Source organism: Homo sapiens, chromosome 3, assembly GCF_000001405.40.
Source record: "Homo sapiens chromosome 3, GRCh38.p14 Primary Assembly".
In the NCBI taxonomy this organism is placed as follows: Eukaryota; Metazoa; Chordata; class Mammalia; order Primates; family Hominidae; genus Homo; species Homo sapiens.
The window spans coordinates 187336627-187408715 of NC_000003.12; the positions used below are offsets into that span (position 1 = coordinate 187336627).

General features: G+C 40.3%; 1 protein-coding gene across 1 annotated transcript, besides 3 other annotated features; it reads left to right on the plus strand.

Annotated features, from left to right (window-relative positions):
* Positions 23368-23938: an enhancer, noted in NCBI's record as "OCT4-NANOG-H3K27ac hESC enhancer chr3:187077782-187078352 (GRCh37/hg19 assembly coordinates)". NCBI's record gives its function as "activates a minimal SCP1, AML or CMV promoter by ChIP-STARR-seq in naive H9 embryonic stem cells {active_cell/tissue: H9 hESC(naive)}" and the evidence as "EXISTENCE:reporter gene assay evidence [ECO:0000049][PMID:30033119]".
* Positions 23939-24508: an enhancer, noted in NCBI's record as "NANOG-H3K27ac hESC enhancer chr3:187078353-187078922 (GRCh37/hg19 assembly coordinates)". NCBI's record gives its function as "activates a minimal SCP1, AML or CMV promoter by ChIP-STARR-seq in naive H9 embryonic stem cells {active_cell/tissue: H9 hESC(naive)}" and the evidence as "EXISTENCE:reporter gene assay evidence [ECO:0000049][PMID:30033119]".
* Positions 31620-31969: an enhancer, noted in NCBI's record as "active region_20969". NCBI's record gives its function as "activates an Ori minimal core promoter by ATAC-STARR-seq in GM12878 lymphoblastoid cells {active_cell/tissue: GM12878}" and the evidence as "EXISTENCE:reporter gene assay evidence [ECO:0000049][PMID:35858748]".
* On the plus strand, positions 31759-35450 carry RTP4 (receptor transporter protein 4). Its single transcript, NM_022147.3, has 2 exons — positions 31759-31970; positions 34162-35450. Exons 1-2 carry the CDS (start codon positions 31816-31818, stop codon positions 34745-34747), a joined length of 741 nt encoding a protein of 246 aa, NP_071430.2. The 5' UTR covers positions 31759-31815; the 3' UTR covers positions 34748-35450.
* The last annotated feature ends 36639 nt before the right edge of the window (positions 35451-72089 follow it).

Below are 72089 nucleotides of genomic sequence, written 5' to 3' on the forward strand. Positions count from 1 at the left end.
AGGCCTGAGCTCAGCTGCTCCCTCAGTATTTGCAAAATGTCCTGCCCACACTCTTCCTCCACATCTTCCCTTGGTCATTTTCAGGAGCAGATGAGCTGAGGTTACATGCAGCTGATCCCAGACCTGCTGGTTAATTATCTTGGCCTGTAATTAGTGTTTCCTATTCCTCATGCCTTGCCAACTCATGAAGTTAATGTATCACTTCTCTCTCTGCAGAAACTCCTTTGGGAGGGCTCTGAGGTGGCCACAAAATAAAACTCTCTGGCAGCGGCAGACTTTTGAAGATGTTCCATCTGCTGACTGTCCCATCACCCCGAGCCAACCCCTTGCCATCATCCCTGACTCTTTTCTCCATGTCAAACTCTACACCAGTCATCAGGTCTTGCCAAGGTTCCCTCCTGAACATTTCTTGGAGGTAACTTTGTTTCTCCATCTTTATGTCCTTTGATTTGCTCAGCACTCACTGTCTCTCACTTGGACCTCTTAGAATATTTTCTTCCGAATCTTCCTGTCCTGGTCCTGCAGGCATCTCCTCTGCAACATAGGGCAGATTGATCTTTCTTTTTTTTCTTTTTTCTTTTTTTTTTGAGACAGAGTCTCCCTCTGTCACCCAGGCTGGAGTGCAGTGGCGCGATCTCGGCTCACTGCAACCTCTGCCTCCCAGGTTCAGGCAATTCTCCTGCCTTAGCCTCCTGCATAGCTGGGACTACAGGCATGCGCCACCATGCCCAGCTAATTTTTTGTATTTTTTAGTAGAGACAGGGTTTCACCATATTGGCCAGGCTGGTCTCGAACTCCTGACCTCAGGTGATTGGCCCGCCTCGGCCTCCCAAAGTGCTGGGATTACAGGCTTGAGCCACTGAGCCCAGCCACAGAGAAATCTTTTTAAACTGCCAGTTTGGCTGTGTCACTCTCCTACTTCAAGTCTAGCTGCGTGAGTTTCACATATAATGCCCTCTGCAGTACAGCCTGCCTGTTTTTCTACCCTCTCTTCCACCTGGCTTTTATACTGTACTAATTCAGAACTGCTGTATTTACTCCCTCTTCTCTCCTGTGCATATCCCAACACATATGTACATGTGCATACACACATGTCTTCTCACATATGTACACACACATCATCCATCCATCTGCTCCATGATCAGGAGGACAGAAGAGGGGATAGAAAGGGGACTTTACTGCCTAAAGCAAACACCCTCAGTGCCAACATGAGGAATGGGAGAACAGACTCATTCTATGTGGACTTGAAGACAGGACTGAAAACTGTGAGTTCATTTCAATGTAAAGAATCATTACTTGACAATTGAAGTTGTCTGAATACATGGCGGGCGCCCCGGGAAATAGTGAGCGTGCCGCTGGGATAACTCAGCACAGCCTGTCTGTCTCAGATGCTTCAGGTGCAGTTCTCACTCTGGGCATCACCTGGGAGTCAGTGACCTTCAGGTGACATTCTGATTGCATGATTCTATAAATCTCTGATAAAAAGTCCAGATCCAATTCCGCTATTTCCAGAAAAGACTTTCCTGTTTGAGGAAATCTCTCACCTCCCCAAACATGGTGCTCCCATGTAATCTACTCATGGGGGTGGATCAAACAGTCATAATCCACTCTGTTATCTCCTCTTCCCACTAGCTTATGACAAGAATCTGAGCCCAAGAGAGAAGAAGGGATTTGCCTAAAATTACAGAACTGCTAAGGGAGCATAATTAGGGTTCCTAACCATTAGAAACCCCCCCACCCGCACACACATACACTCCACACACTTCCCCTACATGGCCAGTCTGCATTAGACACTGAAAGCTTTACCACACACAACCCCACGCTCGAATTGCTTCCTATGTTCAGTGGAGTCACACTTGCTCTCATTTAACTACCTGAGCTTGATGGGGAAGAAGAGCAGGAAAGTAATTTGAACAGTTTGGGGAGGCCGCCTGACCTTCTGCTCATTAAGCAGAGCCCCAGCCCAGGCTGAGGGTAGGATGGCAGCCGAGTGCCTGCCGTTTCCTCAATGTGTCTCATTCCCTGAGTGCTGCTCAGAGTTGTAGGCATCCTGAATTACACGGCTGCTAAACGCAAGCTGGCGACTTCATCTGAGGCATTATCCACAAGCAGAAATCATTTCCAGCCCTGGAGGACCGACTGCTGGCATCGGACTCATAGAGGAATGTAAAGTCAATCTGCATTGTGGGGACTTTCTGAGAGGGTTAAGAGGGAAATTATGATGCTGTATCCTTTCCCTTCGCAAGCTGCAGGTTTTAGGGTACTGCTCCACTGTGTGAGGTCTCCCACCACTTCTGGTGCAGACCACATGATGGGAAGGCATCAGGCTTCCTTTCTGCAACTTGTACTCCTCACAGCAGCCTGAGAAGGGATGGTGCTGGGCACCCAGTGTTTCAGGAAGTAGTTATTGAATAGTTGCTTAGAAAAGAACTTACCTGCCTGGGCACAGTGGTTCACACCTGTAATCCCAGCACTTTGGGAGGCCGAGGCAGGTGGATCACGAGGTCAAGAGATCGAGACCATCCTGGCCAACACGGTGAAACCCCGTCTCTACTAAAAATACAAAAATTAGCTGGGTGCGGTGACACACACCTGTAGTTCCAGCTACTTGGGAGGCTGAGGCAGAAGAATCTTTTGAACCAGGGAGGTGGAGGTTGCAGTGATCCAAGATCATGCCACTGCATTCCAGCCTGGTGACAGAGTGAGACTCTGTCTAAAAAAAAAAAAAAAAAAAAAAAAAAGAAAAGGAAAAAAATAAAAGAAAACAACTTACCTTAGCCTTTCAGGATTGGTGTGGTATTAACAGAAGGAATATTAGTCTAACAGTTAGGGACCCCAAGTATGCTCTCTTACCAGTTCTGTGATTTTAGGCAAATCTCTTCCTCTCTTGGGTTCAGATTCTTTATCGGTGTGTGGGCGGCAGCAGGGTGGAGAGGGAGAAGGTAATTGGATTACAGGATGGCCACTCTCCCTTCCCATGTGGATATGCTAGGATTTTCTGAGTTTTTTGTTTCAGAGGTCAGCAACATTTTTCTGTAAAGGGCCAGAGGGTTTAGGCTTTGTGGACCACATGGACTTTGTCACAGCTACTCAACACTTCATCGTTGTGTGAAAGCAGCCATAGACAATAAATAGATGAATGAGCCTGGCTTTGTTTCATTACAATGTTCTTTACAAAGCAAGTGGAAAGCTGAACTTGGTTTGCTGATCCCTGGTTTGTAGGTGCTTGTTCTAGCCTCTTCTGTCTATTCTCCACACAATAGGGCTTTCTTACTCAGGCTGAAGTGAGTGGTGGGGACTCCTTTCTAAACCAGTCTGTTGCCTACCTGTGGCAAGACTCCTTACTTCTCCTCTGCCAGAGTCAAAGGATTCCAACTGAAGTAAGACTTTTCTTAGATTATTTCAGAGTTCTGCTTAATTTAGAGGCAAGAACCATGTGGTAAGAAAAAGTAACAGCAGTTGAACATCTTCACTTCTGCCATAGAAGCCCAGGTTTTCAAGACATCCCAAATCACTACGATGAGAGAAACATTTAGCTAATAACTAATATGTTCAATCTTTTCAGTAACAAGACCTATAGAGAATATCTCAAGAGCTGGACATATTTGCCTCCTAAGCTTGATATCCAAAGTCCTCTTGATTTAGCGTCAGCACCTTTTATACAAACTCCTATAACTACTACCAGACATGGCATCCATTCTGTCACTTCTAAGCTTCAAGCAAGGTGATCAGCCTATCTGTGCCTCAGTTTTCTCAATCAAATGAAATAATTTGTTTCAAGAGCTCTGCACAACTCCTGGCATACAGTAGGCACTTGATAAATGCTGTGGATTAGCTCCTTGTACCATGAACAGTCCTCACACTCACCTGCCTCTCAGGTAGTGCCTTGACTCACCTTCCTCCTGGCATGTCTGCATTCTTCTCATTCTCAAGATTCAGCTCCAATATTGACTGGCTAGGAAAGTTTTCCCGATTCTCTTGGTAAGAATAATCTTCCCAAGTTCCACTCACTCCTTAATTGAACCTCCTACTTCTACATATCACAGTTATTTTCTACTTTGTCATAGTTTGTTAGTACCTGATACTATAAATATCTTAGGAACAAAATAGGTCTCCAGGTCTTTTCTGGATCCTCTCCAAGGTGCTGAACCAAGGGCTTCAATATATAAAGGATTCTTGGTAAGTGTTGGTTGAATTCATCAATTAGGTAAATCAAACAAAGCCTCAACAGCCAGATTGATTTTCCTTTCATTTTGCATTCTTCTTACACTTTGGTTTCATGAGGATGGGGCTCTACTGTCAGTTTCAAGTCTCATTCATTTCCTAACAAGGCTCATTAGTTTTCAGAATATATTGGACATAACTGACAGAGATGTGATTTTCATCCAAGTTTCTTTCGAGCATGGGGGAATGGACTTTCTTGATAACTTGTATCCTATAAATGTATCCATTTACACCACATCTAGGCCCAGACTGGAGGCTTTGCGTTCTGAGCCTCTGAAGTAGTAGGAGCAGGTGGGCTTGGAGTCTAGGACTCGAGAGAAAATTTGTCAAATTTTACTAATTAATCTGGGATTCCTCTCTCCCTCTGCCTGACAGGGTGATGCCAATGGGCTGCAGCTAGTTATTTTACTGGAGAATTCCCATTGTAATTTTTTCTGTCATTAGTGAAAGAGAAGTCTGTGTGCATTAGCCACATGTTGCAGTCATACTTTACCCCAATTTACAATACATATTTGCTCCTCCTTGATTTCAAATTCATGGAGTTAAATTTAACTTCAGGGAGATTTTGGTTCCCAGGCCTACAACACTTGCCAAGTACTGAATAAATCACAGGTTTTAGAAAATTGAAAAGGGACTCGGAGATTAAGGATTTGAAGGTCCTATGCATCAATCTCCCCCAACATTTCTGAGAGAGGGTTGCGTGCCTTCCTTACAAATGCTTCTAGTGATGGGATGTTTTATTACTATTTGAGGCAGTCCATTTTTTTTTCTTTATTATAACTCTCATTCTCATTGACATTAATAGCAACATCAGCTTTCTTTCTAATGGTGGTTTATCTCCCATAAAGTATTTTCACGTTTGTTTTGTTCGATTTTTCACAAGGTTACTGGGGAGTAGCCTGGGTTTATTCTACCATGACTGCTTCACTGATGAGGAACATAGGTCCCTCTGGCTCCCCACCATGAATCTAGTGCAGGGTCCTCTGACTCTACACATAAGGTGCTTTCAAAAAGGAGTTCCCAGCTGGGCGTGGTGGCTCATGCCTGTAATCCCAGCACTTTTGGAGGCCAAGGTGGGCAGGTCACCCGAAGTCAGGAGTTCAAGACCAGCGTGGCCAACATGGTGAAACCCTGTCTCTACAAAAATACAAAATTAGCCTGGCGTGATGGTGTGCACCTGTAATCCCAGCTACTTGGGAGTCTGAGGCAGGAGAATCACTTGAACCCAGGAGGTGGAGCTTGCAGTGAGCCAAGATCGTGTAGCACTGCACTCCAGCCTGGACAACAAGAATGAGATTCCATCTCAGGAAAAAAAAGTCCCTTTTTAAAGATAGTAATTATTTTTACTTTCCAATTTACAAATAATGGAATGTATTTTCTAAGGGGGTAGAAGGGAAATGAAATATTCTATCTATATGCTTTGAATTCACTCCCTGTCTCAGCACTCACTATGTGGCCAGAGACCAGAGAAGAAAGGAAGCCTGGAAGAGGTCCCACCTACCTGACTGCAGCCTCGGTTTTCATGGAGATGATTTAGGCAGTGTCTGGGGATCTGCTTGCCATGGATGATAGCCTGCCCCTCAGAGGACAAGGAGAAAAGTGTGGGAGAAGCCCGGCCTTACAGTTAGTATACAGCTCGTAGCCCCAGGAGAAGCTCAGCCTTGCTGACACCAGCTATCCTGGTGGGTCTCAGTCCTGTAGAGGGGCACGGCTCTTTAGCAGTGCTCACTTTTCCCTCTCCCTGAACCTGGAGAAGTTGGTGAACCTAATGGCCTTTCTCTCTCCTCAGTTTAGAAATCCACTCCTCTCTACCCCATTGCTGTTGATCTACCTGGAAAGGGACAAACACCTTGAAGTAAGTCCTCCACAGCCTAGCCTTCGTAGTGTTGAAGGGACTTATACTGGCTGATGGTGCTGGTAGGTCTAGGCCTGTGTTCATAAGAATGAAAATAGAAAAAAAAAAAAAAGTAAAAGACTATGACATAAATAGCGGACATTTGAGGGAAATAGAAGCCTAAAGGGAGAAATACGATATTGACAAGTCAAAATAAAGTAGGGCTGGTTTAAACAGAATAGGAGAAAGAAGAGATCAAAAGAGAGAACTCTGATACAAATTCTCAATGAGATTCAGGAAGATATTACTTAAGAGAAAACTCATAGTAAGAAAGAAATCTCAGAAATTAGGAAGAAAATTTAAAAATGATTTCTGAAATTAAAATGATCTTTAGAAGGAGTGAAAATATGTGGAGAGGCTGAAAATTGAATTATTGATCTTTAGACAGACTTAAAAATATACTCCACAACATAAAGCAAAAAAAAAAAAAAGACAAATTAATGAAAACGTTAGTAAAAATGAAAGAGAAATGGAGGGTAGATTCAGGATGCATAACTTAAAAAGATGTGCAGCTCTGGAGGAGAAAGAGAAAAGAATGAAGAAACAATAACATAAAAAGTTTAAAAAAAATTCCTGGAGCTGAAAAAAGATTTTTGACTGGAAGTCAAAGAATTATGTACATAATTAATGAAATAACAGAAACATTTTCTTGTGAAAACTCTAATTTCCAGGAATAAAAAAGCACGTTTTGTAAGTTTTTAAAAAGACAGAATAGGTTACTTACAAGGGAAAGGAAATAATTTGACATTAGGGTTCTTATCTTCAACAAAGGAAGCTAAAGACACTGGGAAATATTCAAAGAATATCAGTGGGAGAGGGCTGTGATTACAGGATCTTCCACAGCCAGAGACTAGAAGGACTCCAAAAGTATGAACCCATGAGCCTCTTACAGAGAACTTGAAAAAGCATGCCTTCCAAATTAAAATTTAATCAGGAAAAAAGACAGATTGGGGGAGATGAAATACACAAGAAAAATATTGATTCTCAATGAATCCAGTAAGTCTTATTTTAAAATATAAATCAAGTTTCTTATGGAAGAGGAAGCACTAAAAGAAATATTTTAACAACTCAGACAGAGTAGAAATTCCAATCATTTTAACAGGCACAAGGAAGACAGAGTAGGAGAAAGCACTCAGAGTCTCTTCTTGAGGGAATATAAACATAGTTACTTCACTTTCTAAGTTTTGTATTTGCATAAAGTTTAAGTGTGTTTGTTAAATGTTTAAAACTAACCATTAGTAAAATAGAAATACGTAGTAGAACTAAAACAAATCACAACAGAAATAAAAGACAAAAGAATAAATTCAGATAAGAAAAGAAAAAAGGGTAAGTAATACATTACTTGAGGGCAAAATACAAAATAAAAAACTCAAGCTTTCGGCCAGCACAGTGGCTCACGCCTGTAATCCCAGCACTTTGGGAGGCTGAGGGGGGCGGATCGCCTGAGGTCAGGAGTTCGAGGCCAGCCCGACCAACATGGTGAAACCCTGTCTCTATTCAAAATACAAAAATTAGCTGGGCATGGTGGTGCATGCCTGTAATCCCAGCTACTTGTGAGGCTGAGGTAGGAGAATCGCTTGAACCCAGGAGGCGGAGTTTACAGTGAGCCGAGATTGTGCCATTGCACTCCAGCCTGGGCAACAAGAGCGAAACTCCATCTCAAAAACAAAACAAAACAACAAAACAAACAAAAACCTCAAGCTTTCAAATGGTTTCAGTGAATAATTCTACTAAACATTTAAGGAAGAAGTAATGTCAGTCTTACACAAACTATCTCATATAATAGAAAGAGGGAGCAATCTCTAACTTGTTTTTTTAAGGTTAATATGGTTTTGATATCAAAATCTGACAAGAGTGGTATGCAAAAGAAATATTATAGTTCATTTTCACTGAAATATAAAGTCCTAAACAAAATAGTGACAAGTGGATTCTAGCAATATATAAAAAAGACAATGCATCCCATTTAAATTGACTTCTTATAAAAATTTAAGGATCATTTAACAACAACAAAAAATCATAAATGAATTTGCCACATGAATAGAAGAGAAGATATCATATAATCACAGAAACATAAAGAAAAAATATTTAGTAAAATTTAAGATCTATTCATGATAAAAGCTCTTAGCAAGCCTGCAAGGTAGTTTCATAAAACCTTCAGCAAATTCACACATCATGGTGAAATGTTGAAAGCTTCTCTCTCAAAGTAAGAACAATACAAAATGCCCAAGTTCTGCTTTTGTATTGACTATTATTCAGGGGACTCTAGTTAGAGTAGTAAGTAAAGTAAATAAAAGAGTATGAAAGATTTTAAAGGACAGATTAAAATGGTAATTTTCATGGACATATGATTATATATGTAGAAGATCTAAATAAATCTATAGATAAATTATTACAATAATTTTAAAATTTAGTAAGTTTTCTAGATACAAAATTAATGTACAGAAATCAGGTGTATTCATACATACCTTTAACAAACAGTTAACACATAAAATTCTAAAAATATATATTATGAGTATAAAACATATCAAATATCTAGGATCAAATCTAACAAAAGATGTGCAAGGTCTCTCTTAAGATGAGCAGAATATTTCTGAGAGACATTAAAGAAGAACAAACTAAATGGAGTGATATAACACACTCCTCATGGACTGGAAGATAGTGTTGTAAATATGACACTTCTTTTAGATTATACTGAAAATTCAATGCAATATCAATCAAAATCCCAAAGAATTCTTTTTTTCCCAAATTTCCCAAAGGAACTTCAGCTGATTATGAAATTTATATGGAAATTTAAAAAGTCAAATACCCAGAATACTTTTAAGAAGAAACCAAGGTAGGAAGCCATGCTATATAAGGTATGAAGACATTATAAAATCACAGTGATTAAAACACTATAATATCAGCACAAGGATGTAGTCAATGAACTTGACTAGAGAAGCCACAGACAGACTCCAGCAGAGATAAGTACTTGATATGTGATATAGGTCATAATGCAGAGCAGTAGAGAAAGGGTATTTTTTTTATCTAAGTAAAAGATACTAAGCTTGATCCCTATCTCACAACACGTGCAAAAACTAATTTCAAGAGATTTGAGACCTAAGTGTGACAGACTTAACAAAAAAATACATATTTTTATAAGATAAAATAGAAGAATTTCTATTTCCAGTAAATATTTATTTATTTATTTATTTGTTTGTTTGTTTGTTTGTTTATTTTTTTTTTCTTGAGGCAGAGTTTCACTCTTGTTTCCTAGGCTGGAGTGCAATGGTGAGATCTCAGCTTACCGCCACCTTCGCCTCCCGGGTTCAAGCAATTCTCCTGCCTCAGCATCCCGAGTAGTTGGGATTACAGGCATGTGCCACCACACCTGGCTAATTTTGTATTTTTAGTAGAGACAGAGTTTCTCCATGTTGGTCAGGCTGGTCTCGAACTCCTGATCTCTGGTGATCCACCCGCCTCGGCCTCCCAAAGTGCTGGGATTACAGGTGTGTGAGCCAGAGGGCCCGGCCTATAAAGTTAATTTAAAAAGACACGAAAAACACACATTTCTTTTCCATAAAAGAATGAGAAGTTTGAGTATATTAAAATGAAGAAATTTTGTTAATCAAAAGATATTATTGAGGGTGAAAAAACAAGCCATAGAGTGGGAGAAGATTTTTACAACAAGGGATTCGTATGAAGAAAATATAATTCAAAAAACAAATAAATAAGAAAATGGCTGACAACCCAAGAGTTACCAAGAATTTTGAACAGACATTGCACAAAAGAGAAAACTTAATGGGAAATTAACATGTGAAAAAGCACCGCTTTCATTAGTAATCTCAGGGATGCACAATTAGAACCACTGGAACGTATCACTATATAGTCACCAGAATCATTATCGTCAAAAAGACTAATCATGTATCACTGAGAATGTGAGCCAACAGAAACTCATACATGTCTGTGGGACTTATAAATAGATACAATCCCTTTGTACAATATTTGGCAAATCCCAAATTTGATGATACACAGTATGTGTATCATACAATACAATCTACTTATTGTTGTGTAATCAATGTAAATGTATGCACAAGAAATTTGTTTAAGAATATTCATGGCAGCACTATATGAAATAGCCCCAAAGTGGAAATAACCCAAATGGCAGACAATAGTGGAAGAGAAAAATAAATTAACATATATTTAAACCATGGAATAGTATAAAGCATCATCAACAACCCAAAAAGCTATAGCTCCCCAAAAGGCAAGTAAATCTTTAAAAGATAATACTGAGCAAAAGAAGTAAAACAACAAATTTATACTAAATAATTTTTATAGTGTAAATTTAATAAAGGCAAATCTAAACCTTGAAGTAAGGAATACACACTTTGGTGGATGATATATGAAGAAGAGAAAGGAGACAATTCCTATAAAAGTCACGAGAGTGGTTAATACTTGAGGGTAAGATTGAAAAGAACTGTTGGCTTTTAGAGTTCCATCATATTCTACATTCTGTTACTGGGCCTGGGTAGTGAACAGATGAGTCTTCTTTAAGTCACACATTTACGTTTTATGCATCTTTTTCTGTATGCTATATTTTGTAATCAAATATTTTATAACCAAACAAACCATAAAACCCAAATGTTTTCTTTCTATGGCTGGTTTATTTCACTTAGCATAATGTTCTCCATGTTCATCTATATTGTTGCAAATGACATATTTTTCTTGTTTTTTTTTTTTTTTTTTTTTTTTTCTGAGATGGAGGGAGTCTCACTCTGTCGCCCAGGCTGGAGTGCAGTGGCGCGATGTCAGCTCACTGCAACCTCCACCTCCTGGGTTTAAGCAATTCTCTGCATCAGCCTCCTGAGTATCTGGGATTACAGGTGGGTGACACCCTGCCCGGCTAATGTTTGTATTTTTAGTAGAGATGGGGTTTCACCATCTTGGCCAGGCTGGTCTTGAACTCCTGACTTTGTGATCCACCCGCCTTGGCCTCCCAAAGTGCTGGCATAACAGGCATGAGCCACCGTGCCCAGCCACAAAGGACAGGTTTTTCTAAGGCCAAATAGTATTCAGTGGATAGAGGTACAACAGTTTGTTTATCTTTTCATCCACTGATGGACACTTAGGGTGATTTCACATCTGACTATTGTGAATAATGCTGCAATGAACATGAGTGTGGAGTTATGTCTTTGACATACTGATTTCATTTCCTTTGGATATATAGCCAGTAGTGGGATCATATGTAGTTCTATTTTGAGAAACACCTCCACTGTTTTCCATAATGATTATAGTAATTTATATTCCCACTAACAGTGTACAAGTATTCCCTTTTCTCCACATCTCACCAACACTTGTTATCTTTTGTCTTTTTGATATAAACCATTTAAACAAGTGTGAGGTAATATCTTATTGTAGTTTTAATTTGCATTTTCCTGATGATTAGTGATGTTGAACATTTTTTTTCATATACCTGTTGGCTATTTGAATGTCTTCTTTTGAGAAATATCTATTTATGTCCTTTGTTCATTTTTAAATTGGGTTTCTTTCGTCCTATTGAATTGTTTGAGTTCTTTATATATTCTGGCTATTAACCTCTTATCAGTTACATAGTTTGGAAATATTTCCCCCCATTCTAGAGTTGGTCTCTTTACTCTGTTGTTTCCTTTGGTATGTGTAAGCTTTTTAGTTTGATGCAATTTCATTTGTCCACTTTTGCTTTTGTTGCCTGTGCTTTTAGAGTCACATCCAAAAGATTTTTGCTGAAGCCGATGACAAGCAGCTTTTATCCTACTTTTTTTCTAGAAGTTTTATAGTTTTAGGGCTGATATTTAAGTCCTTACTCCATTTTCAGTTGACTTTTATATATAGGATAAAATAAGGGTCCAAATTCATTTTTCTGCATGTGGATATTCAGTTTTCCCAACACTGTTTATTGAAGAGACTATTTCCCAATTGTGTGTGGAATCTAAAAAAAGTTGAACCCATAGAAGCAGAGAATAGAATGGCGATTACTAGAGGCTGGGGCAGCAGGAGTGGGGTGGTGAAGGGGAGATGTTGGTCAAAGGGTGCCAAGTTTCAATTAGATGGAAGGTGTCAATTCTGGAGATCAGTTGTACAGCCTAGTGACTATATTTAATAATAATGTACTGTATACTTGAAAATTGTGAAGTTCTCACCATAAAAAATAAGCATGTCACATGATGGATATGTTCATTAGCTTGATTTAATCACTCCACAATGTACACGTATATAAAAAAATCACATTTTGCCTCATAAAAGCATATAATAAAATAAATAGGCTGGGCGTGGAGGCTCATGCCTGTAATCCTAGCACTTTGGGAGGCCAAGGTGGGCGGTTCACGAGGTCAAGAGATCGCCATCCTGGCCAACATGGTGAAACACCATTTCTACTAAAAATAACAAAAATTAGCTGGGCATGGTGGCACGTGCCTGCAGTCCCAGCTACTTGGGAGGCTGAGGCAGGAGGATCATTTGAACCTGGGAGGCGGAGGTTGCAGCGAGCTGAGATCACGCCACTGCACTGCAGCCTGGTGACAGAGCGAGACTCCGTCTAGAAACAACAACAACAAAAACAAACATAAATGAATAAACACACATGTAAAAACATTTCAAAAATAAATTTTGAGGCCAGGAGTAAAAATGGAAAAAGATAATATTTTCTATTTGATTTAAAACATCAAGACCATATTTGTCATAAACTTATATGCACTTTAAACAATGTATTGCTAGATATAGAAAGCACAGTTCTTAGATATAAGAATAAAATTTGACTCACTAGAATTAAATAATTTTTATTCATTCCAATTTTTCTGTACAAAAAAGAGTTTTTAAACACCTTGTCTTTAAATTTAATTGACCAAATAGACCAAAAATAGAATATTAATGAGTTTAGTCACATAATTAATAGGATGAATTTACTAGATAATCTAGCATATGGTACCTTATAAAGAATGTATATTATATGCCCATAGAAGCAGGAAAAAAAATGTGTACTGCATTCTAGGACTATCACACAATCAAGCTAGATCCACATAAATGCTAGATCAAAACTGAGACCTACTGAAAAAAACAAAAACTAAACAAGTAAAATCTCAAATTTCTTTAAAAAATTGTAAATCAAATCAAAACTATATTCTGAGATATAAAAATCAACAAAAATAAGAACAGTATACAGCAAAAGTATGGGCTGGTACTAAGCATAAGCACTATTCATACATTTAAATTCAAAAGGCCCAAAATAACAACCAGGCCTTCAATTCAATACAGAAAAGTTAACAAAATAAGCCATATAGATGCATATATAAAATTATACAATTAATTAAATAAAAGCATAAATTAATGACTCTGAATGCTAAAAATGAAAAAATACAATTAATGGATAAAAGGGGCGATTCTTCAAAAAGATAAATAAAATACGCAGGTCCAGCCTGGTGCAGTGGCTCACGTCTGTAATCCCAGCACTTTGGGAGGCCGAGGCGGGCAGATTACCTGAGATCAGGAGTTCAAGACCAGCCTGGCCAACATGGTGAAACTCTGTCTCTACTAAAAAAACAAAAATTAGCAGGGCGTGGTGGCACACACCTGTAATCCCAGCTACTCGGGAGGCTGAGGCAGGAGAATTGCTTGAGCCTGGGAGACGGAGGTTGCAGTGAACTGAGATCATGCCACTGCACTCTAGCCCGGCTGACACAGCAAGACTCTGTCTCAAAAAAAAAAAAAAAAAAAAAAAAAAAAGGCAAGTCCTTTGGAATTTGGGCCTTGAATGAAGGGAGAAAATAAAAATATAAAGCATTAGAAATGAGGAAAGTATAACTAGATGAAAATCTAAACAAAATACAGAATTCTTTAGGAAAATTAGAAAACCAAAACTGACTCCAGACAAGGCTCTCCACCCCTCCCCACCCTGTGTATGTGGGTGTAGGGGTGGCAGTGGGAGAGGCTGTGGTTCTCCAGAACCTTCCAGTTGCCTGGAAAGTTCTGTTAGGAGGATCCCACTTTGTCCGCAGAGCTCATGTCCTTCAGGCCATCTTTGCAGGTAATAAAGGGTGTATGGTATTTTAATTTCCCCCAGGTCAGTGTCTATCTTTCAATGTGTTGTAAATAAAGGTGGAAGGAGGTATGCGTTATTTGCTTTCCAACATGTTCCAAGAATGCAAACAATATGAAAATCTGCCTACATCTTTTTATGGGGCTAGCATTGATATGTCTGATGCTAAAACTTGATGAGAGCACAAAACATAAACATATAGAAAATTCTAATTTATAAGTGGTAAATGAAATCATGTCAAAGTGACTTAAGAAAAAAAGGGAGCTGATTTGTTCATATTACCAAAAGATATGGCAGAATGTTCTTCGGCATGCTGGAAACAAGTACTTAAAGCTTCCCTTTGTACTGGTTTCATTCTCAAGCACATTTTCACCTGGCTGTGGCAAGCTGTCTAGGTACAAGCTGACATTCTATTAGCTTGGTACTCCAGCAGAAGGAGAGCATCTCTCTGTTGGCAACTCCAGCACAAGTCCCCATAGTGGCATCTCACTGGTCCGGCTTAGTTCCCATGCCATCACTAAACCATTCACTGTGGCCAGAAAATCTGGTGCTCTAATTGGCCAGGAGTGAGTTATGTGCTCACTCCTAGGTTATGGCTCAGTACTAGGAAGTCTATGAATATAAATGAGAATATTAATTATTTAAAAAGAAAAATCATGTGGGGAAAGGCATTATACTTGATTTAGCACTCATTTCTGGTTAGTTCATTCATTCCTTCAACATACATTTCTTAAGGACCAATTCTGTATGGTTTTCTGGTTTTGGTGTGGAAGTGAACAAAAACAAGCCAAACTCCCTGCTTTGTGGAGGTTACATATTAGGATTTAACATTGTATGCAGAATAGTAAGAAAGTTTAAATATGGTTAAAAAAAGTTAGATACTAAAAGCAAAATGTATGTTAAATATGGCAGCACTAAAGACATTCCCATCCTAGAGTATTTATTTTAATTATCTTTTAGAGCACAATTTTAATAAGGTTTCTGGGAAGCGCAGATATATATATTGAGTTTCTACTTGTTAAGGATCCTTTTTTTCTTTCCATTTTGCAAGTGAAAATAACTTGATAGATTTTTCAGACTCGAATATTTTTCCTTTAAACTCTGCAAAAGTTGCATCATATTTGCTGGAATTTAATATTAATGAGAAAGGACCTGAAGCCAACCTAATTTTTGTTGCTTTGTAGGTAAGCCATTTCCTCCCATCCCTGCCTGGATACATGTAAGACACCTCACCCAACCAATCTAAAAAAACTTAAAACTTACCAGAGTATGTGTATGTAGAAAACTCTATTGATTAATTTTGATTGCTTCTTATGAAGTCCTTTCAAACCCGAACATGTCTTTTTTGACTCAGAAACATTTTTTTTCTTCTTTAATTGTTTCTCCTCAATTTGCACTTTTCTCCTACCATATTTTTTGTATACCTAAATGGGATCTTCTGCATTTGTTCTTTACATCTTTGTTTTTCAATGGTTCACCACCTTCTCTCTTTTCTTTGATTTTGGGAGACGTTTTTGAACTTTTGCCCTCCTGCTTTGGTTTTCCATGATATTTAGTGCCCCTTTGCCGTTTGAATTTTGTTGGTGATATTCTTTGTTTGCAGTCTTTAAAACTGCATGATGTCATTTTAAAAGAAATATTTATTTAAGATTCTCAGAATCCAAATGAAATGTTCTCTCTATTCCCTAGTAATTTTATTTAATATGAAGTTCTCTGATTTCAGAAGCCTGTCCTTCCCAGTATTGGATGTTGAGCCTGAATCGCTCAAGAACTATTTGTGGACCTTTTAAATTTTTAGGTCTAGACAAGGAGGGGCTGAATAGGTTTGGATATACAGCAGTTCTTCTTTGCCTGTCTGCATTCCTGAAGCCTGACAAGGGTAGGCAGAAGGCTCGAGAAAATGATGGTCAGGGTCTTGGAATTCTCTGCTCAGGCTTCTTTCCTTTCCCATGTTTCATGTGATCTGAGAGCTAGCTGGGGCAGTGGCCTCATTTGCTGACCCTCAGAGTTCCATGCCACCCGGCTCATATGTCCTCGGGCGTGCTCCAGTGTGCTGGCACTCCCTTCACGGTGCATGGACCAGGAAACCTAATCCAAACAAGTCTAGGCAATAAAGGGAATGAGCACTCAGTTCACTGAGATAAGCTGAACGCTACAGGACTTTTTCCTCATAGCCTAATGAGGTTGTCAAGGACCAAGTTTCTTTTAGTCTTTGTTCTCTGCTTTCCAGATGTCTTCACCCCAAGCCAGACCTCCCTTAAGGAGACAAAAAATTTGCAGCAGTTCCCACAGTTCACGTCTGCACAGCACATGACCCAGTAGGAGATGGGACTGACTGGGTCAGACTGCAATACCTGAACTCCTTGTTATTGAAGAAGCATGAGGTCTCACTAATTGGCTTATACTCATATTGGCATTGCCGCTGCCTCCAGGGCTGAGGTGGCGTTAATTCACTATTTCCTGCTCCGCCACACAGCTGCTACCCAGGTGAAAGGGTTAAATGGCTAAGGGATAGTCATCCGTAATATATTCAGGTTTTTAATGCCTCTTCTAAGTGTGTTCTCAGAATTAGCCAAGTGCGCAAGTGGTAGAGATACACAGGGATAGATTTATTTACTTTTGTGAATCTACTATATTAATCATGTAGTTTGTTTAAATAGTGTGATTCAGTTTTGAGAGCAAAGTTGGGAAAACCTCTTACCCGTTATTTTTATTTTACTTTGATACTCTGTTAAGTCAAACTCAATGAGTGGGGAGCAGGGAGGCTAATGGGCATTTATAGAATGACATTATACTTTAATATTAAAATAGGAATATTTAGATTTACTTATATATGTAAGCAATTTTTTTTAGCATGTACTACTTGCCAGGTACAGTTGACCCTTGAACAATGTGGGGGTTAGGGGCACCAACCCGCCCCCACCACACAGTTAAACATCTGTGTACGACTTCTGACTCCCCCAAAACTTAACTCCTAATAGCACATTGTTGACTGGAGGCCTTACTGATAACATAACCAGCCTACTAACATGTATTTTGTATTATATATATTATTTATTATATTTTTACAATAAAGTAAGCTAGATAAAACAAAATGTTTCTGAGAAAATCATAAGGAAGAGAAAATAGATTTACTATTCGTTAAGTAAAAGTGGATGATCATAAAGGTCTGCATCCTTGTCATCTTCACATTGCGTGGACTGAGGGGGAGAAGTTGGTCTTGCTGTCTTGTCTCAGGGGTGGCAGAGGTGAAGAAAACCCATGTATAAGTGGACCCACTCACTTCAAACCTGTGCTGTTCAAGGGTCAACTGTGTTTCATTACTGAGCGTGAGAGTGCAATGTGTACCAGCCAAAGAAATGTTCCTGCTCTTAAAGAGTTTAAGTCATAGAAGAGATCAGTCAAGTCAATAGGTTTGTAGTGTGAAATTGTTATACAAGATGCCCTGGGTGCTACGGAAGCACATAGAGCAGGCACCAAATCTAGGCCTGGGGAAGCAGAAAAAGCTTATTTATTAGAGGAGAATACTGAGTAATACTTCAAGGGCAGGTCGGCATGGGCCAGGTAAAGAGATGCTGAAGGAGCCTCCAGACAAGGAGAGCTCATGTGGGAAGGCCCAGCAATGAGAGAGGCAGTAAAGCAAGGTTCTAGAGTTAAACTATCTGGTTTGGAATCCTGGCTCTTCCACTTATCAGCTGTGTGCACAAAGTATTTCGACAGGGATAATAAAAATGGCAGCTACCCCGTGAAGTTGTTATGAAGATTGAGCAAGTTAACATTTGTAAAACACTTCAAACAGGGCTTTGTTTGTTACATAAAAAATAAAATTAAACCTACATATAAAACAAAACAAATCTTTCCATACTGCCTCAATCAACAACGAGTAAGAAAGAATCTACTCTTTAGTGTCTCCCATTGGAGGCCGCCATGTTTACTCCCTGACCTCCGCAGCAGTGGATCCAGCTTCCTAAATGAGCTTGTCTGCTTCCCCTGCCCTGCCTGCATTGAGCTTCCAGCTGGCTCAAGAGACATGCTCACACACAAGCTCAGAAAAGAACCACGAACATTGAGAGACAGCAGCTCAGTCAGTGAGTCCATGGGAAGAGCACCAACATGGAATCCAGGAGAAGTGGTCATGTGTACATCTAAGATAAAAGCCAGGCAAGGCAGCCATCAGTGACTTGGGCAGGTCGTCACAGAGACTGACAGGAAGTTCTTGTTGCCACTTCCATATTTTGTGAAAAGGCAAGACTCCAGCTCTGGGAAGCCTGACCAGCACCAAGCCAGGCCTGCATCCAAGAAAATCACAATACAAAGCAGGTTATCAAAGGACTAATTCCCTCCCTCCCTCCCTCCCTCTCTCCCTCCCTCCCTCTCTCTCTCTTTCTTTCTCTTCCTTCCTTCCTCCCTTTCTGCCTTCCTTCCTTCTTTCTTCTTCTTTCTCTCTCCTTCCTTCCTTCTTTCCTTCCTTCCTCCTTCCTTCTACCTTCCTTCCTTCCTTTCTTTGTTTCTACAAAAAATTTATTTAAATGCTTAACTTGCGCCAGACAATGTGTCAGGTACTGGATATATTAGTAGTAACATATAGTTTCTGCCTTCAAAATGTTTAGACTAGTGAGAAAGACAGGTATCAGATGATGTGATGCTTTGATAAAAATATGCACAGGGCACTATAGTAACAACCCAAAAGTTCTGACCTTACCAAACTCAACTGCAAGGATGAAAAGAGAAGTGAGGAATGGAGGTTGATAGAGAAAGAGGATTAAGAAAGACTTCATTCAGGAGAAACCCAATTATTAATATGAGATCACAGCAAGATGGCTTCTAAATTGGCCTGTTGAAGCCACTCATAATACACCTGTGCTTCTAGAACTTAGAGTAGAGACTGTGGGTTGGCAGTGTACAAGGACAGTGATATAACAAATATAAGAGCAATGTTTGAATGAAAGAGAAAAAAATTCAGTGTCCATAAAGTAAGAACAAACCTCCATGTAGAGACTGCAATGATGTACAAAGTAGAGAATTGTAGAGAATACTACTCAACAATAAAAAGTAATGAAGTAATGACATATGTTACAACATGGCTGAACCTTGAAAACATTATGCCAAGTGAAAGAAGCCAACCACAAAAGACCATGTATTATGTGATATGAAACGTCCATAAGAGGCAAATCTACACAGACAGAAAGTAGACTGGTGATTGCCTAGGGTTGGGGGAATTGGAGAAAAACTGAGTGACTGCCAATGGGTATAATGTTTCTGTTTGGTTAATAAAATGTTCTTAAATGGATTGTGGTGATGGTTGTCCCCCTTTGTGATTATACTACAAGCCATTGAATTGTATACTTTAAATGAATGGATAGTATGCTATGTGAATTATATCTCAATAAAACTATTACACATTTTTTAAAAAATGAAAATGGTTCCTTAGCAGAGTAGAGGAAAGTTAAGTATGGCTAGAACTTCAAACATATAGGGTGTAGGATGTAGTGATAAATTAGTTTAACGTGGTAAATCTCAACCAGGGTGAATTTTGCCCTCCACAGAACATTTGGCAATGTCTGGAGACATTTTTAATTATCACAATTGGCATGGTGGTGTTACTGACATCTAGTGGGTAGAGGCCATGGATGCTGTTAAACAGCCTACAACGCACAGGACAACCTCCCCAACAAGGAATTATTCGGCCCAAAATGTCAGGAGTGCCAAAGTTGAAAAACCTTGGTCTGAAGAGGTAAGAGACCAGGCCATGAAGAGTTATGGGGTAAAGTTGAGAAGTTTGGCCTTGCTCTAAAGAAGAAACAATGGTATTAATTGAGGGATTGGCATGATGAAATTGCCACTGAATACCCAAAACGTCACTTTGTGTACAGCTTAGAAAACAGATTAGAGAATCAGGGAGGACAGAGATAATGGTGACCTAAGTAGTGTGCTAGCAGAGGGAATGGAAGGATTTAAAAGATATTAATTCACTAAGAAGAATTCTCAGGGTATGGTGATTTGTTTGATTCAATGTTCAGAAAAAGAAGGAGAAAGAGGAGCAGCTTGGGATCCAGGCTTCTGGCTGTGCTAGTAGGTGATGGCAATAAGGCCCTTGGCTGACACAGCAGATAAAGGTGAAGGAGCTGGTTTGAGGGAGAAAATGACAAATTGGATTTTGTCATTTTCAAAATCAAAGTGGAGACTTTTAGGGAGTAACTGAGGATAAGATCAGGAAACTCTGGAGAGATTGGGGCTGTGTATTGGGCATCAGGATATATAATGCAATTGTACATGGGAATGCGTGCCACCGCCTAAGAGGAGTGTGGCATGAGATAAGAAGGCAGAACTCGGAAGAACACTAACAGGCATAGAAGAAAGAATCCAAAGGCTATTTAGAAAGTGGCAGGCAACTTGAGGAAATAAACAAAACCAAACAAAACCAGGACTGTGCAGTATGACAGAAGTCAAAGAAAGATGATTTCAAATAGGCCACAATATACAATTTATAGTATACACTAGGAAGATGGAGAATCACCTAGTGGACTTAGCAACAAGGAGTTTGAAGGCGACTATGTTGAGATGGGCTTTAGTGGTGTATTGGGGACAGAAATCAGAGGGGGTGTGTTGAGAAGTAGCTGAAAGGGAAGGAAGCAGAGTGATGAGTGTAAGCAGCTCACTTGAGAAATGTGGTTATGACAGGGAGATCAATGATAGTGGGAAGGGGATACAGGGTTAAGGTTGGGGTCATTTGAGACAAGAAAGACTTACTTTAACATGTTTAAGCGCTGAGTGGAAGGGGCCAACAACAAAAAATTAGATACACAGAGCAGGGGAAATTAAAATGTCAAGATTTGGGGGAAGCACTGAAGTCATTATTCAACATAGATTGAAGGATGCTTCTACTATCCAAGTAGGAGCAAAGGATAAAAACATGGGTACAGAACACAGAGAGTTTATAGGTTTGGTGGCATAAACTTTAGGAAATTCTCATTTGAAGATTTCAGCTTTCTCTGTGAAGGAGGTAAGGTCATTTCCTGAGAGTAAGCCAGTGAAACAGCAGAGTTGAAATTTTGTGGATAGTGGACACAGTTTGAAATAGCTGTAGTAAAGTGGGAAAAAAGAAAGCAGAGAGATTTATGGACCATACGGAAGGCTCTACTGAGATAGGGGAACATAAATGTGCAATGCCATGAATGTATGTGTGTATGTGTGTGTGTGTGTGTGTGTGTGTGTGTTTTCCTAACAGCACTCAGCAGGCTTGAATAAAGTGGGGAGTAGATTAATCCTAGGTTGAGATTTTTACAAGCAATATGGGACAATTCCTAGTGTCGAACTACATTTTTTTAAACTAGAGAGAGAAGGAGGTAAAGGCAGCAGAGCACTGATGGATGGAGAGGTCAGGGATTTGCAAGGTCTAATACTGGACTTGGTGGAAGTAGCTGAATTGGAGAGCTGGATGTGGTTAGACAGATAGATAGCTTGGAATATGACAAGGTCTAGTATGTGGCCATGAAACTGGCTGACTTACATAAATGGAGGTGAAGGGCACTGAAAATGAATGGGGTCAGGAGTGTAGGATGGATTTTCTTCATCAAACCTGACTTGTCTTGGCAGAATAAATGTATATCATGCCTCTTTGCTTAAGTGCAGATTCTAAGTAATGTCTTGCTTTGTTTCAATTCTCAATTGGATTTTATCCATAATGCTAGACTCAATAGTACTTGTTATATTTCAAATCTGTCTAATACTTGCACTTAAGGAAATTACAGAGAAGAATGAAAACATTTCAGAAGGCTACAAATGAATATAAATCATTGTGTGCTCATTGATGTGAGGGTTAGAGGAAGCTATGGAGAAGTAGTAGCCTAGATTTTACCATCTTTTTGTGAACAAATGCTCACTTAACCTACTTATACCAAGAGTTTGACTGGCACCAGACCAAGCAGAGTCATGCCAATTTCTTCCATATTTTAGTTTTGATTTCAGGGAAAGAAGGAGAGATACCCAAAGATTTTCATAAATCTAAGACTGGAAGAGGCCTTAGAGTCATCTTCCCCAGCTGACATTTGATGCTGAACTACTCAATATCCTCACCATGTGGTCACTCCACCCAGTCACTACAACCCAGTCCTGGCAGAGCTTGGATTTGAATCCAAGTGTTTAATTCTTAACCTGGCCTTCTTTATGCTATATCAAAATTCCTGGGCTACCACTTGGGAGAGGGAGCTGGAGAGAGCAGTGAGTGGGGTAACCTACATAGTTTCCCACAGCTTGGAATGATGGTTGTGTGTATTCATGCTGAAACAGCTACTCTCCTTGAGGCTCTTGTCTCCTGCATGTAGTTCAGCCCCTTGGAGCCACTGGGGATAAAACTGCTTCCTCTTGCACATTGAACATCTTTATTTGGTATTATCAAGTAGCCAAGATTCTAGTGCAACTTCCCTTCCTCAAGGCGACCAGTCCCATCTACCCTATCACCCTTCCCTCTTCCAGCTTCACCTCAAGTCTCTGCTTTCTTCTAGGGAAAGTAAGCTCTACCAGGAGGCAGGTCTCTGGCCTTCAGGAGGACTATGCTCAAGTTCATCACTCCACTGCACATTTGGGACAGCCTGGTGCTGTCAACATCACCAAGTTGAGATCTGGGAAGACTCTTTGCATTTCCTAATGGAGAACCAGAGCCCTGATCCATCCATACAATGACAGAACTGGAACCGAACTTGGAGACTACCTGGTCCAGTGCTTTATTATACAGAAAGGGAGGTGAAGCAGCTCATCCAGATCATGGCAATTGACTAGTGGCACAGGTTGGATTTAAATCCAGGTCCTCTTATCTCTAATCTGGTTCTCTTTGTGTTTATCAGATTCCCTGGGACAATACTGCATTTTGTTCTCCCTATATATTTGTGCCAGAATAATTTTTCAGCTCAGTTTCACATATTCATACTATCAATATTCATCTTCCAAATCTCAGGAGCTTAGCAAGAACAAAAAGCGGATCTAAAAATTAATCCATTATTGGATGACATGGATTATAGCAAATACAAAGTAGGAGAAAACATACATAGAAAAGTAAAACCTCAGAGTATTTACAGCCTTATGACATCCATCAGGCTGTGACCAAAATTGGATAAGACAGAGCATTATAAATCCTGGGGCTGTAAGGGAAGCACAAGGAGAGAAAAGTGTGCAATAGTGGCTGCTGCCCTGAGCAACATTCATCATCTGTGATCTCCCAGCCTCGCCGTCTTCAGAGCCCGTCCTGTGCACGGTGGGTTTTGTTCTGAAGCAGTAGGATGCACTGACACTGATCCCTCTCTACATTCTTGATGTATGCGACTGATACCTCAAAACTGAAGCTCATAGGGCCAGCCTGTATCTGGATTTTTAAATATGAAAATGAAAAAAGAAAATCTCTGTCTGAAGGGCTGGCAGAGAAAGAGGGAATCAACCTCTTTGCCCCAACAACAATGAAAAACCAAATCTGTGATCCTGTGGCTGAGAACAAAAGAGTGCCCCGCAGAGAGGTACACAAAACAGGCTGTGAAAATGACCCATCAGAAGGAACTCAGGAGAATCAATAACTTCAGTGGAAGACTTTAGGTCAAATTCTGAAACTACTACAGTGTGAATCCTGTGAACTGTCCTGGGGGAAAGGAGTCTGAATGTTTGCAAAACATCTGCGTTGAGGTGAAAATCAGGAGTCCTTTAACACACTCATCAAACCACCCCTGGGTGGGCTTGTTTGTTTCCTTCTCATTTCCTGGGCTCCTGGCTGCTCTTTGCACAGGCGTAAAATTCTCACTGCCATCAAGAGGGGATACAGGGGTCTCACTGAGGCCCGAGCTGCATTCTCATGCCCAGACTGAGACTGCAGAGGTAAAAAGTCAAGTTACTACATATTGGCATTATAATTGGCAGGCTGTGTGGCCTCGCCTCAGCTTTGCATTGTAATAGCCCCAAATGATCTGCCTCTGTTTCTCACAGCTCTCCTCCCTTGCTTTCAATGTCCTCTGCTGTTAATTAAATTCATACATAATGACTGTGGCTGTCTCCTGGACTCCATCCATCAGACAGCAAGCTGCTTTCCAGTGCCAGGTCAACTCAGCCATAATGAATAGACTCAGAGGCTGACCCTGCCTTCCAGATTTTCACCACGGAAGAAAGCACACAAGTGGTAGTTAAAGCATCTTGTTTCACATTGTACCTCTGCTACTCATAAAGTGAGATCTTGGCAAGTCAGTCAAACTTCTCGAGCTTCATATTTTCTATTTATAGTGATTTTTATCCAGGAGTATTTCAGTATCATTATTGAAGCTTTTAAATAATACAAGTCCCACCCCATACCTGTGGAATCAATTTCCAGAGGTGGACCTGGGTATCTATATTTTACAAAGCTCCATTAGATGCATCCATTCTGAAACATTTCTTGATAAAGGACATAAACCATTGGGTTATTGTAGAAACCATATAGATATGGGTATAAAGGTGCATTCGAAGAGATAAAGTGCTCCAAATCTTATTCATTTTATCTTTTGCTTTTCTTCTCCTGAACGCACAGACACAGACACTTTCTAGATTCTTGTTCTAAATATCTCTTTCCTTTCCATATGTGAGCCCTATCTCTTTCTCATTCATTAAATAATGAGTTCAAATGTTGTATTCCATTTAAGTCCTATTAACTTATGCCACTTCATAGTCTTTCTTTTTCGAAATAACCCTATCTATTTTTTTATTACTGTCCATGTATATGTCATATTAGTATATACATCATTAAATCTAATGGAATGAGTATTATTTCCATTTTACAGCCAAGGACATTAAGATTCACAGAGATTAAGTAATTCAGTAAGTATTGGAAGTGGAATTGATAACTTTGTCTTCTTCTAATTTTAAGTTCATTGCTTTTCCCATGGGCTAACTCTGGGAATAGCATCCAAGTTTTTACTTGTAACTTAGCTGTTAACTATTACAAAGCCAGCAAGTAATAAATGGAACTTAGGGAACCTTTAAAATCTCTTCCATGGCTTGGTGGTTTAATTATTATTGTAATATATTTAGAAATTTTGATGGCTGATTGAATTCTTTATTTCTCTCCCAGATATTTTTAGCTGAGTAGATAATTAGTCTGAACTGTGTGGGACTTGGTTCCTCTCCTAGAAAAAAGCACACAGGCAGCCGTGACTCCTTGAGCTTATGCCAGACTCTCTTTTCCTGACCCTGTAAGCATGGAGGGCTGTGTCCTCATTGTCATGCAGAAAGGAAGTCACACATGAAACAAGTGGAGGTAGTTCCTATCGCTCACATTTCCCTTCTCTCAGGTTGATTAGGCATTGGTAAACTCAAGTGTGTTACTCTGGTGAAACAGTTGCCCTTGAGGGCAGACTGTTAGGGAGAACAGAGAGGTCTGAGTGTTAACAAAAATGGTTATTTTTCTCCTCACATGATGAATGCACAAGAAGATTTTTCTCTATCTTCATAGTGACAACCTGGTGGGGCTCCTGGAGGTAAAACTCCTGAAAGTGTGAGGGTTCTCCTAAAACCGAGCCCTTGCCCCCCAATTATTTAATTCTCAAGCTTGTTCTCACTGAGCTTCCAGCAATTGCCAATTTCAGTTTAAAGTGTTCTTACCCTACCAGTACTAGTTCCGGCTGTGAACTTCCATTCCTGGGCTTTGGCTCTGATAAGCTGTGACTCCCTGTATCTGCCCATCTATTGCTCTAGTTTTCAGGGTAGCAGTTTGCCCTGTGACTTCAATTCTCTGATGTACTTAAGAGTAACAAACCTGCACGTTGTGCACATGTACCCTAGAACTTAAAGTATAATAAAATAAAATATATATATAAAAAAAAGAAGAGTTGTTGATTTTCAGTTCGTTCAGCTTTTCTCTTGCTATGAGGATGGGGGTGATGACTTCCAAGCTTCTTACAAGTCAGACTGGAAACGGACTTTTTTACACATGGAAGAAGAAGAAGAAAAAGAAAATAAGTTGCACTCTGTATTGGTTGAAATTCTTTTAAAAGCAGAGCCTGAGGCAAGAACTTGCTGCAAGTAGTTAATATGAAAAGTGATCCCTGAGGGCAGGAGTGAGAGATTGGTAAAGTGAATCAGGAACAGGAGAAAAGTTCATTTACAGAGTATAGCTTTGGCCTGCTTGTTTCCTGACATTGGCCTGATATGGGGGTGATTAAACACTCTGCATATGTAGGGTACCTATGTTCACCACAGCCTTGGAACAGAGCAGAAAAAGTCCTGCCTCTGATTTTAAGACCATTTGTGCTGAAATAGAGGAGGTGGCTGTCAAGAATAGGAGTCGGGGTCTCTATTTGCAGTGGTCTCAACTGGTCACCTCTCCAGGGCTTAGCTTTCATTAAGCTCACAGACATTCTTTCTACTAAAAAATATCCAAATGATTGTCTGTTGAGGCAAATTCCACATCTGAACAATGGGCCTCAAGAGGCCTGAGGCCCAGCAGATTTTCACAGAAGCTGTGAAACAAACGGCCCCTTTGGAAACTTGTAAGTTTTTATTTTAGTTCTTTTGATTTTATACATTTCTTCTTGCTATTTCTCAGAGGTTACCTTTAATCTAATCTTTGCCCTCCTGAATGGTGTTCTTAGCAGGCTTAGCCCCTAGGCCTGAGTAGCAGTTGGCTCTGGGTGTCACACTTCATTTTACTTCTTGTTTCACCTTTTACAGAGCAGTTGGCCACCAAGACAGAGGTTGGACAAGTGTCCTGGGGTAAGAGCTGGCCTTGCCAGCCAAGTGCCATAGACGTTCATCTCTTTCAGTCAGATACCCACCAATTCTTATCACTCTTGTCTAGCCTCCTTTCTTCCCAAGCCTAAAATGTCCCCAAGAAGAACATATTTCTATGTGTTAAGTTTTGTGCTAGCCCTATTTGTGATGGGTCATATGATATTCCAAAAATGGGTACATGCCTAAGGTTCCAAAAACTGAACTTAAGCCTTGATTAACCCAAATCTATCTTGACTTCAGTTTTTGTAATTTGTTGGACTATTGCAGAAATGGCAAAAATGTTTCATATACCAATCAGTTTCTAGTGGCTGCCTAGAAAGCTGTGATGAGGGAAATTCTTAAGTAACACCCAGACCCCGAGGGAAAGGTGAGAAGGTTGATTGGCAATGTCTGTCTTACACAAGAAAAGGGGAGAGACATTGTTTGCCATCCCAGGATTATAAGACCTTGTAGATTCATTTCAGCTCTGAACGGTTAAGAATCTAAATTTTGCTATGCCCCGCTTCTTCAGAATTCATCAGTTTTTTTTTTTTTCCAGCTGTCTCTTAGCAGTTGTTTAACCAATCTGGGATAAACCGTCAACAGTTGAAAGCTCGAAGGTTGCAACTATCACATCGCATTCCTTGGGTAAGTCATTTTCTTCACTGGGTCTCAGTGAAATTGGAGGGGCTGTCACAAGATATCTAAGGTCTCTTTCAATGACCAAGTCCCACAATTCTATTATTCTGGAGTTACAATGCCTTGGTGAAAACAAACAAACAAACAAACAAACCACCCACCAAGTGGCTTAAGTACACTGTAGGGTTGCAGAAGGGGCTGTATTTTCTTCTTTTCCTTCTCTTTCTTTTTCCGTTCCTTCTTGGTAATGAGGAAGGTAGGTAGTGGGCTTCATCCAGCCCTCAAATCTCAAAGTGATACTGTAAAATATATATTTGATCATTGACTCCATTTCCTGGCATACAACTCTTAAAATCCTTAGAATCTCTGAAGAGATCTTTTTGTATGCTAATGAAATGACAGGTGGCCGGCAGCTCCTAGGTCGCTTCAGGATGAGAGCTGGTCGCCAGAAAGTTCCAGGCAGAATTAGAGTGTTGGGACTTTCAGTCTCATCCCCTAATCTCTAAGGCTGAAGACTAAGTTCATCACCAGTGGTCATAGTTTAATCAATCATGCCTGCGTAATGAAGTCTCCATAAAAGCTCCAAATGGACAGGGTTCAGACAGCTTCAGGATAGCCCAACACAAGGAGGCTCCTGGAGGATAGTGTGCCCAGGGTGGGCTTCCATGCCCCTTCCCATACCTTTCCGTATGCATCTCTTCATCTGTATCGCCTTTAATACCTTTATAATAAACTGGCACACATAAGTAAGTGTTCTTCTGAGTTCCATGAGCCACTCCAGCAAATTAATCGAACTTAAGGAGGGAATCCTAATGTATAACCAGTTGGTCAGAAGCACAGGTAAAATAACATGGGGCTTTCAACTGGCCCCAAGCCCCAGCCTGAAGTTGTAGGGGAACAGTCTTGTGGACTGGGCCCTCCACCCTTGGGATCTCATGCTGGGTTGGGGTAGATAGTATTAGAACTGAATTGAATAAGAGGTCATCTAGTTGGTGTCCTCTGCAGAATTAAGTGACTGCTTGCTTGGTGAGGAAACTCCCCACATATTAGGTTAGAAGTCTTTTGTGTTGATTGCTACTGAGTGACAGAATAGAAAAAGCACTTTGAGTGTGTTTCTTCAACACATGTTACCCTTAATCTTCCTGCTGAACCCCCATGCAAAGGACCAGGCTGACCTGAACAATTGGGTATATCAAAGGGCACACATGAAGAAGAGGCAGAAGGAAATCATGAAGGCATGCAATGCGCCGGATCAAGCTACCTTTTGGGAAAAACAGAGCATTTGAGGTGTCAGGGGTAAGGGGACTCTCTGAAGGTACACTCTGAAGATACAGAATAAGTAGAGTGGACTTGGGATCCTAAACCCAGCGGAAAGTGAAGAGAAAGGGTAGAGAAATGATTTATGCATGGGTGGAGCAAGAGAGCAGAACTTGAAGCCAGGCCCTGTATTGGCACTAATTTGCTGTGTGACCTTAGGCAAGAGACCTTATTCCTCTGGGTCTCAGTTTTCTTTTCTCTTTTTTTTTTTTTTTTTTTTGAGACGGAGTTATGCTCTTGTCACTCAGGCTGGAGCGCAATGGCATGACCTCGGCTAACTGCAACCTCTGCCTCCTGGGTTCAGGCAATTCCCCTGCCCTGGCCTCCCAAGTAGCTGGGATTACAGGCATGCGCCATCATGCCTGGCTGACTTTGTAATTTTTAAAGTAGAGATGGGGTTTCATCATGTTGGTCAGGTGGTCTCAAACTCCTGACCTCAAGTGATCTACCCTCCTTGGCCTCCCGAAGTGCTGAGATCACAGGCGTGAGCCACGGTGCCCAGCCTCAGTTTTCTCGTGTATAAAAATTAAAGGGAAAAGGGATAAGTTGATTTCTAAGGGTTTTCCCAACTCTAACATCCTGTGGATCCAATTACAAGTTCTTAGAGCTTCCTATATCATGTGTATAGACACAGGTATCCAGGAAGGGAAGGAAAGAGAGAGGGTGTCTCTGAGTCGCTGACAGGGCACATGGAAGCCTAGAAAACCCAGGAAGACTGAGGCTGATCCTGTCTCAGACACAGAAGCTGTAGCGGGTGTTCTAAAGACCTAAGTAAGCATCCTGCTTGTCCTATCTCCCCTATTTGAATTTAAGCCCCAGGAGGACAAAGCTTACTCTCTGGAATCTCCGCGTTTTAGACTTACAAGTGTCTTTAAAGGTCATCTCATCTCAATCCCTTACCCCAAAATGGGAATTCTCTGTATCCTACCACTGAAAGACGGCCCCCACACCTGTGCGTATTTGCCCTTCCACATAATTTACAGAGTGGAGGGCAGAGTTTGATAATCCCTTCATGCAGCTGACCTCCTGCCTCAGGACCCAGGAAATCTCCCTACGGTTCCTCTGACACTGGCTCCAGTGTGCCAGCCTGGAACCTGAAATGCCATTCTCAGCTTCTCTTCAGGGAGTGAGGTGGGCGGACACATGGCAGGTTTTGGAGTCACACAGACCCGGGTTCAAGTCTCACTTCCACTGCTCGTTAACTGAGGGGATTTGGACAAAGTACCCCAGCTTTCTGTGCAGTTAACCTGCAAAACTCCAAGAATAATCCTTCGCGGGACTGGTGAGGATACATGGGGTGTAGGAGATGAGCATTAAACACGTGCTCCCCTACGCTGCTCCTAACCTCCCTGTCTCCACCTGGGTGTGAGCATCTGTGGGGGCAGGAATTGTTTCTTAGCTACAGGATACTCTTTTCCCAGTGCCAAAAACAGTGCTTTTGTGTCCGGAATTGGTGGGTTCTTGGTCTCACTGACTTCAAAAATGAAGCCACCGACCCTCATGGTGAGTGTTACAGCTCATAAAGGCACAGTGCCCAGAGTTTGTTCCTTCTGATGTTCGGATGTGTTCTGAGTTTCTTCCTTCTGGTGGGTTTATTGTCTTGCTGGCTCAAGAGTGAAGCTGCAGACCTTCCGGGTGAGTGTTAACAGCTGATAAAGGCAGAGCAGACCCAAACACTGCGCAGCAGCAAGATTCATTGCAAAAACCAAAAGAACAAATCTTCCACCACGTGGAAGGGGACCCGAGCCGGTTGTCAGTGCTGGCTGGGGCAGCCTGCTTTTATTCTCTTATCTGGCCCCACCCACATCCTGCAGATTGGTCCATTTTACAGAGAGCCAATTGGTCTGTTTTACAGAGAGCTGATTGGTCCGTTTTGACAGGGTGCTGATTGGTGCATCCACAAACCCTGAGCTAGACACAGGGTGCTGATTGGTGCATTTACAAACCTTGAGCTAGATACAGAGTGCCCATTGGTGTATTCACAATCCCTTAGCTAGACATAAAGGTTCTCCAAGTCCCCACTAGACTCAGGAGCCCAGCTGGCTTCACCCAGTGGATCCCGCCCCGGGGGCAGCAGGTGGAGCTGCCTGCCAGTCCTGCGTGTGTGCCCGCACTTCTCTGCCCTTGGGCGGTCGATGGGACCAGGCACCATGGAGCAGGGGGTGGCACTCGTCGGGGAGGCTTGGGCCATGCAGGAGCCCAGGGTGGGGAGACTCAGGCATGGCGGGCTGCAGGTCCCGAGCCCTGCCCCACAGAGAGGCAGCTAAGGCCCAGCGAGAAATCGAGCTCAGTGCCGGTGGGCCGGCACTGCTGGGGGACCTGGCGCACCCTCCGCAGCTGCTGGCCCAGGTGCTAAGCACTTCACTGCCCAGGGCTGGGGGCCTGCCGGCCGCTCCGAGTGCAGGGCCCGCCAAGCCCACGCCCACCCAGAACTCTAGCTGGCCTGCAAGCCCTGCATGCAGCCCCGGTTCCTGCCCGTGCCTCTCCCTCCACATCTCCCAGCAGGCTGAGGGAGCCGGTTCTGGCTTTGGCCTACCCAGGAAGGGGCTCCCACAGTGCAGTGGCTGGCTGAAGGGCTCCTCCAGCGCGGCCAGAGTGGGCACCGAGGCCGAGGAGGCTCCGAGAGCGAGCGAGGGCTGCGAGGGCTACCAGCATGCTGTCACCTCTCACTTTGCCTATTATAAAAAATGAGAGAGAGAAAATAAAAGCGAATTTATATGTGACCCCAGAATCTAGAACAGAGCTCTTTATCTCTCTCTCAGCAAGGCCTATTAACTAACACAGTTTTGCTGCTGTCTGTTTTCAGAACAAAGACTTGTTCTGTGTACTCAGACAGTCTAAAATGAAGGTTGAAAAAAACAGCTCATGTCCATACACAGAAACAGAAACTGAACCGAACACCGAAACTGAAACTGTTTGTCTCTTCCTGAGAAACGAGCAAACCTGAAAGCTACTCTCTCAGCTTCAGAGGGAAAAAATGGTTGTAGATTTCTGGACTTGGGAGCAGACATTTCAAGAACTAATCCAAGAGGCAAAACCCCGGGCCACATGGACGCTGAAGTTGGATGGCAACCTTCAGCTAGACTGCCTGGCTCAAGGGTGGAAGCAATACCAACAGAGAGCATTTGGCTGGTGAGTGTGGGTTTCCCAGGCAATAGCTCTTCTGAGAAGAGAGGCTCAGGCTCAGCTTAGCATGATTTATTCCTCTGAGAGCTTGTTGAAGGAGTAAATGTCACCAGGGCCTCCATCCTATTGTGGTCATAGTACTCTTTAGGGTCGACATGATAAGACGACTCCAAACCTCCATTTTGTTTAACTGCTGGAAGTTTCTTCTTTTACTAGGTTTCCCTCCGTAAATATTTCTGGAAAACCCTGGAGAAGGCTCCCTATTCCATAAATTTTCCCTTCTAGTTTCTCACCACGTCATTTGTTCCAGACTACCTCTAGAGTCTTTTGCAGTCTCCCCAGCAGTCCTGACCAGCTTCCCCCAGCTGCACCAGCTCTCCAAGCCTTGGCACTGTTCAGTACAAGCCTGGGACGGAGCCTTTTTTTTTTTTTTAAATATCTTAAGAATTGGCTAAGATCAAGCAGTTACTCTGAACATTGCTTTACTGAAGGCCTGGGGATAATAGTATAGAATGATGTTGCAAAAACTAAATCTAAAACCCAGTTCATGGAGTCACCAAGTAATACTCCTCCCTTACTCACCACTTCCCTCTTTAACCCCCAGCAAGCCTCCAGGTTGCAGGAACCAGTTTCCTTGACCATGTTAGGAGGGTGAGAATTGCTGACCTGGATAATCAAATTTATTTTTAAATGACACACAGGACCTTCGGTATAGTTTTCATCTGACCTATTACTCAGCTTGCCTGCCTGCCCCATCCTGCCTCAGGTATGGCCTACTCCATTCCTTATGGACTATTAGCTATGCCATGCATCTTCAGACTTCCACACTCTTGTTCATGGAGTTCTGCTTGTTCAGCAGACCCTCCCCTCACCCCTCCCTGCTCATCCTTCAAGGCCCACTCTAGTGCCTCCTCCTCCTAAAAGCATTCTCTGGTTCTCCTAGGCAGAGTAAGTATTCCTTCGTATACATTCCCATAAGATAATGGGATAAGATAAAATATATATGTATATGTATACATAAATGATATATAATTATATATACATATGTACTATGTATTTCAGAATAATAAATTTATAAATAATATATGTATTATTATATATTGTATCAAATACAGTATATGCTTATTTTTAGCTGCAGAATCTGTTGTTTAAATAAAGCCTCCTAAACGTCTCCAGAACAGTTCTCAAGTCACTTGTCAGAGCCCGTATAGCAGTCATGTTGCTCTGCTTTCTAATCCAGGGAAATGTGTAAATATTTCTGTCCACACCAGCCAGAGCTTTTTGAGGGACTCATGATGTCTTACAACGTTTTGGCACTCCTCCAAACAGAAAGAAGGTGTTTCTCCTGTTGGGATGATTTGATTTGATTGTCATTTCGAGATCGGAAAAGCAACCTACCAGTGTACTTTTGGAAAATATCAATCAGCTTTTGAAAAGCATTTTGTAGTTTACAAAGTGTTTTCACATACATCGTCTCTTTTGATGCTGCCAATATAACCCTTGAATTTTTTTTTTATGGATTCAAACAATGAGGGTTATAGAAGGGAAGGGCTTTGCCCAAGGTCTTCCTGATGTAAACTGGATCTTCAACCCAGGTATGAGGGATGCAGTCTGTTTCTCCAGGTGTGAGAGATTAGCTACACTACTCACCAGAGGCAACGTGTTACAGCAGGTAAATGAGTTGAATTTCAGATGGCCTGAGATTAGCAGCATGCCTCTAACATTTACCCTGTGTGTCCTTAAGCAGGTTGCGTATCCTTTTCATGATTCAGTTTCCTTATCTGGATATTGGGTTTAATAGTGCTTACTTCACAGATGAAATGGGATAAAATTATAAAGACCAATTATATTGTATGCATCAAAATAGATACTTTACCAAAGCTTTCTATGACCAAAATTAGGAATAAGTTTCTCTGGAAGATGGCAGACATGATTTTCCCTCAGAGGCATCTGGAGATGTTTTACTAGCAAAGAGGTAGACTTGGGTGTAACATATGGGTGGATACTCAGTAGGTCACAGGAAAAAGCCTTATCTGAAACATAGTCCTTCTTGTTCCTGTTTATCAATGACTGGGACAATCTAAATCACATGCATTTTTTCAAATGGAAAAGGATGTTAGTGACAGGGGCCAAGACCATTTTCCCTCAGGTTAACAACCAGATGAAGGCATAATGGGTGTCTTCCTTCTGACTGCAGGTTCCGGTGTTCCTCCTGCCAGCGAAGTTGGGCTTCCGCCCAAGTGCAGATTCTGTGCCACACGTACTGGGAGCACTGGACATCCCAGGGTCAGGTGCGTATGAGGCTCTTTGGCCAAAGGTGCCAGAAGTGCTCCTGGTCCCAATATGAGATGCCTGAGTTCTCCTCGGATAGCACCATGAGGATTCTGAGCAACCTGGTGCAGCATATACTGAAGAAATACTATGGAAATGGCACGAGGAAGTCTCCAGAAATGCCAGTAATCCTGGAAGTGTCCCTGGAAGGATCCCATGACACAGCCAATTGTGAGGCATGCACTTTGGGCATCTGTGGACAGGGCTTAAAAAGCTGCATGACAAAGCCGTCCAAATCCCTACTCCCCCACCTAAAGACTGGGAATTCCTCACCTGGAATTGGTGCTGTGTACCTCGCAAACCAAGCCAAGAACCAGTCAGCTGAGGCAAAAGAGGCTAAGGGGAGTGGGTATGAGAAATTAGGGCCCAGTCGAGACCCAGATCCACTGAACATCTGTGTCTTTATTTTGCTGCTTGTATTTATTGTAGTCAAATGCTTTACATCAGAATGATGAAAATAGGCTTGCCACTTTCTCTTATTTTAATTCCATGGTAGTCAATGAACTGGCTGCCACTTTAATATAACTGAAAATTCATTTTGAGACCAAGCAGGATCAAGTTTGTAGAATAAACACTGGTTTCCTAGCCATCCTCTGAAAACAGTATGAAACATGACCAAGTACATAATGGATTTAGTAATAAATATTGTCGAATTGCTAAAAAGTCTTCAATCATTCATTCACTAAGTCACTCAGTGATATCAATATACTTAGCTCAGAAAGTGTGGGAGGCTGAATAATGGTGTCTCCCAACATATGCATGACTTAATCCCCAGAACCTGTAAACATGTTACTTTACATGGTAGAATGGACTTTGCGGATGTAATTAAGGACCTTGAAATGGTTAGATTATTTCATATTGTCCGGGTGGATAAGAACCAGGATTTTGTAACAGGGAGGCAACAAGCTCAAAATCAGAAAAAAGAGATTTGTCAATGGAACAAGAGGTTGAAGTGCTTTGAAGTTGGAGGAAGAGGTCACAGGCAAAAAAGTACAGGCAGCCTTTAGAAACCCAAAAGGACAAAGGAACAGATTCTCCCCTGGAGTCTGCAGAAGGAACCAGCCCTGCCTGCACATGGCTTTAGCCCAGTGACACTGATTTTGGACATCTGACCTTCAGAACTGCTTGCTCATAAACTTGTCTTGTTTTAATGCACTAAGTTTGTGGTAATTTATTAGAGAAGCAATAAGAAATGAATATAGTTATCAATACTACAGTATGAATCAGGGAATTATGTTTTAGGTATGCTTCAGGTTTGATAGAAAAAAGAGCACTTTATACATTAGAAATACCAGTCAGCCCCATCTCCTCTTGTTCTTCTTTCTCCCCTACTTAAACCCACTCAAATATCTCCATCTCAAAGAGATTCCCTTTGATTTGATGATCCTTGGAGCTATCATATTCTCACTTCTTTCAGCATTGGATTGGGAATCACAGAAGAACTTGCCAATCCTGAGATCCTCTGATGCATCCTTCACCTCCTATTTTCATCTGTCTGCTAGGCATTTCTGTGTGGCTGTCATGTTTAAAGCCAAGCTCAACGCCTCTGACTCTCCTGTTTTAAATCCCCCAAGTCGCCCAAACTTTTCACCTCAGAGTCATCTTCAACCTCTCCTGATCAGCAACACTTATTCCCTTCTTTTGTCAAGTTACTCCCATCTCTTCCTTCTACTTTTCCTTGTCATCCTCTCTCCTCACCTAGTTCAAAATTATTGAAAAACGAGGGGATTTGGACTTTATCCCATAGGCAATGTGGAGTCATTGCAAGCATTTGAGGATATGGGCAAGTTGAGTAGAACCACATTTTTAAAATACCATCTATTTTTTGGGAAAGAATGGAGTACAGAATAGAAATAGTGAGAAGTCTGTCTTGCAATAGAATAGTGGGAAACACAGAAAGAGGGTCCTGTACACAATAAATATCTTGAAAGAATTTGAAGACAAATATAAGCGACCAAAAGACCTAAGGATGAAAATATCTCCCTTCTTTCTGCCCATCTCTTCATTTTATTTCAGGATCCCCCTACCAGTGCTCTCTCTGTATACATACCCCCTCCCCAAACCAAACCACACTATTGAATTCCTGAATTCCTCCTGTTTTCTTCACAAAGAACATTGGCCTGGGGATCTACATGAAAATATTATTTATAGCCTAGCAATGCTGTATGACCTCAGCAAGTCATAATCCCTTCCGGGGCCTTAGTTTCTCCATCTATAAAATAGGTGGGGGTAAAACATGGAGAGTTGATCACATATATTTACCTCTGATCTCTCTTGAAACCACACTGAGTGACAGCAAAAGGAAATAAAGGCATCAATAGAGAAGGGCAAGGAGAATGGTTAGAAGATAGAACACTGATGGACTAGTGGCAGGTAACTGACTTAGCAGAGTAGGGTGAGCCAGAATATAAGTTTAGTGTGGAAAAACCAAGATGTGATTCATGTTGCACAATTCCAGAAAGGCTCCAGACTGTAGGATGAAGTAGCTCTGAAAGTGGGCACTGGGAAGGCAAAAGTGGGAGTGTTGGCTGAAAGACTATACCAAATTTCTTTCCCCTCTCCGAGGCAGCCTCGTAACCACACTTTACCCAACTGAGGGAGAAGAATGGAGGCTGCTTCTCTGAAGACATTTCTCATAGGGACTATGGCTCAGGGAAATCCTTAAGAGAGGAGGAGCCACAAGCAATCAAAAAGACCATGGTTGTTCACATACTGACTAATGAGACCCTCTTACCCCACTATCAGCCCTTGGAGCTGTTTTATAACCTACCTGCCCATCCCTCATAGACACATAACAGTGGAGGACTCCTTTTCTAGAAAAATGGATCTGCTCAAGATAAAAGAAAATATGTACATTGAAAGGGGGTGGGGGCCCCAATTCCGATAACCTCAGAGTGAACCCATCGGATGGAATCTCCTCCGCCAGAGCTTGCAGGTGGCTTTTTAAGGTCTCATATTTGCACCTTAAATGTGACTGGACAGACTGCCAAGGGATTCTCAAATGTTTGATAAAGTCCCCTAATATAAAGGCAAAGAAGAAAAAAGGTTAAAACAAAAAAGACTCTGAAGAAATAGAGATGATTACAGGATAAGAAAGCCAAAAAAACATTTAAAAAGTAAAACTATTATACCTCAGTGAGGTAAGAGAGGGTATAATATTCATTAGACAAGAATTAGACATCATCCTTTGGGATAACCCTAGATGAGACAGCTACCTTTGGCTGGAATCAGATCTGTGGTAGAGTCTCAGCTACAAGCATCCAATAGGCAATGTTCCCAAAAGCTTGGACAATGAGCACCTTAGTCCTCAAGGAAGTGATGTGAGTGGTGCACCACAGCCTCCACTACAATCCACATCTTGCAAAACTCAAATCTACTTGCTTTGTATAAAAAGTCTACATCTGGAGAAAGGTCTTCTGGGATTCTTTTCTGGCAGAAACATACAAGAGGAAGGTTAGTGGATAAATTTAGCCCCTACCACTGCATCTGGTCTTGGGACAGCAGATGTACACCCATAATCTCTTTTTTCTACCTCCAGTTCTTGATTTTCCTTATCCTAACACCTCTGCTGGTTTAGGTGGCTTACCTATAAGGCTATCCAAATGCTTATCGTGAGGACTGTGAGCCCTGGGTCACCACGTCCTTCTCAGTCTGTGGCTTCTTCCCTTGTCCATCTATTAAATATTATCAAACTTAGGGAAATACCAAGAGATGCGCCAGTGAATCAGTTGGGTGCAAACATATTCTTCCCACACCCATTGTTTAATAGTAGTCCTATTTCCCTCTGATGATCAGGAAGATAACTCTTTTTTGTTTAAACTTTTATTTTAGGTTCAGGGGTCTATGTGCAAGTTTGTCATATAGGTAAATTTGTGTCATGGGGGTTTGTTATACAGATTATTTCCTCACCCAGGTATTAAGCCCAGTATCCATTACTTATTTTTCCTGATCCTCTTCCTCCTCCCACCCTCTGCCCTCTGGGAGGCCCCACTGTGAGTTGTTCCCTTCTATGTGTCCATGTGTTCTCATCATTTAACTACCACTTACAAGTGAGAACATGTGGTATTTGGTTTTCTGTTCATGCATTAGTTTGCTAAGGATAACGGCCTCAAGATTCATCCATGTCCTTGCAAAGGACATAATCTCATTCTTTTTTATGGCTGCATAGAATTCCATGGTGTATATGTACCACATTTTCTTTATCCATTGTATCATCGATGGGCATTTAGGTTGATTCCATATCTTTGCAATTGTGAATAGAGCTGTGATGAACATATAGCGTGTATGTGTCTTTATAATAGAATGATTTATATTCCTTTGGGTATATACCCTGTAATGGGATCACTGGGCCAAATAGTATTTCTGTCTTTATGTCTTTGAGGAATCACTACACTGTCATCTACAATGGCTGGACTAATTTATACTGGCATCAACAGTGTAAAGCATTCCTTTTTTCTCTACGACCTTGCCAGCATCTGTTATTTTTTGACTTTTTAAATAGCCATTCTGACTGGTGTGAGATGGTATATCATTGTGGTATTGATTTGCAATACCACATTATGGTATTGATTTGCATTCAGGAGCATAACTCTCTTTCTTGTCTGCTGCACTCTTGGCAAAGGATCTCTGGAATGATCAGCCATAGCAAGACATAGGGACTTCCGCTGTGTTTCTTGGTGGAACCATTCGCCATCTAGGATCTCTAGACCTGCAGAGCCTTGAGTTGTGGCAATGGGAAGCACAGAAAATGGCAAGTGATTTAATGTGAAGCATTGTCAACAGAGTTACTCCTAAACCACCTGTTGATTTCCAGACCCATGTATTCTACTTATTGTGAGCACAGCATCATGTGATGGTAATTGATTCAGGTTGTATACTGCGTTCTGGTGGATGGTGATTCATCTTTACGAGATAGCATCTCTAAATTGCACCACAGCTGCATCTTAAAGATCATTGATCTGCCATTAATCTATCAGGCTGGCGGCTTCTGGGAAATGCAGTATTTGGTAAAACCAGGAAATTCCATGGTCATATTGCCACTTCTGTAACTCTTTTGCTACAAATTTTGTCCCTTGGTCTAATGTGACATTATGTGCTATGTTAGTTTGCTAGGGCTGTAAGAGAGAATCAGTTTCCTGCCTATCACTTAGCTTCTAGTGGTTTGCTGGCAATCTTTAGAGTTCTTTGGCTTGTAGAAGCGTCACCCTAATTCTTGCTTTTTATCTTCACCCGGTAGTCTCCCTGTGTTTATATCTGTGTTCAAATTTCCCTTTTTTATAAGGACACCAGTAATAGCAGTAATATTGGATCGGGGGCCACCGGACTCCAGTATGACCTCATTTTAACTAATTACATCTTCAATGACCATAATTTCAAATAAGGTCACATTCTGAGGTACTAAGGTTTAGCTCTTCAACATACTTTTGTTTGGGGGGAGGGGGCAGAATTTAGTCCATTACATGAAGCATCCTGGGCTTGCGGATCAAATACTCCACAAGTCTTTGGAGATTTGTGCTGGCCAAAGCTCTACACGCAAGAAACACAAGCCATATGTGGAGTATGTGCTGAGCGCAGTCAAGATAAATCACTACCCTCTCCATGATGGAAGGGATATAATTTGCCACCAAATAGCTGGTTTGATTCCTCAAGGGATGGTGCTACATTGAGGGCTCATGTATTGTTGGCAGATTGGACATTCAGCAGTGGGATTATTCATATCAAACTTAGTGAGTGGAAACTCATACTGTTGGGCCCATGCATACCTTCCATTCTTACCTCCATGGCCACTCCTTTCATGCACACATAGTGCCAGTACTGGAGTGGCAGATGGCACAGTCTGCTATCAGCAACCGGCATAGACATTCTGTCTACTTAATTGTCTAGTGCCTCTTCCATGATGGGTGCTTTCTGGTGGGAATCAAAATAAAATACAGAGATCTTTACATTTTGTGCTCACTTTTAAAGACCTGTGTACGTTCCTTTTCCCCAAACTTTATTATCTCTAATCTTCCCAGGTTTCTCCTTCCAGGCCTCTGATCAACCAGCTGGGCCATTTGTCACTGCACATGAGTCTATACTTATGCTTACTGGTCCATTTAGCTTTTCAAATCAAGTGGATGAACAGGTGCACCAATCAAAGCTCTGCCCATTGGGAGGATTTCTTCTCTCTACTACCTTTCAAGGCCACCCCTGATGGAGGGTGTAATGCAGCCACAGCCTGTTTTCAGCTTTTACCACATATTGAACTAAACCATTGGTTAACCATGATTGGCCTTTTCCTTCATCTGTTGGCTGGTTAAAAGTGACAATCCCCCCACCTGCATACCACCACAGCCACGACATGGCCAGATGTGAGCTGAGGGAGAGGTACTAATGCAACAGTGGTGGTTGACATGAGGGCTGGACCACCGGTTTTCTAGCTCACTTGTGTTCTCTAGCCCGGACTTATCCTTCTCTAGCCTGGCTGCACTGCTCCCATATTTTGATGGATTTTTAGTGGTTTTAGGACTTAATGGGCCGTTTTGAACCTAGGCCATGATGGGCATCTCTGGCCCCGTTATCTCTGCATGTCTCATGGTCATGAGTTCTAACTCAACCACAGCCACATAGATTGCAGGAGTTGTTTTTTTTGAATGACATACAATCCTCTGATGAAGAAGGCATGGCCTTGCTTCAGAGCACAAGTATTATGAACTGTATTTTGTTTTGCATTGGGATTGTCATAAACTACACATGGTATCAATTCCCACTACAGATAACTAATTCCAGAGGGTCTGCCAAATAATATGGCCCATGCGGTGAAGCTGCTTACGTTGCATTGTGGACCAGCTGCAGATCCCTTTCCTATTCTGGGTCCTATTCAAAGCTGTCAGCTATCTCTGTCTTTTGGTAAATGGGTCAGAGCAGTGTGGATTATCAGGTGTTGTGTTTCCTTTTAGTGGTGGGAGAGTCCAGATGCAATAATTCGACCTTTATTTTGGAAGTCTTTTCCTGGCATGCTCCAAATTACTATGCCCCTACATGTTTTACTGATTTGGCAGGGAATCTTTACAGAGATTATCTCACACTCTCTGGAGTGAATGTGTCTTTCCAAGGCTTCTGATGCAGTTGCCACTTTTGACTCATCAATGATGTCATTGATAGCATAAACCAATGTGATATTCTTCAGAATGTCCAGATGTGTCAGGTCTTGCAGATTGTATTATGGCAGAGGGTGAGAGGGTTAACATGACCCTGGGACAAAAGTGTAAATGTATGCTATTATCCTCCCAAATGAATACAGTCTACTTCTGATCCTCCTTCTTAGGGATGAAAAAGAATGCACATGCCAGATCAATGTCCATATACCATATATCTGAAGCTATGTGAATTTACCCTAGCAAAAGTATCACTTCTGGCACAGTAGTTGCAATTGAGATTTCCACTTCGTTGTTTGAGATAGTCCAGTGTCATGCTCTGGGATCTGATTCCTTTTTGTAGGGGCCAGACTGATGAATTAAATGAAAATATGCTGGAGATTACCATCTCTGTATCTTTTAGGTCTTAAGGATGGCACTCTTTCCCTTGGGATATAATATTTTAAGGTTTTGTGTTGGATTTTTAAGGAGGGTCCTCAGATTTTTTCATTATAGCAGCTCCTAACCCACAGACTAAGGAATCAGCAAGGGGTTCTGCCATCTACCACATGCATCCTTTCCGGTGATAAATTCAGGAACTGGGGAAATGGCCACTGGGTGAGTCCGTGGAACCAGTATACCCATGGTGAGTCTAACCTGAACTAGAACTCCTTTTATTACCTGACTCCCACATGCTTCATCTCTAACAATGGGCTATTATTTGCTTTAGAGGCCTGGGGACCAATTCAGACCATGAATCCGAAAGTTCTCAGAATGTCTGTGTATTCTCCCTTCCCCAGCATCTAGTTAGCCAAATGCATGGTTATACATCTCTTTGGGCAAGGACTGGGAGTTCCTGTAGCATTCTTTCTCCTGGGGACCTGGCCTTTTCAGTCAGTGAGTTACGAGTCTGAAAATCAGCTCAGTTCTGTCAAGAAAAGGAGTCCTGATTTGTGTGTGTGCGTGTGTGTGTGTGTGTGTGTGTGTGTGCGCGCGCGCGCGCGCGCAGCTTTCAGTCTCCTAAGCATTCATTTCTTTCTTTTAATTGTATAAATTAAGAAATATCCTTACTATCCTGGCTAACACAGTGAAACCCCGTCTATACTAAAAACACAAAAAATTAGCCAGGTGTGGTGGTGGGTGCCTGTAGTCCCAGCTACTTGGGAGGCTGAGGCAGGAGAATGGCGTGAACCCGGGAGGTGGAGATTGCAGTGAGCCGAGATCACACCACTGCACTCCAGCCTGGGCGACAGAGCGAGACTCTGTCTCAAAAAAAAAAAAAAAAAAAAGAAATATCCTTACTTATTGCCCACCTACTTGCCCATACATAGAAAATAGGAAATAGATAAAACGAGTGGATTTGTCCACAAGGCCCAATATCCAACAACAGGAGCGCCAGAGAGATAGGAAACAGAGATAATGAAGGGAAGGAAATTATGAAAGGAATATTTTAAAAAACTTTCCTAGAACTGAAGGACATGATTGCCTACTTTAAAGGGTTCACCAAGGGGCCACCTACACAGTGAATGGACAAAAATTCGTACCGAGTCACACCATTATGAAGTTTCTGACGTTAAGATATAAAGATACCCTAAAAGCCTTTGGAGATAAAAACAAAATAAGAAACAGATAAACATAAAAACAAACAAACAGAAACAGGTCACATATACAGGACCTGGAATTATAATGGGGTTGTACTTAACATCTCAGTATCTGAGGCATTAATGCCTTTGTTTGGGTGTACCATTTTCTGGTGCTTTCACTGACTACCTCTTCGGTCTCACTTTCCCCCTGTCTGCTTGTTTTGGCCTCTGCCTTTCATGGTAGAGGATTTCTTCCGATATCAAAGTATCCTTGGCTCTCTGTCCAAGACCAAGTGTGAGACACTAAAAAGCTCCCAGAACACTCACTGTGCAGCCAGCGTAGAGAGAAACCCATCTAGATTGGGGCCATGTGATGGAAGGCTATGGGCGGGGCGGGGGGGGATGTCCCCAAGGGAAAAAGCAAAAGGAAACAAGAGGTTACCTGGTGCATTTGAATGTTTAAAGAGGAGTTTACATTTCTAACAGAGTTTGAGAGTGAGTTAAATGGAAACATGGAAAAGTAAGCAGAGAAAAAAAAAAATGAAAACCAAGGCAACTATTAACGTCAGGGATAAAACAAGAGCTTGTACTAGAAAATAAATGCAATTAGAGTACTCTACACTGCTTAGCTATAAATAATATTCAAATAGTCATTAAGTATTATGACTGAATATTGGTTTAACAAAAAATGTGATTTAAAAGAATTTGAAGGTAAGAGAAGCGTGCCTGATTAGAGCCTGAGGGTGAAAGACAATTAAATGCTTATCTTGGTGGAGGAAATCAGTGATTAATATCAAAAAGTGAAAAATCAAGAAACAGAAACAAGGAGCTGAATACTAGAAGAAAAAGCTAAAAGAAAGGAAGATGATTGCTTCTGGGGAGAGGAAATGGAAGCTGGGAGGGGCCAGAAAGGGCTGATTTTTGCCATAAGCATTATAGAATGACTCTACTTTTCTTAAGCTATGCCCACATATGACTTTGATAAAAATTAAAATAAAACATCACTTTAAGAAACTAATGGCTTAATAGATTTCCAAGATCTCTTCCTGTCACATTCTCCCTTTCTGTTGTTGTTGTTCTTAATAAAAAAACAAAACAACAAAAAACAAAGATAGGGTCTTGTGATGTTGTCCAGGCTGGCCTCAAACTCCTGGGCTCAAGCAATCTTCCCACCTCAGCTCCTGGAACATCTGGGAGTACAGGTGCAGCCCCCACTCCTGGCTACATTCTCCCTGTTTATTTTCTTTATTCTGATATGCCTCTCTCCCCTTTTTCTTTTCTTTTTATTTTTTTGAGACGGAGTCTCACTCTGTCGTCCAGGCTGGAGTGCAGTGGCACAATCTTGGCTTACTGCAACCTCCGCCTCGCTGGTTCAAGCTTTTCTCCTGCCTCAGCCTCCCAAGTAGCTGGGACTACTGGCATGAGCCACCATACCTGGCTAATTTTTTTGTATTTTTAGTAGAGATGGGGTTTCACCATGTTGGTCAGGCTGGTCTCAAACTCCTTTTTCTTTTTATATTACCTAGTCTCCTCTTTTCTTCTTTACTCTGACTCCTCTTCCAACCACAATTTAAATATAATCACGGCCAGGCACAGTGAGAAACACCAGTAATTCCAGTACTTTGGGAGGCTGAAGAGGGCAGATGGCTTGAGTTCAGGAGTTTGAGATCAATCTGGGCAACAGAGTGAAACCCTGTCTCTACTAAACATACAAAAATTAGCTGAGCGTGGTGGCATGTGCCTATAATCCCAGCTAGTCAGGAGGCTGAGGCAGTAGAATGATTTGAGCCCAGAGGCAGAGGTTGTAATAAGCTGAGATTGTGCCATTGCACTCCAGACTGGGCGAAACCCTGTCTCAATAAATAAATAAATAAATAAATAAATAAATATAATCACAATTATAGAAATGCAGACGGTACAGATGTTTTTACTTTGCAAAGGTTAAGGCAGCCCTAGACTAACATTATTTATTAAAGACCCAAGTTCATTAGCTGGAGGTAGATACCCAGGCAAGGGCAGTGGGAGGGCTGTGGTCTAGGCAATGAAGGGGACATTCACTGTATAGAATTTTAAATTCATAATAAAACGCATAAAAGTTGTTTATTTTTAAATTACAATTATATCCCACCAATTCTGAACAATTTTTAAATTACCATTATATCCCACCAATTCTGAACAATGTCAGTGATGAATTACTTCCCCCAAATAACATTTTGTTGATCTAAATTATAAATAATTGCTGTGATCACTGTTAAGTTTTAATAATACATATATAAGTATCGCTCCAACCCGTGGATAAATCCCCAGGCTCAAGATTTGATTACTTCAAGAAATTCCAAGAGTGGCCAAGAGTGAGAGGACAACTCCTTCCCTAGCCCTAGCCGGGTATCCATCTCTCTTGACTCTTTTTTCTTGCTGGGGATGTGATCTTTGAGAGAATTATGTCCCAGAGGCTCAAGACTTATAAACAAGTGTGGAATCTGTTTGGAGCTGGCTTCAGCTTTCTTCCTTCTCAGAGACACAAATGCCCACAACGTTTTGGGGAAACTTTTCTTTAAACTGAAGCAGACGGTCCCTAAGGTCTCTGTTGTGTACGGGAGGGAGGTGTTTAAAAACACCCTCTCAGTGTGTCACATAGATACATCATGGATTGGCTGACTTCATTTCATATTTTCAGGATATTCACATCCAAACTTTTGGGGATTTTGTCTCTGTGGCACCCTGTGTAACCACTCAAAGCCCAATAAATATTATGTGATTTATCAGACATTTGGGCTTAATCTTCAGCACCCCCTCCTCCGAGCCCCCCATCCAACTGCATAGTACAGGAGGGGTGAGGGCCCAGGCTGTGGTTGGCAGCCTGGGAAGCATCACTCCCTCCCCATACTGGGGAATTAATTTGGCTCCTAAAATAATGGATGGGGTCATCACTAGAAGGAAGAAAGGTACCAAGAGAAATTTATCAGCACCTGACCAAGCCATGAGTATTAGCAGTCAGGCCTGATAGCCAACTTGGCATCAGAAACAGAAAAATGTTTATTTCATAAACACTGTACACACTGAGCTTATTCTCACGCACACAGACATCTGACCTAGGAAGGCTCAGCAAAAGTTGCTGATAACAAAATCAGTCATCCCTTGAAATGGAAAAGGCTTTTTCCATGTGTTGATCATTAATTGTTGCCAAAGGCCAAAAGGGGCTTTCAGGAATGCTAAATGTAATCTCTGGCCTTTCCTGAACCTCCTTTCATGTTCTCTGCCCCATCTACACACCACATTTTCGCCCTCAGTGAATTCAGACACTTTCAGTTTAGAGGATAATGCCCTCTGAACAACCTCAGGCCAAAAGGGCAGAGACAGAGAAGCCTCTGGAGGTTCGGAAGGACAGATTCATCAGACGGCAGAGCCGGAAGCGATTTTACACCCCTTCTGCAGGAGTGAGAGGAGTAGCTGTTTGACCCCCGCTGCCTCAGCTGAGGCCAAAAGGCACGGCTGATTTCCACTTAAGGATGTCAAAGAGGTGAGCACTCAGGGGTGATGCCTTAGGCTCTGGGTTGAACTAAAAGCTGGGTATGTAGAACCAGGAATGTTTCAGGTTTGTAATGGGAAGTAGAGAGTGGTTAGGAGGAGGGAGAGGCTGGGGAATGGGAATAAGTGGGGAAAAACAATGTATTCTGTCTCCTGAGAACTTCTAAAGAATCTCAGAGTTGCTGAAGGCCTGCAGTGTCCAAATGTGACTTGACCACCTTTTCTGGGGGGCCATGGCAGGAAGCAGTATCGGCAGTCGCTAATTCTCAGCTCCAGAGAGTTAAGAGGGCCTTTCCCTGGAGACCCTGGGATGGTGGAGAAGACGGGGCCCAGGTGGCTTAGTGGCTCAGACATCTCAGAGTGGGCTCTTAGAGACCCTCTAATCCTAATGCATCTTTTAAAAGATAAGAAAACCAAATCCTTGGAGTCAGAAGTGAGTTTCCGGTTAGAGTATAATCTTCAAAAAGGTAAAAGTATGCCTCATACAAATAGTGAACATGTTTCAAAGATTTTATTGAACTCATTAGTTAGCGGGGAAACAATAAGATTGAGAACCACCCCGAAGAACATTTGAGAAGCTAGGTCTATACAAGCAATTTAATAGCTTGGTGTGTAATAAGCTATATAAAGACTGGTTTACATTTAATAGGATCATAAACTGTACACTTTGGGGCTATTAGTTCCACTGGGCAGAGATTATTTATATGTCTACTGAACTAAATTTATAAGTGAGGCTTTCCTTTACAGTGAAGTAAAATAATCCAGTAAATAGAAAGTTAGGTTCAGCACTGAAAGATTACCCAATAATCTCTTTGGCCTGTATGTAAATTTCAGATGATTTTTTAAAAATTGTTCATGGTTTCACTGATAACCGATAGCAGATATATAATGATAAAGTCTCATTATGCTCAACCCAATATTTTTGTCCTTGCAACACAATCCAGAAAGACCAAGATGTCCAAGAGTTAAATTTAGGGAAGAGGTGGATCTCCTACTCCCTGTTAGCCCAGCTCACCTACCCTTCCTAAAGTGCTGCTTATGGAAACACTGACCCCATGAGGAAGCCCAAACTTCCCACATTCTCCAAACCCAAGGCAAGGTCTCCATACTTTCCTTCTTCCTTCCAGCATCCCACAGGATCCCTTGGCCACCCTACTGTTACAGATAGTTAGGCATGAGAGGGGCATGAGAGGGCTCTTCCCCCACCCACTAGAAATGTCGGGTGACAGTTTGGCAATTATCGCATTGCCTCTCTAAAAGTGATAAATTGACAGCCAGTGCCAGGGAGAGGCCATCTCCTGAGGATCCGCGCCTGTTAACATCAAAATGTTAATTGAATGCAGGCCCCAAGGAGAAGCCCCTTGGGCACGCATGTTAAGAGATGAAATGGTGAAGTATGACATTCTGGGGGCACATGCCACTGGAAAAAGGGAAAAAAGCCTCATAAACTCATAAACTCTCTAAACGCACTGTGCATGCTCAATTCCCAAGGGTAACGAGGGCACCATGCATGCAGAAAGCACACCCTAAGAGAAGAATCATGGGGAAGAGGCGAGCTTATCAAATCCTAGAACCTTGGTTAAAGGCGGCTTCCTTTTTTTCTCTCTTTAACCTTTAGGCACCCACTTGGATCTCTTCCAAGGGTTCTTTCCTTCCTTTACCCTTCTAAAGTCTTTTTAATAAACTTCCATTCCTGATCTGGAACTTGCCTGGGTATCTTTTCCTGTTTTATGCCCCTTAGTCAAATTATTTCTTTTGAGGAGGCGAGGACTGAAGTTGCTATGGACTGTGACAGATACACTGCTGGTAACTTGGGGTAACTGGGGGTAACTCAGATCTCGTCCACTGCTAACAGTACCACCACCATGCACTCACTCAGTTCTCATATTCAGCTGTCTCTGAGCTCTGTGGCGCCCTGTGACTTCCTTTTTGCCTCTCTGAGTTCTTCCTACAGGTTCTCAGTTGGAACTCTCATTGGAAGTGTTCAAGTGAGGCTAGGTGACACTTTGGCTGAGTACTAAGCAAGAGGACTTAAATACTGAATGTGCTTGGTTGGCATAGATGCCATTTAAAGTCCTGTCAGTGCTTAAATTCAAAGATTCTGTAGGAATTTATTCCCCTAAATGGGAATGATAAACAGCACATGCAACTTAGAAAGACTCAGGTGGGTTTGCAAAGCTGGCATTGTTTTTTTTTTTTTGGTTTTAGGAAAAGTCTAATTTCCTGGTTCCTCATCAGAGTGAATACTAATGTCCTTCCTTCTGGGAGGGTTCTGAGGATGAGACGTGAAGGCCTGAGGCAAGTGACACTGAGCTGCTTACCACCATGACAAGGCATCTGCACAAACACCCATCCTTTTGTTCTTGCCAGCTCTATGTGGGTGGCAGAGGTTGGAATAATTTCATTACCAGAGTCTATCAGCCTTGACAGTGTCTCTCTAAGATTGCCTTTTTCATGATCATTTTGTTTGTTTGCCTGAAATGGAATTCAGGTAGATAAGGAATGGGGTAGTGCAGGGGTAGCTATTAACCTTTCAAAAGATAACATGACAGGAATGAATCATCTACCCCCACACCCTGATTCCCAGGTTTGTTTTTGCTTTCTTTTTTATCCTCTAAATAATAAGAGAAAATTTCAAAGGAGAAAGAGTTCCTTATGGCTAGTAAAGTTGAGAACCATCATAATATAAGGTTGAGACCACAACTCTGGGATAGAAATAGGAATCTTTCAAAAATGCTGGGCCAAGATTTCAATTTTGTTATTTTACTCACAGTATGGTAAGGCCAAAGGAATATGAGACATCAGCATTTTACAGATTGAGAGATGAAGCCCCAAAGACGGAGTGTAAGTTGCCCAAGCTCCCACAGCCTGTGTTGAGGCACATTTTTTTGTGTGGTTTAGAGGGGATGAGGCAGAAGGAACAGAACTCTAAGATGGGGAAGCTAGTACTCTATTTACTAAACTGCCCAAGGAGTGAGTGAGGGATATTTCTCTGAGGCTTGAGCTATAAAGCAAAGATAACAGACAGGAAGGAGTAACTTCAGCTCATTTTCCCTGTCCTCAAATTAAGCCTTTTCCTCATCAGTCCCAAGTTTCTGCTCTCAAGGCCTCCAGGACTCACTGTCATCTCCTGCTAATGCCACTCCCCAACAGTTTCTCCATATGCTGTCTCCTCATTTCTTCCAGAAATAATAATAAAATAGTAATGATTATCAACCATTCATTAAATGTCAAGCTCTTTGCACTCCACTTCTAGTAACTCAATTAACCTTCATAGCAATACTAAGGCCAATGCAGTTAATTTCATTTGATAAATGGGGATGTTGAGGCTCAGTGAGATTGAGTATCTTGCCTAAGACCCCAAAGCTGGTGACCATACAGCCAGAAACCTCACTCCCAAACCTGCTCTTAGGTACTGTGAAGGAGAGATAAAGTCTTTTTCAGACAAACAGATGCTGAGAGAATTTAGCACTACCAAGCCAGCTCTACAAGAAATACTAAAAGAAGTTCTAAATCTTGAAACAAGACATTGAACTACACCAAAATTGAACCTCCTTAAAGCATAAATCTCACAGGACCTATAAGACAATAACACAATGAAAAAAAAAATGAAACAAGGTATTCAGGCAACAACTAGCAGGATGAACAGAATATTACCTCATGTCTCAATACTAACGTTGAATGTAAATGGCCTAAATGATCCATTTAACAGATATAAAATGGCAGATAAAAATCGACCAACCATGTATCTGCTGTCTTCAAGAGACTCATCTAACACATAGGACTCATATAAGCGTAAGGTAAAGGAGTGGAAAAAGATATTCCATGCAAATGGCAACCAAAAGTGAGCAGGACTGGCTATTCTCATATCAGACAAAACAGACTTTCAAGTAACAACAGTTAAAAAAGACAAAGAGGGACATTATATAGTGATAAAAGGATTAGCCCAACAGGAAAATATCACAGTCCTGAATATATATGCACCTAACACTGAAGTTCCCAAATTTATTAAACAATTACTACTAGACCTAAGAAATGAGATAGACAACAACACAATAATAGTGGGGGAATTCAATACTCTGTCAATAGCACTAGACAGGTCATGAAGACAGAAAATCAACAAAGAAGCAATGGACTTAAACTATACCCTATAACCAATGAACTTAACAGATATTTACAGAACATTCTACCCAACAACTGCAGAATATACATTCTTATCATCAGCACATGGAACATTCTCCAAGATAGACCATATAATAGGCCACAAAACACGTTTCAATAAATTTAAGAAAATCAAAATCATATCAAGTACCTCTCTGACCACAGTGGAATAAAATTAGAAATTAACTCCAAAAGGATCCCTCAAAACTATACAAATACATGGAAATTAAATAATCTGCTCCAGAATGATCTTTGGGTCAACAATAAAATCAAGATGGAAATTAAAAAATTCTTTGAACTGAACATCATCTATCAAACCTATAGTTTCACAACCTGTGAAATCCTCTGGGATACAGCAAAAGCAGTGCTAAGAGGAAAGTTCATAGCATTAAATGCCTACATCAAAAAATATGAAAAAGCACAAATAGACAACCTAATGTCACACCTCAAGGAACTAGAGAAACAAGAACAAACTGAACTGTAACCCAGAAGAAGAAAAGAAATAACAAAGATCAGAGCAGAACTAAATGAAATTGAAAGAAAAAATACAAAAGATAAATGAAACAAAAAGCTGATTCTTAGAAAAAAATAAAGAAAATGGATACACTATTAGTGAGATTAACCATGAAAAGAAGAGAGGAGATCCAAATAAGCTCAACTGGAAACAAAATGAGAGATAGTAGTAGGTTGGCACAAAAGTTACGGCAAAAACCGCAATTACTTTTGCACCAACCTAATACAACCAATACCATAGAAATATAAAAGATCACTTAAGGCTACTAGGAACACCTTTATGTGCACAAACTAGAAAACCTAGAGAAGATGTATAAATTCCTGGAAATAGACAACTCTCCTAGATTAAACCAGGAATAAATAGAAGCTCTGAACAGACCACTAACAAACAGCAACATTGAAAGGGTAATAAAAAAAAATTGCCAATAAAAAAAAGTCTAGGACCAAATGGATTCACAGCTGAATTCTAGCAGACATTCAAAGAAGAATTGGTACCAACCATATTGACACCATTCCAAAAGACAGAGAAAGAGGGAATCCTCCCTAAATCATTCAATGAAGCCAGTATCACCCTAATACCAAAACCAGGAAAGGATATAACAAAAAAAGAAAACTAACCACCAATATTGCTGATGAACATAGATGCAAAAATCCTCAGCAAAATACTAGCTAACTGAATCCAACAGTATATCAAAAAGATAATCTACCATGATCAAATGGGTTTCATATCAGGGATGCAGGGATGGTTTAACATAAGCAAGTCAATGTATGTGATACACCACATAACAAAATTAAAAACAAAAATCACATGATCATCTCAATAGATGCAGAAAAAGCATTTGACAAAATCCAGCATCGCTGTATGATTAAGACCCTCAGCAAAATCGGCATAGAAGAGACATACCTTAAGGTAATACAAGCCATCTATGACAAACTCACAGCTAACATTATACTGAACAGGAAAAAATTGAAAGCATTCTTCCTGAGAAGTAGAACAAGACAAGGATGACCACTTTCACCACTTCAATTCAACATAGTAGTGGAAGTCCTGGCCAGAGCAATCAGACAAGAGAAGGAAAGAAAGGGCATCCAAGTCGATAAAAGAGGAAGTCAAACTGTCACTGTTCACCAGTGATATGATTGTATACCTAGAAAACCCTGAAGACTACTCTAAAACGCTTCTAGGTCTGATAAATGAATTCAGTAATATTTCAGGATAAAAAGTCAATGTACACAAATCAGTAGCACTGCTGTAAACCAACAGTGACCAAGCTGAGAATAAAATCAAGAACTTAACCCCCTTTACAATAGCTGCAAAAACAAACAAACAAACTTGGCAATATACCTGACCAAGGAGATAAAAGACCTCTACAAGGAAGATTACAAAATGCTGCTGAAAGAAATCATAGATGACACAAATGGAAACACATCCTATGCTCATGGATGGGTAGAACTAATATTGTGAAAATAACCATACTGCCAAAAGCAATCTATGAATTCAGTGCAATTCCCATCAAAATACCATCATCATTCTTCAAATAGAAAAATAGAAAAAACAATCCTAAAATTCATATTGAACCAAAAAAGACCCTGCATAGCCAAAGCAAGACTAAGCAAAAAGAACAAATCTGGAGGCATCACATTACCTGACTTCAAACCATGCTGTAACTCTATAGTCACCAAAACAGCATGGTACTGGTATAAAAATAGGCATATAGATCAATGGAACAGAATAGAGAACACAGAAATAAAGCCAAATACATACAGCCAACTGATCCTCAACAAAGCAAACAAAAACATAATGTGGGGAAAAGACACCCTATTTAACAAATAGTGCTGGGATAATTGGCAAGCCACATGTAGAAGAATGAAACTGGATCCTCAACTCTCATTGTATACAAAAATTAACCAAGATGGATCAATGACTTAAATCTAATACCTGAAACCATAAAACTTCTAGAAGATAACATCAGAAAAACTCTTCTAGACATTGGCTTAGGCAAAGAGTTCATGACCAATAACCCAAAAGCAAATGCAACAGAAACAAAGATAAATACATGGGACCTAATTAAACTAGAAAGCTTCTGCACAGTTAAAGAAATAATCAGCTGAGTAAACAGACAACCCAGAGTAGGAGAAAATATTCACAAACTATGCATCTGACAAAGGACTAGTATCCAGAATCTACAAGGAACTCATACAAATCAAGAAAAAAACAAATAATCCCATCAAAAAGTGGGCAAAGGACATGAATAGACAATTTTCAATAGAAGTTATACAAATGGCTAACAAACATATGAAACAATGCTCCACATCATCAATTATCAAGGAAATGCAAATCAAAACGACAATGTGATACCAGCTTACTCCTGCAAGAATGGCCATAATTTAAAAAATCAAAAAATAATAGATGTTGGTATGCATGTGGTGAAAAGGAAATACTTTTACACTGCTGGTGGGAATGTAAACTAGTACAACCACTATGGAAAACAGTATGGAGATTTCTTAAAGAACTAAAAGTACATCTACCATTTGATTCAGCAATCCCACTAGTGGTTATCTACCCAGAGGAAAATAAGTCATTATATAAAAAACACACTTGCACACACATGTTTATAGCAGCACAATTTGCAATGGAAAAAGTATGGAACCAGTCTAAATGCCCATCAACCAACCAGTGGACAAAGAAAATGTGGATATATATACCATGGAATACTAGTCAGCCATAAAAAGGAGTGAAATAACGGCAATCACAGCAACCTGGATGGAGTTGGAGACCATTATTCTAAGTGAAGTAACTCAGAAGTGGAAAACCATACATCGTATATTCTCATTTACAAGTTGCAGCTAAACTATGAGGAGGCAAAAGCATGAGAATGATGTAATGGACTTTGAAGTCTTGTGGGGAAAGGTGGGAGAGGGGTGAGGGATAAAAGACTGCACACTGGGTACAGTGTACAATGCTTGGGTAATGGGTGCACCAAAATCTCAGAAGTCACCACTATGCAACTTACCCATGTAAGCAAAAACCACCTGTTCCCCAAAAAGTATTGAATTTTTTAAAAAATAAAGTTCATTAGTGAAAGAATCTCAGTGCTCATTTAAAAAGTCCTCTGTAAGCATGGCTTCTCAGTGTCGTCCCTCCCTATGTGCCTGGTCATACAGGACTGCTTGATGGTGGGGTTCAGGGGGAGGGCCCCTCTTCCATTCTTAGGTTGTGCAGGAGAAACACCACAGTTGTCACCTATAGAGAAGTTCCCAAAAGTTGTGGGAGAGGTGAAGGGCAACAGTAACCTTTTGACATTGTTAGATATTTGGAGTTGGGAAATATCTGAAAGGAGTGACTGAAAGGAAGCTGAGAAGTCACAGAAACACACTTTCTTTTTCATCTGGGGAAACTAAACAGACAGAGGAAGGAAACTGTTCAAATCTCTACTCTTTGAGAATATTAAGGTGACCTTTAATAATTATCACTGAATGGATGGGAAAGTGTGGAAAACTTGGCCTATCATTTCCTTAAACACAACTCCTTATTTATTTTTAGGTCCGTTTATCACTAAAAAGTAGGACAATTTGATGGTAACTAAAAAATGTTTCTAAATAAGTGGCCATTTTGAAAGCAGTACTAACATTTTTACATAGCTCTGTAGTTAAAAGAAACCCTCATTTTTATAGCCTGGTCTTCTTTTCAATTGTATTCTGGAGGTAGAGATCGTTGTTTCTACTGTAGAAAGATAAAAACCAATCTCAGCCCTTTTTCAGGGTGGCACTGAAGACTCAAATTGGGAATTCTTATCTCTTTTTGCCTATTCCCTCATGCTTCCCATTTTGTTCACATGAGATTGAGAAACATCAATTTTGAAGAATGCGTTCAATGCCTGCAATGTTTCCAAACCCCAACTTCCCTTCACAATGGCAGAGCTTTTCGCTGGCCCAGCTCGAATTCTAGACTTTGGATTTAGATCCCCCTCCTTGTCTGGTTGCAATGGAGTCTCTTTAATTAGATGGGCCAGAAAATACTACCCGACATCTTCAAATATTAATAACTTCATTTGTTTCCAAAACTCAGAGAGGGTGTCATAAAAATTAATGCGTGTGCTGGTGAAAATCAATTGCCTTCTGCTTTCTGGAATCATTGTGTAGGAAATTATGGGGAATTATGTGGACTTTTTTTTTTTGCCTCTGGGGCAATACATTTTTAACTAAAGGGTATGATTTGATTATATTTGTGATGCACAAAATGGAGACTTGGTGAAAATCCTTCAGTCCTTTGTTTATAGAAGGATAAAGTTTGGCGAGATATAATACCAAGAATGAAAACCCAAGGAAATTACATCAATCAAATGTTTCTCATGACTTTGTCTTGAGTATCTGACATTTTCTTCAGTCCTTGTATTTTTGCAATTGAAGCTAGGCTAAAGTTGATTCTCAATGAGCTAGGTACACAGAACCAGACTTGAAGAAAAAGACAGATTTATAGTGGGTGTCACAATCCAGTTAGTGGAAGAGGTTGTTGGTTTGTAACCCATAATTCTTGTTGTACTACATTACCTACCTTTTCCACTTACTCTTAGAAAACAAAACTTACATGGGGGTAAAATTTAGCATGTATTCATTTGTTCTTATATTTTCAAAATTAAGATATTTTTATTATTTTTAGTTAAGACTTAGATCTTTTTTTTACTCTGACCCTACCGTCATGTAACATTCAGTAGTGTCACGTGGCATAAGATAGGCTGAAGGCATTTTTGGGGTCCAGCCATGAGGAAGCTGGAATGGGAATACACTTAGGTCTGGATTTAGTAGAATAGATGTTATGTATTTCACATATCTGAACATGAGTAAGATTCAAAATTTTATGCAGAAAGTTGGGAACATTTCAATACATCATTTTATTTTATTTTATGTTGTTATTATTTGAGATGGAGTTTCGCTCTTGTTGCCCAGGCTGGAGTGCAGTGGCGCCATCTCAGCTCACTGCAACCTCTGCCTCCTGGGTTCAAGCAATTCTCCTGCCTCAGCCTCCTGAGTACCTGGGATTACAGGCATGTGCCACCATGCCCGGCTAATTTTGTATTTTTAGTAGAGATGGGGTTTCTCCATGTTGGTCACGCTGGTCTCGAACTCCCGACCTCAGGTGATCCACCCATCTCGGCCTCCCAATCCTTGTTGGTCAGGCTGGTCTCAAATTCCCAACCTCAGGTGATCCACCCACCTTGGCCTCCCAATGGGATTACAGGCGTGAGCCACCTCATCCGGCCTCAATACACCGTTTTAACTGGAAAGACATATTGGACATCTCATTAAATCAAGTGAGGATTTACTGACTCTAGATTTGGACATACACAAAGGATGCCTTGTTTTGTCCCTTCAGAATTATCAAAGAAGGAAAAATCAGATAAAAATTAGTGGATATTTATTGCACTCTAAATCGAAAAGTATCTGAGACAGGGCTCAATCAATTTAGAAGTTTATTTTGCTAAGGTTAAGGACAATCCCTGGGAGAAAAAACACAGACTCAGAAACAGTCTGTGGTCTGTGTGTTACAAGGAAGTGTGCGGTCCTCAGTTCTTAGTTTTCTCGGAGGAAAGAATTTGGCCAAGAGACCAATTAGTAAAGTAGGCAAAAGATTTATTAATGGGAGAGAAATAATACACTCCAAGAGAGAAGTTGGGCTAAGCTGGCTGGGAGCAGCTCTGAGAGTTCTGCCTTGCGGTTTTTACTATGCTGGACTATTTCTTTAAGTTCCAGCTTTTGTCTTAAGTCTCCACCTTTGTCCCCATATAGTTCCCTCCCAGGCTTGTGGGATTCTCCCTTGCTGTCCATTGACGTTCATGTGCAGGCATGGGATCAATACAACTCCCATCTAATTGTGGTGTTGCTCATTCGTGCCACCCCAAGAAGGTTGTATAGCGGTTAAATCTGTACTTATTGTACCTGTGTACCTCTTAGGACTTTTGCCTTTGTCCTTCTTCCCTTCTTACCAGCATGTAGCTAGCTATGTTCTCACAGCTTAACCACAGAAAGAGTGATTACTGGGCATCTTAAGGCGGGTCCTGGGGAGTTCCTTTCCGCACAGAATCTCCCCTCCTCTCTGCTCATATTTAGCATGTAGGTTTTGGGTGGTCTCTGGGGCATGAGATTTTGCAGAGCTTCCTCCCCCTGGGGCTTCCTCTCCTGCTCATGTCTAATTATCTGCCTACTCTAACATGTGCCTTCCTTCAAAGATGATTTTGAGGGCTTCAAATTTAAAGGGGAAAAGCAGGCTGGAGGGGAAAGAGGGAGCATGTGGTCACATTACTGAATCTACATATTGCAAGGAAACAGGAGCAGGTATGTGAGTAGTCAATTATGTATTTGTCTCCTCAGTAATTGGCACTACATATAAGATAAGGTGAACATAGAGTAGCTACCTGTGGCAGTATTTGGCCTTTTATCTGGAGCTATCTGCTTAGGGACAAAAGGACAGATAGCTTCTTGCGTGACTCAGCTTTCAGCTTATTATTTTTTTTTTTGTTTTTCTTTTGGCATCATGAATGGGGTCCCAAGTTTTAATTCTCCTTTCACAGCATAATTTTTTTTCAATTTTTTATACATTTGAACATTTTTGTAATAAAAATTAGAAACTGTTTACAATGAATGAAACATGAAACAATAATGATCAAGATGAGCAAAGAAATTGACAGAAGTTTTCTGATATTGAGAAGCAAATTGTAACAAAAACAAAAATTACCAAACGAAGTAATTCATTAAAAGGAAAAGATAACTTTCACACGGCAATAAAGACTAGGCTCTTGGGTGGCTTGATACTCCAATTAATGAGTCAAGTGAATCATATAGTACATTGAAAAATTTGAAGATATTCTGTAGATTTGACTTAGAATGCTAATAGCAATGAAGATAATATAAAACCAATCATTTGCCACTGGAAAAAGGGTGTTTTTGACAAACTTATTTTTTAAAAAAATGCTAAGAAACTTGTTACTCCTTAATTCAAAGAGTATTCAAGATAAGTCACGATACAAAGAAACCTGAAGACATACTGTTTCCATATGAAAGCAACTCAATAAAGCTTTTCCCTAATTGGACAATAATCCTAACATTTTGCATGGCATAATTAATAAAGAGTTATAAAGCTGAAAGGAATTTATCTATGTTGCAGATGAGTGATGACTACCTGGGCTGATAATGCAGGGGTAAGAGAATTTACCAAGACAGTAGTAGGTAGAGAAAGGCAGATTCATTAGAGAAAGTAGGAAAATACGTTGCAAGGAGGCAAAGGACAGCCAGCAAGAGAGGAGTTGATTGCAAGGAAAAGCTGATTGCTTGAGATTTTATGTAAGGATAGTTCTTGGGCTGATTGATAATACCAAGGTAGCAGGGAGCTTAACTTGCATTCTTCTGTTAGTCTAGGTGTTTGATAAATTGAGGCATTTGACGATAGGCAGGAGATGTGTGAATTATGTATGTTATTTGCACAGGAGGGCTGTATGTTCTGGGCCATAAAGAAAGGCAGACCTACAACTTACCTGCTTTATCTCTTTGCTTTCCCCTGGTCCCACCAGCTTGACTCCTTTTCACTAATTAGGAAGCCGCAATCTAAACTATTAATACTTTTTTTAAAAAAATTGACTAACCGTGATAGAAGAAAAGTATGTCTTTGTTCTTTTTTTTTTTTTTTTTGAGACAGAGTCTCACTCTGTCACCCAGGCTGGAGTACAGTGGCATGATCTTGGCTCACTGTAACCTCTGCCTCCCAGGTTCAAGCAATTCTCCTGCCTCAGCCCCGTGATTAGCTGGGACTACAGGCACACGCTGCCACGCCCGCCTATTTTTTTTTTTTTTTTTTTTGTATCTTTAGTAGAGATGGGATTTCACTGTGTTGCCCAGGCTGGTCTCAAACTCCTGAGCTCAGGCAATCCTCCCACCTTGGCCTCCCAAAGTGCTAGGATTACAGGCATGAGCCACCACGCCTGACCTATATCTTTGTTCTTTACAGAAAATAACATCACAAAATTTTTTTAAAAATCGATCAAATTATAGTGTATACAGTATTACAGTATGTCAGGCTATGTGACATTTTTGAATTTTGTTATAGTTGTTGTATCTGGCCGCATTCTTAAATTTGCAATTTATTGTGATTTCTTTTCTCATTCTAATAAACATTCATTTTCACCCCAACTTTGTATTTTTGTACTCTTAAAGGGCCCAATCATATTTTATAGGTTTCAGACCCCACCAAACCTGTGACGAAGAGAGAAAGAGCCTGGTGTGGAGTTGCTGGAAGAGAGGATGATATTAACTGGGACCCGAAGTATAGGCACAAGTTATGGGGTGAAGTAAAAGAGCATGCAGATAGGTGGCCAGTAGCACTAAACTAAATTCTGGCTCAGCTGGGTTACCTCTGTAAAGAGACAGGAGGTTGAGCAGTGGACTGGATGGTTTCCAAAGGTTCTTAGTAACAATGACGATAATAATTTTTACCACTACTGAGCACTTATTACATGTCATGCATTGTGTCAGAGGTCAGCAAACTATAGCCCACGGACCAAGTCTATCCTCTTCTGTTTTTGTAAATCAAGTTTTACTGGAACACATCTGTAACTATTCATTTAGGTATTATCTATGACCACCTTTGTGCTATGATGGCAGAGTTAAGTAACTGTGACAGAGACCATGTGACTTGTATAGTCTAAAATATTTACTATTTGGCTCTTATAGAAAATGTTTTCTGGCCCCTGGACTCTGTGGTCATTATTTCTGGGGCAGATTGCATTTTCCAAATATGTCCATATAGTGTCTCCCAACCCATATGCTCTTGTAAAAATGTGAACTTGTTTCACATCATCAAGAGGTGAAGTCAGCTTCTGTCTGGGTGGGCCCTGTGACTGCTTTGACCAATAACATAGAAGTGAAGTTGGACCATTGTTTAGCTCACAGCAACTTCTGCTTCCTGCCCATAGGAAGCCAGCTGCCAGTTAAGAAATACAAGTATCTGAGACCACCATGCTGTGAAAAGCCCAAATCCCACAGAAAGGCCCTAGCATGAGATGCCATGTGGAGAAAGAGCACAAGGGTCATGAAGGAGCCCCACAGGAGTAAGGAAAATATCTTGGAAGTAGATCCAAGCACACACTGCCCCAGCTGACACCCTGTGGATCACACACAGATTGTCCAAACAAGCCCGTCCTAAGTTCATGACCCACAGAATCATTAGATGTAATAAAATGTTTGTTTTTATCCATTGAGTTGGGGTTCGTTTGTCAAACAGCAATAGCTAATTGGAATGATCTTATATAATCCTCATAACTGGCCCAGTACAGATGAATTATTAGTCTCAATTTATGAGTGAAAGAGCCAAAAGTTGGAGAACTCAAATTATATGCCCCACATCACACAGTTGGTAAATGACAAAGCCAGAGTTCAAACCAAAGTTTATCAGGCTCTGAAGCCCTGGTACTTTATGCGCCTTCCTGTATTGACATTCTGTGTGCTGAAAGCTGACAAAGCTAAGAGACGATTGGTCAAGCAGGAGGCCCCTGAGAAGGTCATATTCCCAGACATATTGGGAATTGGGCTCAAGTTGAATTCTGAGCATTCAACTTCTGCAGAGTAGAGCAGTTAATAATATGCCAAACATTGGTTCCTTGGCAATTATCATAACTGTGTTTCTTTTCCATCCACAATATGTTTTTATTTGCCTCCAAGGCACAATTGTTTTTTAAAATGCTTTCTTTTAAAATCAGCTTTATTGAGATATAAAACATGTAACATAGAATCCACCCATCCTAAGTGCACAGTTGAGTTATTTCTAGTAAATTTACACAGTTGTACAGTCATCACCACAATCCACTTTAGAACATTTCTATCATCCAAAAGGTCCCTCATAACAACTTGTGATCAATTCCCATTCCCACAGCTAACCCCCAGCCACCACTGATCTGCTTTCTGTCTCTATAGGTTTGCCTTTTCTGAAAAGGCTGTATCAATGGAAGTATACAATGTGTGGTTTGCTGTGTCTGGTTTCTTTCACTTATCATTTATCAGTAATTTGTTTCTTTCAATTGCTGAAGAGTATTCTGTTGTATGCATATGATATGCTTGTTTTTACATTCACCAGTTGGTGGACATATGGATTGGTTCCATTCTGGGACTGCATCAGTGGCAGCATTTAAACAGTGTTTGATTGCTTAGAAAGACTGACAGGACCCAAAGTGACAATGCTTATAAAGGAGACAAGAACATAGCAATGTTATTCAATTAAGAACCTCAGGCACTTCCTCTCACATTCTCCACAGTCAAGAAGGTTGACCAAGATTTGTGAAGAGTTAGGGGAATCCAAATTGATTATTTTGGGCCCAGGGAATCTCCATCCTTCAATGGCTTGTTCTCTACACTCTCAAATCTAATCTTGAGTTTTCTTGGATCCACCTCTCATTTTAGATGGCTACTGCTTATGAATAATACAATGTAGAACATTGGCTTTACTTGACAATTCAGTTTAATTATTGAATTTTTAAAAAGGGGTATTCTCAAACCCTCAGAATCATGGATGGCACTACAAATAGATTAGTTCATGATTATGATAGTTGTTGCTAAAATGGTAACACAGTGATGTCCTTGAATGAAATATGCAGATAAATCCACTGTTACTTGATTATGGAATTGATCCTTTTTAACAATAAAATGGGAGCAGACAAATCTTTAAAGTATCTGAAAAAAATGTTTTAAAATGAGCTGGATTTTCTCAGGATAAACCAAAAGTTTACCTTCTGATCTTGAGTAATTATGTCTGTCTCATCCAGTAGCTTCTATTCTCCTGAAAGGCAGGAATTGTCTCACTTTTGTTTGAATTTCCTTTATGGCTAGTACAGTGCCTGGCATACAATAAGCACTCAGAAAATATTTTTGCTGACTTAAAGTGTCATCACAAGCTGCTTTTTACATATGCCAGTTCCTTTACTCCTTGGGATGATTTTGCAAAGCGTTACTACTCTAGTTTTCACAGAGGAAGGAACTAACCCTAAGGGAGGGTAAGTGATTTGCCCAAGATAGTACCACTAGTAAAAGGCAAAGTTAGGATTCAGTCCTGTCCTGATTTCTATAGGGTCCTTCCTTATAGACAGGGAAACAGGACACAAAATAATCTAAAACAAGGCATTTCTTTGCCATCTTGCTGTTGTGGATTTCATGCTTTTCTCTCCTTTTTACACCATTGACTTATCATATTATGCTCTTCAATTACATATGTCAGTTTCCTCCCACAATGGCTCTGCAGTCAGTGCTGTAATTGCTCCTTATGGAACCTGAGCCCACATGCCTACAATTTCCCCATCAACTCAGCAGCTCCTACTGCCTCCAAAGGACCATGGCTAATACAGCCTACAAATGTATATGCACCTGTGATTACTGCCATTTTCCACTCAGTTATCATTAAGAAGCACTACTCTAGAGTGCCTTTTAAATATTGTGTATTGGCAACACTCTGATGTGGGTAGGTGGCTAAGAACCATTATCCTCCAAGTTATTATTGAAAAGTGGTACCCTTAAGGTGGGAGCTGACATGTTCGCTCACACGATTGAGGGAGGATGCAAAGTTCTTCTAGAATTAAGGTCCATTCCCTGCTGTTAAGTTGAGGGCACAAGGCTCTTTCCTAAGTAATTAATTAAGCATCCACTTAAGGGGGAGGGGAGGGAAACTTCAGCTAAAAAGCTACTAGAGTTTGTGTTGTACAAGAAAAAAGTGGTTGAGAAATAAAGGATTTCCCCAATTTCTTAGGTATAGAAATCCCTAAAATACATTTCAAAATAAACTCAAGCAGGTCATGGAACCTGAGAACCTGAGAACTAAAAGGACTTTGAACATATGAGGAAACTGGAGTCTATGCAGGGAGCAGGGCTTGGCCAAGTGGGTAGCCAAGAATGAGATTTTAAGACCTCCCGACATGGGCCCTCTTCACCATTGTTCAACTGAAGGTTGAGGCGGGACAGTGATGCCACTTCTACCTTCCATCCCTGGGAGCTTCTTTCAGGAGCAGTAACAGAAACACCAGGTCTCTGGGACAGTGGCTCCTGCCATCGGAAGAACATTATTTCTAGGACACCCAGAGCTCAGTCTAGAAACTCTGGTCAAGAAAGCCAAACATTGCTGAAGAGATTTAAAATGAAAAGCATAAAAGTGCTAGTACATGTGCCTGAGATAAAGCCCCCTCTCCACCTCAGGGCTGAGAGAAGCTGGTAAAAATGCTGATTCTAGAGACCTGAGACACTTCTAGGAGAGATTAAGGGATCAAGTGCAAGGATTTTCCCAACGAACCTGAAGCCCAGGGTAACTGATCATTGTCATAAAAGAAGGGACTCCCTTTCCTCAGGGTTAACCAAAAGTAGGGAGCTGCAGGAAAGGCTGAAAAGAGGTCCAGAAGGGCTGCCTCGAGGCAGGGACATCATGGAGAGCCACAGTCTGAGGAACTTGACTGGCATCCAACAAAGACAAGGCCTAGTTGAAGCAACCACCGCATAAAAACACCAATGAAATAGCCGTCGCAACTAAACTTATTGGGCACATATCATGGGCCCAGCACTTTTTAAAGCACTCTGTATACATGATCTCATTTGATCCTCATAACAGTCTCTGTAATTCTAATAAGAATTAGAGAATGTGGTAGGGCCACTTTCAAAAGTTCCGGGAAAGGATTACTATAAAGGAGAACTCTCCCATTAATAACATGTTATAAGAGACCAGTGCTATTTGAGATCCCACCACTTCTCTGTGTATGTATAAATAATAATTTTTTGTATACATGTTAGTTTGAATCAGGGGAAACCTTCCATTTTGTATCTCAAAAATGGTCAAATAGCAAAAATTTTATATGGCTCAAACTAATATGTATATAAAATGTGTATTCTTTATTGGAGGGAAGTGAAAAAGTAGCAGGCAAATACAACAGTGTAGGATATGTGCTATGTAAGGAGTAAATACTGTGCATGCTGAAGAAAAAAAGACATGAAAGAGAGTTCTAACCAAGATTTCAGCGAGGTGAGCAGTCAGGAGAGACCTCTAAGAGAAAATGACGTCTGTGTTAAGACCTGAATGGATGACAGTAAAGGAAATTAATCACTAGGAGCCAGATTTAGTAAGTCAGGGATGCTTTGCATCATCATGAAGTAGCTGGTGCAGCACTTGCACTGCCACTGTAAACAAGTAAAAAACTGGGCAAAATATATGAGGAAAAAACCATTTTCAGACATTGGATAATAGACATCACAAGATCGTAATTACTGGGAATAGGAACACAAACAAAGTGAATCCTTTAATTTATTAAAGTCAACACATTGTGAAAGATTGAAATAATAAAGAATATGTTCTCTGCTTTTACAGAATTAAATTAGAAATTAAAAACAAAAAGGGATCTAAAAATAAACAACATAGCTGTAAGTAACTCAGGTTAAAAAAGAAATCACAAGGGGAATTTAAAAATATTTTGAACTGAATGAAAATAAAAACAAATGTGTGGGACATAATTAAAACAGTACCTAGAAGACGTATAACTTCAAATGATTATGTCAGAAAGTAATGAAAAGTCAAATCGATGATTTAAACTTACATGTTAATCTGCCACAAAAAGGTGAGACAATAAAATTTCAAGTGAGTGGAAATAATAAAATAGTAGAGATAATAGCAGAAATCAGCCAAATAGAAAATGTACAAATAGCAGAGAAAATAAATGAAACCAAAAGCTGATTTTTTAAAAAAGAACAATAAAACTAATAACTTCTATTTAAACACACCAAGAAAACAAGGGAGAAGACACAAATTATTTATATCAAGAACAAAAAAGGGAACATGATTACAAATTTTACAGTCACTAAAAGAATAATAAGGTCTATTATAAATAGCTTTATGCCAATAAATTTAACTTCTGATAGGAAATGGAAGAATCCTTTGAAAAACACACATGACTAAAACTGACAAGAGAAAATAGAAATTCCAAATAGTCTATCTAAAAATAATTTTATTTGTAACTAAAAATGCTTCAGAAGGAAAAATCCCAGCCCAGATGACATCTCTGGTGAATAATTTCAAACATCTAAGGAAGAAATAATAATGATTATACACAATCTCTTTCATGAAATAGGGAAGGTGATGGTACATGAGCCGTCACTAGATAGGTGTTCAAACAAAACGCCAGCAGCACCACCATGATCCTGCTTTCCTAACGGAGCCTTGTGGCGTCTGCAATTCCACTTCTGGGCAGTTATCCAAGAGCAATTAAAACATGTGTCCATAAAAATGCTTGTATACAAATCTTCACAGAATTATTATTTATGCTAGATTAAAAACTGGTAACAATCTAAATATGTATTAGCAGGAGAAGGTATAAATAAACAATTTTAATACATATATATGGTAAAATACTACTCAGAAATAAAAAAGAATGCACTGCAGATATATAAAAAAAGCATAGATTAATCTAAAAAGCATTACACTGAGTAAAAGTAGCCAGACACAAAAGACTGTGTGTGTGTGTATATATATATATATATACTCTCTCTATATATAAAAATATGTATGTGTGCATATATATACATATATATATACGCATATATATATACATATATATACGCATATATATATACATATATATATACGCATATATATACATATATATACGCATATATATATATACATATATATACGCATATATATACATATATATACGCATATATATACATATATACGCATATATATATACATATATATGCATATATATATACGTGTACACATATATATATACGTGTATATATACACACATATATATACACGTATATATATATACACACACACATATATATATATATATCAGAAAGTGTAGATTTTTCTCCTGCTAAATCCATCCTCCCTATGCACCATCATTACTCCAGTACCTTGAAGAGCTACAGGGATCTAGAAAGGACCTAAAATACCCTATGTTCAAATAACAATAAGCTCGACACCTTTTAAGTGAAAATGTTTGCACCCACTGGTGGTAACTTGAAGCCATAGGAGAAAGATAACATTTATTTCTGAAGTGTTAGTTTTGATCAAACCTGCTTTAGTTAGTTAGATTATGTATATATACACAAACCCAGAGACCTACACACAAAACCAAAATATGTATAAAAAACAAACATTGATGTACTATGGAATATAAAAATAATAAATTTTTAAAGATAAAGCATGAGGCTGGGTTGTGGTGGCTCACACCTGTAGACCCAGTGCTTTGGGAGGCCACAAAGAGATGATTGCTTAAGCCCAGGAGTTTGTGACTAGCCTGGGCAACATAGTGAGCACTGTTTCTACAAATTTGTTTAAAAAAATTAGCCATGCATGGTGGAGTGTGCCTGTAGTCCTAGGTAGTCCGGAGGCTGAGGTGGGAGGATCACTTGAGCCCAGAAGTTGTGGGCTGCAGTGAGCTATGATTGCACCACTGCACTCTAGCCTGGGCAGCAATGAACTACTGACTCAAATAAATAAATAAATAACGAAAGATAAAGCATGAGATTCTAAAGACATTTTATGTTTTCAGCAGGCTAATTTAACCTACATTTCTAGGCTTCCTTCACCTCCTGCCCTCCACTTCACATCTTCTTCCCACCCCTGTGAGAGGTATCTCTATTCATTCTCCTTGGCCATCCAGGGACTTGGATGGATATGTTTGACAAAGACTGATGAAAGGCATATGCTAACAGGTACCAAGAACTAGGAGATGGTGTCAGGTGCTCTTTGGCTTTCCTCAGCATCACCTAACCTGAGGAACCTGGAGGACTGTTGCTTGGGACCCTTCCCAGAAGAAGAAGTTGTCAATCTTGTGGTTTGACAATTCCATTACCACCCTTTCTATTTATTCTATCCATCTTCCATGACTTCTGATTGCACCAAGCCACAAACAGTCCACAGTGCATTGTATACTCAAGAACCTAGACACAGAGGCTACAGAGAGGTCACACAAACATGTGGACTAGGAACTTCCAAGTTTTTGTGAACACCGCTACTAGCTGACTCACTACCTGAATCACTGGGAGAGAATGAACTATGGGAGGGGCCTTGATAGTCTCCCACGTTTCTGTGCAACCCAGAGCATATCACAGCTTCTCAGAGCAGTTACTGGAACATTGGCTTTGCTTTACTTACGGACTTTAGGATCTATAGACTTCTTTGTTTTTAACATCACATGTTGTTTCCATCAGAAGATTTTATTGTAATGAGTCAGTGCTTCTCACTGGAACTAATACTGGTCACGGGGCATGTTTTAAAATTTAATGGGATCATTTGATTTGCTACTGTTATTAGTGGACAAGAGCCAGGAATGACAGACCTTTTGCATTGCAAAGGACAGCTCCAAACAACTAAGAAGTGTCCTGCATTCCATGTGAAAGTTAAATAATCTTTTTTATACTAGTCTGACCTGGCATATATACTAGTCTGACCTTTTTATACTAGTCTTCCTTCACCAGTGCTTCTTTTACCTCTCAAATAAACTGCTTTGCTATTGTATCTTTGTTTCAAGGTGAGTTTCTGGTGTAACCCGAACTATGGTAATTTTTTTAATTCTAGTATTTAACTCTCTCTCTCTCTCTCTCTCTCTCTCTATATATATATATATATACATATATATACACGCACACACATATATATACATATATATACACACACACACATATATATATACATATGCTAGTCTGACCCTAGCATTTAACTCTATTTTATATGTATACTCACACTGCTAATGGCATTTGAATTCCATTGTAACACACCTGTGCTGTTACGTTTGTGCATTTGTAGCTATGGCATGCAATCTGATTCTGTGAAGAAGTGCAAGCATTTCACTACTTGCTCAGGTACTCGAGTGTGATGTGCTCCAGCAATTGCATTGCTAAAATGTTATTATTTTTTACAAATTACTTCCCTTTATTTCTTCATGTATTAAGTTCGGGGCATTATATTGCAGTCTGTGAAATGATATGTTTATAGATTACATTATCTATGATTTTTATATCCAGATACTAAATGGGATATCACAAAATATTTGTTGTTGTTGCTTTTGTTATGTGCATGTGTTTGTGTGCTTTGTTTTTTTTTTTTTTTTTTTTTTTAGAAAAAAGAGCATTCAATCTAAAAGTCAAGAAAATGACGATATGGGTGATAAATATTGACAGCTTAGACAAGGGCTTGAGGGGTGAAAAAGAAAGTCACTGTGGATATAGAATTAACAGAATTTACAAAGAGATTAGATTCAGTGGATTTTAATTAAGCTCTGTTTCAACTTTCCCTTCTGTAGGCTAAATAAACCCAGAGCCATCAACCAACTTGGCCTGCTTTATAAATCTTTTGTTATCTCGGCTGCTGGCTTCAGAAGCACTTCCCTGGGTCTCTAAGTTGTGTTCAGTTATGGATTTCCAAACAGAGCTTAAACATATTAAGCGAGAAATTGGGTCTCCCAATTCCCACGTAATACACCATGCACTGGCTCACAGATCTGACAATGTAACGTGGATATGCACATGTAGCAGCCATTATCAGTGGCCTGTCTATATTCTCCCATCTCCTGTATATGTCCAGTGACTTGCAGCTGCCAGCATCTACATTTCTTTAATTAAGAGTCTTCTTTGGCCACTGAAGCCCATCATGAAGGAGGCTGGAAGTGCAACCCACCTGCATCCCCCAAATAACACTCAACCTGTAACTTCCTGCAGTAGGTGTATAAATACTGGAGCTCCCTCATCCTTTATATGGGATAACTCTAAGGTGTGTGCCCAACACTGTTCTCCAGGGTTTCCTCTACAGGATTCAGCTCCAGTCATCCACAGTAATAGATGATTTGATAATAAACCCCATGTCGACTGCCTTCCCTGTCTCATTTTCCCCTTCTTTCACCAGTGTTTCTTTCACCACCCAAATAAACTGCTTTGCTATTGTATCTTTGTTTCAAGGTGAGTTTCTGGTGTAACCTGAACTATGGTAATTTGTCATTCATTGGGCTCGAGTCCTCTCATGGTAGAGGTATGTAGTTGAAGAGCTCAGGCCTAGGAGACAGACCTGGACCCTAGCTCCCATCTGTAACAACTCACCATTTGAGTTTAGGCGTGTTACTTCTCTCTGGGCTTTAGCTTTCTTACCTTTAAAATAAGAATTTGGCTACATTAGCCTTTCCCAAAATACACTCATTGGAAGAACACTCTGTTTTTGAAATGTTAATAGTTGTCATGGGGAAAACAGAAGAGAAGGAAGAACACTTCTGGTCTATATCAGGATTATGCTGAAGTAAAAGTAGGAGTGCCTAGCTCAGTGCCTGACGTATAGTAATCTTGTAATAAATGGTGATTGATTCTGAATACTAACAAGTTAGCTCATGCTCCACACAGAATTGCCATAGACAGGGGTTCTTGACCTGAAGTCCATGAACTTCCTGAAATTATAATTAGAATTATATACCCTGTGCTCCTGTGCCCTTTTCTGGGACAAATTTCTCAGTTTAATTATATTTTTAGGCTCCCTACAAAATTAGCTCTGTATTAAGCCATTTATTCTTATCAGTTGTTTTAAAACATAACAGCAGACCACTACTTCCATTTCAGTGATTAATCATCAATAAGCACTTATTAAACATCTTATCTCCCTTTTGGAGGAACAATTTCTAGGTCTTTGTGTAGTGGTCAATTATAGAAGGATGTAGATGAAGAGCTACATAAGAATTTCTGAGATATGAATACAAATTGAATAAAGTGATATTTAAATATAAGAATTCAGTTGATATAAGAAAAAGAACTAATGGATTAAAAAAAACGCTGTATGTCACAGGAAGCGGTATCGGCATGTAGGTAGAAATGAAAAAAAAAGTTGAATCTGGCCAGTTTGATGGAGATATGCTGTTTGTTGGAATGGGGGTGGGATAGACTCTAAATGGATCAGGATAATCAAGCTGCTGTTAGAACACTTTCTCCACTCTTTTCTGTTAGAGCAACAGACCACAAGTCTTAGATTAAAATGATTTGCCCCACTCTCAGTCCATCCATTGGATCAGTGTGTCCTGGTGTTTATTATTATTATTTTTTTAATGTTCGCTACATCTGTCTTTGGTGCCTCAATAGCTTGCACAGTCCTTTCCTATGTGTAAGGCCTTAATAACATTTTTCAGGCTGTTTGGAGATCTGATGTTATCCCAAACCATGAACAGCAGAGCTGTCTTCGCATGAATCAACCTCAAGGAGAATGGAACAAACCACTAGAGGTGTTTCCAGCTCCAATTTTTTTTTCAGTCTTTTTCTCCACACAAAGCCTAATGTTTGGTTGTTATTGACAACTGCTATGACCACATTTGAGAGTGTGTGCCAGGAGCCATGTGGAGGAAGTGTGGAGGCGAAAGAAAAAGAGACAAATTGGCAGAAATAATTTTAAGTGACGCCTTTTCCCCCAATTACTTAAACTCACCTGGCTTTGTCTACATCAAGAGAGGCATAATTTTCTTGTTTTTAAAAACAAATGATGCCTCAGTAGAAAATAAATGCATTATCATGGGTAAAAGGCAAATACATTGTCAAAATAATCGCTATGGGAGATAGAATCCAGTTTCAGCAAACTCTTTTCAGTTTCTTATAGGCAGCAAATAGTGTTTAATGAGAATAAACTAAACAATATCCTTGGTACAACGACCTCTGCTACACTTTTTCAGTTAAAATTTCTAGCTCGGTCAGTCTTTACATTTTTGTGAGTTTAGGGTCCCTTTTTAATAACTGAGGATTTTAAGTACTGGTGGTGGTATGCTTAGTAATTATTAAAGAGAAAAAATATAAAATGGTGTTCTAGTTATTGTTGATACTGATTGTGGGACCACAGCTGTGACTGTCACTCACAAAACCTATACATAGCCTCTTTCTATAGTCTCTTTGCTTTCTCATGTCAAGGTAGTTGGGTTTCAAGAGCAAGTATCTCAAGAAAACCTGATGTCACCTGTATCATCTTTTATGATTCAGACTAAGGTCACTTGGACTCAGGTGTCCTCAGCTCAAGTCACAGAACTCACTCCTGCTCCCATAGCAAACCCACCCAGACTTACTTGCTTCAGGTCAACATTACATTATAAGACAAATATCTGGGATTAGAGATAGTATTATGGCCATTTAAAAAAGTACAATCTTCCACAAATAGAAAAAATGCTATCACCATTTTTGTAACATTCTTAAATGAATATATGAGCTTATCACACCTGGCAATGAGATTTCAGTGTCTCAGTATCACCTCCCATCATTGGGCATCTCTGCTGTAGAGCAAATGCAGGTAAAACACACCTCAAAAGGGTCAAGGCAAATAGGCACTGCTTTCCACCCTTACCATGCCATTTCCACACACAGAAGATCGACCTTCTTGATCTCTACTGAGCATACCTTCCAGCACATTCCATATTCTGCCTTTTCTAGCCTTCTTTAAATCATTCTCCTACATGCGATTTATCCCTCATTCAGACAACAAGGTTGAATGAAAATACATACCTAGTCACAAAACAAAGCATCTCACAAACCAACTCTGGCTACATTTTTTGGCACAAATAGTAACAATGACATATGCAGCTACCAATTTTGAGTACTTAAATGCCAGACACTGGGCTAAGTGCTTAACAGACGTTAGCTAAAGTAACCATCAATAGGATAAGAAGACAGGTCCTAATATTATCCTATTAAAAAAAAACAAATCAAAAGGGTCCATGAAGTTTATTATAAATGTACCCAAAGTCCCAGCTATAACGTCATGGACTGGAACTCACAGAAACCTTGCTTTTAATCATTATGCTGTTATGTTCCCATACAGGCTAAAATTGTCTATATAACGTGACATTAATGGACTTGCATGGTCTGGACCT

Coding starts and splice junctions, on each gene's coding strand:
- RTP4 (NM_022147.3), top strand. CDS start 31,816: ATGGTTGTAGATTTCTGGACTTGGGAGCAGACATTTCAAGAACTAATC. Junction 31,971..34,161: donor CAACAGAGAGCATTTGGCTG/GTGAGTGTGGGT, acceptor TTCTGACTGCAG/GTTCCGGTGTTCCTCCTGCC.